Source organism: Crinia signifera, chromosome 4, assembly GCF_055691185.1.
Source record: "Crinia signifera chromosome 4, ASM5569118v1, whole genome shotgun sequence".
Classification (NCBI taxonomy): Eukaryota; Metazoa; Chordata; class Amphibia; order Anura; family Myobatrachidae; genus Crinia; species Crinia signifera.
The window spans coordinates 128,590,248-128,662,336 of NC_139220.1; the positions used below are offsets into that span (position 1 = coordinate 128,590,248).

Genomic DNA, 72,089 nt, shown 5'->3' on the forward strand with positions numbered 1-72,089 from the left:
ATTTACAAGTGGCAAAGAGGTGTTGGGGTATAGGAACCTCTGAATATTCAAAGTAGACTTGGCAAGAAGTGGTAGATGGAAAAGCTTAACTTGCAGGTAGAGAAATCTGGAACAATTGCCCAGTGACCGTTTGCAATTGGTTTGCAGGTCTAGTGTACGATGTAGTTGGAACACAAGTACTGCAACGTAACTTATTTTACTTGAGTGATGTACATTCTTTTTTTTACTGTGTCCTCTGTGAACCCACAATATAAAGACTTATAGTGTCTAATGCACTTTTCAATTATTTGTATTCTACTAATGGTTGTTTGCTAACAATATTTTTTTCTTTAGGCTTCCAAGGGCAAAACACTTGTTGAATGTCATCAATGAAAACTTTGGCACTCTTGCTTTTTGCCGCAGATGGTTGGACCGGCTTGGAGAGAGCAAATACCTAATGGCGCTAAAGAACCTTTGCGATTTGGGTATAGTAGACCCATACCCACCTCTCTGCGATACCAAGGGGTCTTACACAGCACAATTTGAGCATACCATACTTTTGCGCCCAACTTGCAAAGAAGTTGTGAGCAGAGGAGATGACTATTAATGTAGAACCCCGTGCAGTGGTCAAGTACGGCTTCTCTCAAAGCACATTGCTTAAGAGTAATTCAGAAAAAGGCTTTCTCGACTGGTGTGATATTGTTCACATCTGGCAATGAACACGTGGTTAAAGTATAGCTTTACTAACAATATGGCAATGTTACTTTTCAGATCTTTTTAAAGAGGAATAAGTGTTTGCTTTGTTCTGCTCTTTGGTTCAGGGAATGTGTGATGATGCTAAATCTTAAAATTAAAAATAATTTTGCTTTGGAATATTTATATTCACATATATTACCATAAGTTTCTTAAACTCGATTCTGCAGATACATTCATTTTAATTCCCTGAAAACCATTTTGTAAAAATAAAATTGGATTTTTGGATCGGAAAGCACCCACTTTTCAAGGCGTTCGATTTGAGGTATTTGGATAACTTGTCTATAATACTAAAGGTTTACCTGGATTAGGGTGTCTGTATATACATCACTGTAACATTCTACAATGATATATTTAAGTGGGGAACAGACCTCCATTTTTCACAAGCCAAGGAAATGCGGCCATCTGTGTGTGTGTGTTTTTTTGTTTAACCAGTGCATTAAAATCTCTTGTTTGAGCTTTTTTACTTGGATTCTGCAATACTTACATATTACATCAGTGATACATTTTGTGTTGTGTTTTGTCTCTAACCCGTTCATATATATTTTGCAGGTGTTTCATTGTTTTTTTTTTTTTTGTGTACAGCCTTAATTAGTGCACACAATATCAGTGACACGGTACATTATAAAAAAAAACTCCACAAACTTCTGGGCTATGTAACCAGAGATCATAAAATTCTGCATTAAATGTGATTGTAAGTATGTAAAAATTGGTTATTTTCCAAAATAAATCTACATAGTTGGCTTTTGTATACGTATAAGTTGCTAGCCATTATTTTGAATGCTCCTTGTTCGTGTCAGCATGTGATGCATGTACAATTAACTACATTACATCATTGTAGTAAATGTGATGCAGCCAAGAAACCTTTCCCCTTACGTTTGTTATGGCCACACTGGTAACTTTTCTATATAACCTAAATGTCGTTAATCATGTCTGAATTGCATTTCTCACACCATTGGGTATATAGTCTAAAGGCAAACACTTTATGAACAATGGCTACTCCGCTGGTATCGCTTGCATAAATATGTATGAATATAAGAATCTTCGCTAGAGGTCAGAGATAGGTATTCATGGTCCTACTATGCCATGTAAAGGCATCATGATTAAAATCGATATATTTAGTGTATATGTACACCATTGTTGGGAACATGCCTAGGGATGTCGCAGAATGTGATTTCATGATTCCACACTTTCCCCACAGTGGTTGTTGATTGTATACAGTAGAGTAGTGCTCCAGTTCATGCCACATTGTAGTCACCCTGGGTAAAAATGACACTGTTCTACCGCTCAAATTCACCTAATGCCTTATTGTAGCCGTTTGTAATAGCACATTGCACCACTTCCTAGTTCACATCTGGCTGCACTGTTATGCCCTTCATGTGTCTTAAGTTGCAGTATGGAACATTGATCTCCTTACTCTGCTTTTGCAGTTCTTAGTTAGTTGTTGTGCCAGTGTTTTATGTTAAATCCCCTCTTCTGCTCATAGCTTACATCCTGATGGCCTGTTGGAATAATAGACAAAGTATATATCCAAGAAAAAACGGCACTGTGTGGATTGAAAGGTCTACTGTGTCTAGGTTGAGAAGTTTTTGTATTAATGGCGACATGAAATAGTGAAGCCCATACCCTCCTATGGCTTACTATGCTTCGGCCATAGTGCCTAGCTTCCCACACTTTACAATTACCGATTTGTAGTTCATGTGGATGCTAAAGTTTAGAAAAAACAAAACAAAGAAAAGCTTGGGTCCACCTATTAACTGTCAGACTATCATCTGGATACTGTAACAAATGTACACTTCTATTAGTGAATATAACTTAATTCCTTAAAACTCTAAGATCCTATTCACCCAATTCCAGAAACTGCAGTTTCATAAAAAAAATATTTTTTATTAAAATTCACACTTTAAAACACATTTCACACTGGGGGTGCTTTCACATTTTTCACAAGTATGCATGCTTAACAAGAAGTAATCATTGCTCACCTGAACTTCTATTCTTAAGATATAGATTTTACCTCCAGGGTCTCATTATAGGGGTGTATTCAATGCGGCTGGTGCTGGGGTTAAACTGTGGAGAACGCCGAAAACAAACGACCCTCGCTGTTTAACCCCAGCGTCGGCCTCTCGCCCTGTTCACTGTTTCGGGGGAATCTTTGCTGTCAGAGGACGGGGAGGATTCCCCCAAACAGTGAGGCTCGCAGGTAATGCAGGGAGCCTGCTGCATTTAGCTGCGAGTCTCTTTGGTTTAGCGGCTGCATTTCTTTTTGTCCTCTCATCTCTACATCAATAATGTATGGTCAATGTAACAGGCAAACCCAGTGTTTGTGGCTGCCAATCATAAAATATGTGGACAAGCAAATTCTGTCCATTACCTCATAACTGAATCTAAGGATGACATACAGTATACAGTATGCATGATTTTTTCAATTTATACATTTCGTTCTGAAGTACTCAAACTTTTGGCCTAGTGGTGCAGCGAAAAACTTTCTGATACTTTAGGGTGCAGTGATTTGATAAAGTTTGGGAACCACTTATATATGGTATAAATAAATGTAAAAAGATTGTATGTCTCTAGCGCACCAGTGATTTTCAGCCTAGGTTAACACAAAATGAACCTTCACCAAAATGGTTCGTGAGACAATAGATACCAAAAAATGTTATTGTGCAACCCTGGCGAAAAACACATACATAAAAAATTGTGTAAGTGTATTGTATAAGTCTGATCATTTTTATGAGGTAAGACATTGTGTGTGTGCATGTACATGAGGCTGCTTTCTTTTTCACCCGGGTTACATCTTGTGTGATATTCCGTGTAATATTTCATATATTCGGTTTATACCTCAGTTTTGATTATTAAACACATTTTTATTTCTACCAAAAAATTATTGTGCAACCCTGAAAACACATATACAATACACTTACACAATTTTTTATATAATCGATCACTTTCAATGCCAAGTAATCCTGTATCGTGGGAGAAAGAAACAGACCATTGTGCAAATATTATAATAAAAAGTGACCAATTTAATGGTAATTGTATGCACTCACATGGAAATGCAACTAGATTGGCATATAATTGGGTCTTTCAATCAAAAGTAGTCCACAGGTATACTAGGAAAACTGATGAATGGTTATCTAAGCCTGAAAGCGCGCTAAAGCCAATCACTGCTGCCGACCAGATTCCTCAGGACTGGACGGTCTCTAAAGATTCCTGTTGCCGCTGATGGTCCTTTGAGAGATTTTTATACCCCTTGTGGGTGATATGCGATTTTACTTCAAACAAATTGTGAGTTTGTCCAATAAATGCCATTTATACCTTTTTGATATACAATGTTGCACTAGATGTTTTTTTTAAAGTTTCCCTACGATACCTGTGGACCACTTTTGATTGAAAGACCCAATTATATGACAATCAAATTGCATTTCCATGTGAGTGCATACAATTACCATTAAATTGGCCACTTTTTATTACAATATTTGCACAATGGTTTCTTTCTCCCACGATACATTATTACTTGGCATTGAAAGTGATCGATTATATAAAAAATGGTACTCTTTACCTAGCACGATGCCCGCGATTTCCCATAGGGAACAATGTTAAAAGTGTGATTGGACACGATTTTACTGTTCAATGCCCGCGATTTTTGCATAGGAAACAATGTTAAATGGGCCACAGAGCCCAAATAGTGCCCCTGAAGTCTGAAATGGCCCCCACAATTGTTAACGCCACCCCACGATCAACGTGAACCCGAAGCGTGGCGAGCGCGGCGGTACGCGTCCTCCGACCTTTTCATACCCCCACTATCCACGTCGGCGTGGAGTTGAGAATAGAATAGTGTGGCGAGTGCAGCGAGCCACCGAGCCCGAAGCGTGGTGAGCGCAGCGGATACCTTCACAGGTAAACGCGTCCCTTCGCGGGCTTCACAGGTATCCGTGTCCCCTCGCGGGGCTCGCTGCGCTCGCCATGCTTCGGGCTCGGTGGCTCGCTGCGCTCGCCACACTATTCTATTCTCAACTCCACGCAGACGTGGATAGTGGGGGTATGAAAAGGTCGGAGGACGCGTACCGCCGCCGCTCGCCACGCTTCGGGTTCACGTTGATCGTGGGGTGGCGTTAACAATTGTGGGGGCCATTTCAGACTTCAGGGGGACTATTAGGGCTCTGTGGCCCATTTAACATTGTTTCCTATGGAAAAATCGCGGCCATTGAGGCATTGAACAGTAAAATCGCGTCCAATCACACTTTTAACATTGATCCCTATGGGAAATCGCGGGCATCGCGTCGCACCTGATTTTTTAGTGCATGCGATGTCCGCGATTTTTTACCCCCGATGACCGCGATGGACATCGTGCTAGGTAAAGAGTACCTAAAAAATTGTGTAAGTGTATTGTATATGTGTTTTTTGCCAGGGTTGCACAATAAAAAATTTTGTTATAAATAAAAATGTGTTTAATAATCAAAACTGAGGTATAAACCGAATATATGAAATATTACACGGAATATTGCACAAGATGTAACCCGGGTGAAAAAGAAAGCAGCCTCATGTACATGCGCGCACACACAATGTGTTACCTCATAAAAATTATCGGACTCTGAAATCAACGCACTTCAAGTGCACTCTGGCGCCCAGATAAGTGCCCACTGGCAGACAAAGGAAATGACTTGCAGTTCGGAATTTGGAATGGTATCACTTGGAGGAATTCCGAACTGCGAGCCGGTACTTTTGTCTGCCATTGTACACACAGTGTGCACTGAAACACATTGATTTTAGGGTCTGGTACTTACTTTTTTATGAGGTAACACATTGTGTGTGTACAGAAGGCTGTTTTACAGCTTGGGTGGTATCTTATGAAGTTTTTCATATCACACTGATACATTTTTTGTTTTCATATGTAAATCTGTCTGAGCAAAATGATGGGGAATAACTCCACTGATTACTTTTCATTTGCTAGACTTTTTCTCACAGAGCATGTAAAACTCCTCCTGCTTTTGTTTAAAATTTTATGTGTAGGTACAATCTTCTGCTGCTTTTTGGTGGGCAGGCCCAAGGTTTTATAAATTTGGTACTTGTTACCTAGAACGGCACCGACGATTTTGATCCTAGGCATGGCAAGGAAAAAAATTGCGTCGGTCGCATCGCATGCAGCCAAAAAATCGCATGCGCTGCGATTACCGCGATTTTACATAGGGAACAATGTTCCTCAGATCTGGAGATGATTGCCACAATTAATTTTAGATGTGTGGGCTCCCCTTTTGGCAATCCCAATCAAAAATTAATAGGGATGGCCAATCGATGGCTTAATCAGATTTTTAAACATAAGGAAGGAAAAGGGGGTGTGGCCCCGGCTCACGTGGTGAGATGGGACCTGGGGCGCCTGACAGGAGCTGTGTTTGCCCAGCTGCTGCTCTAAAGCGGGATGGTCAGTCCCGTGAAAACCAGAGAACAAAACAAGTGAGCAGCGCTGTAATGAAAAAGAATCGATTGGTTAATCTATCACAAGATTTTAATAGCAGATACGCAATAAAAGGTGAAGATCACCGGCAATATTAAAATAGATAGTGTGCAGTTTCTAATTAATCAACACATGGAACAATAATAGCAGGATCAAAGGATAAAGCTACCAGGAGTAGCGAAACGCGTAAGATGATCCTTTGCCACATCCTCCTAACCTTTCATTCTCCAACACCAATTTGGAGAACCCCCAACTGGATGCCACATTTCCATTTTCCCAATCTGGATACAAACCTTATTGCCCCACCAGGGAAGGTTGAGGACATTGCCGCATTTCAACACCATGCCTTGGAAGGAGTTGGTTATCCTGCTGCTCCCTATTCTTAGTGTTCCACCAGGACAGGGCTATCCTGCATACAAAACCTTCCTATTTACCAAAGGTTATCTAGTTCAACAACAGCTGGGAGGCCGAAGGTTCCGTATCCCTGAACTAGAACATATATAGCAACCAATCACAGATATGAATGAAAAGGCCAGATAAACTTCAGCCTATGGCAGTGGTTCCCAAACTGTGTGCCTAGGTACCCTGGGGTGCCTCAGGACACGTGCCCTGGGTTGGTGGTCCAGGACCAACTCAAATGTATTTATGGTCGAAGTAATAGGCAAAACCAGTGCTATGGCATCCAATCATAATTTATGTAGACAAGCAGAAGCGAATCCTGTTCATTACCACAAAATTGAACCTAGGAATGACATAGAAACACAAAAAATTTAATAATTTTTTCAAATTGTGTCAATAAGAAACTTTTGGCCTAAGGGTGCTGTGAAAAAAATACTGGGTACTTGTTTCCTAGCACGGCCACAATCTTGTGGATCGTGTACCTTTAAGTTAAGGTACACGATCCACACGATGGACCCGATTTCCTTTGAAATCAGGTCCATTTTGCCGGCAAAGGTACAAAATCGGGGGCATCGCGTCGGTCGGGACCATTAACTTTGGTCCCGACGCGATGCCCCCGATTTCCCCATAGGCTTCAATTTTAAAATATTTTTTAACATTGAAATCGTGAGGATTAAGTCCATCTCACCTTTAAAAAAATGTGAAATGGGCCAATATGACCCATTTCACATTATAGATGTCCCCGTCGTCACCCCACGATAGACGCCAACCCGAAGCGTGGCGAGCGCAGCGAGCCCGCGAGGGGCGGCGGTGCGCGTCCTCCGACCTTTTCATTCCCCTACTATCCACTGTTGGCAGAACAGCACTGTTGGCAGAACAGATTTAAGTACCCCTAATAAGGACCTATCCCGTTTGGGTGCTGACCAGCTGTTGTGGAAGATGGCTGTTTACTACATCTTGGCTGCACCCACAGAAAACCATATCAGGAAATTCCACACTGCTAACACAGTAGGCCACACTGCTAACATGGAAGGGCAAAAGCCCACCCTAGTGTGTGGCTATACACTGTACCGAACCCATCACTGCTGGACTTTCACGAAACAGTCCAGATGGTGAGTCCTCCGGTTGCATGACTCCTCCCTGGGCCACTTTCCAGCCTGCCTTCAAACACTCTGAAAGTGATATCCCCAGTATACCACCCTTGCCACAGACTGTGGCTCCAGGAGACGCATTGTTGTTTTTTGATCCACACTCTTTATTTCATGACTAACAAACTTCTCTACACTAGTCTTTTGGAGACAAGAAAAACGTGGGAAGAAGGAGAGCTGGGCATCCCGGGGGGAAAACTTTTGACTGCACCCGTCCAGTTGGGATGTCAGTCTTGATGAATTGGGCAGTGTGTATGGAGAACATGCTGCCCAATCAGTTTGTAGATCTGCAGATATATCTACCAGTTTGTAATGTTCACATGAAGAAAACTCTTCAGTAATGTTGACTCAAGCAGCCGAATGTATTGTCTAGAACTGGGGTAGCCAACCCTAGTCCTCGAGAGCTACCAACAGTGCATGTTTTGCAGGTCTCCTCACAGAATCACAAGTGAGCTAATTAGCTCCATCTGTGGATCTTTCAAAATCTGTCAGTGATTAATGAGAGCAGCTGTGCAGCAGCTAGGTTGTCTGGAAAATGTGAACTGTTGGTAGCTCTCGAGGGCTAGGGTTGGCTACCACTGGTCTAGAACATGGGTCTTCAAACTGCGGCCCTACAGATGTTGTGAAACTACATGTTCCAACATGCATTGCCACATTCTTTCCTATAAGAGCATGCCAAAACTGTCAGGGCATGCTGGGACATGTAGTTCCACAACATCTGGAGGGCCACAGTTTGAAGACCCATGGTCTAGAACAGGCATGTCCAACGTTGGCCCTCCAGATGTTGTGAAACTACACATCCCAGCATGCTTTGCAATAGTTTTAGCATTCTCTAATAGCAAAACTGTGGCAAAGCATGCTGGGATGTGTAGTTTCACAACATTTGGAGGGCCAACGGTGGACATGCCTGGTCTAGAACCTTGATGGCTAACCTTGACAGTCCAACTGTTGTTGAACTACACATCCCAGCATACCCTGCATTACATTTAGCATGGCCAAATAACAAAACTGAAGCAGAGCATGCTGGGATGTGTAGTTCAACAAAAGCGGGAGTGTCAAGGTTAGCCATCAAGGGCAGGGCTGGGCAATTGCGGCCCTCCAGATGTTGATGAACTACACATCCCAGGATGCTTTGCATTAGTTTTGCTATGTGGCCATGCTGAAACTGATGCAAGGCATGCTGGGATGTGTAGTTCATCAACATCTGGAGGGCCGCAATTGCCCAGCCCTGGTCTAGAAGGTCAGAATAATTGTTGGCCACAAGACTCTGCAAGGGCACAATTCTATTTAACATCAATTCTGAGCTGCATTCGGCTGGTTGATAAACCGGGCACAATGTACCTTACAAAGCAGATCTTTCACATTACAATATCGGTAACCCATTATTTCTCTGAAGACACTGACTTGCAGGGTTTCCTATACGACACAGCTTTCTGTGTACTGACTTTATATAGCTCCTGATACTTGCAGTCACCCTACAGCATTTATCTGTAGTATCACAACATTGTGTGTGTGTGTATATATTGTATACTTTTACTTGTAAACCGTATGCATCTCATTCTGCAATTTATTTATTTATTTAGATATTTGTGTTGGCTGTATTATTTTAGATTCACTGCTTCTGTATTTTGTGGATATACTGTAGATTTATTGCGTATGAGCTAGCAAGAAAACCTGGGCACAGCAGACAAAGATGGAGGAATGAAAAAGCAGCATTATTCCGAGGGGTTGCAGTCAATTTACCTACAATGAAAATACCTACCCCCATTGACCAGCGGCCAAAATACCGACACGTTCACAATACAGACATGGTAAAAATGCTGACATTTTAAATTGTCGGAGACACAGAGAGATACGGTGCCATTCGCACAGGACATTAATCAGAACAACGGACCCTCAAGGAGTTTTGGACATAGCCTAAATTGGCATATTGGGTGATGGTGTGCTACTACTGGACAACAAATGTAAACGCAAAATGAAGAGAAAAAGTTTGTCCTTGTGGTGGTGCACCAGAGAAAAATTTAAAAATGTACTTTTATTGAAAAAACTGATATAAAATGCTGCAAAATATTCTGTAAGAAACACACAACATGTAGTGATATGGATGAAGACAATAACAGTGTTTTAAAAGACTAAGGTGGTGGGCAGGTGGCATATCTGATTTCACTTTTAATAATTAATAAAAAGTTTGAACCAGTGTCTTTAATTGTTTGTTTCAAATGGATTTGTCTCAGTTTCAACATGTGTTTGATTTCACAGTAATAGCTAGATAGCTTCAAATTTCATAACATGAAACTGAGTGTCACTTGTAATCTTGATATGGCAAGGCTGAAATAAAAGAATTACATTTCTTATGCTGTGTACACACGGGGTAATATGATTGCTGGGGATATATTGCTAGCAATATATCCCCAGCAATCATATTGCTCAGTGTCTCCTTTTCATCAGCGATGAAAAGGAGACACTGCTACGGGGCGGAGGGGGAGCGCAGCAGCAGCAGTCGCTGCTGCTGTCACTTTGATGGGAGGAGGGAGGGAGCAGCGGCACGGGGCTGGGGAGATCAATGCTGATCTCCCCGGCGCTGACCTCCCGGCACAGCGATCGCCGGGGAAAGCCGCTGGTCGCAGGAGCATGCTCCTGCGACCAGCGACCATTAGGCAGTGCACACGGGAGCGCGCAGCTGGCGATTTATCGCTCAGCGACCATATTCCCAGCGATTTCACATGAAATTGCACCCGTGTGTACTCACCTTTAGTTGCCTCTTTATTGAGTAAATACTGGCTGTTGCAGCTACCAACAATGTTGCAGTTCACAATTGTATAAAAATACTTAGGGGTATGGACACTCTGGTACATCCCAACAGTGAGCAGAAGTAGGATGATACAATAATAAACCTAATCTGTCAATTTTTAAGCGCGGTTGCCTATTAATTAAGAATAATGTACCGTGCATACAAATTATACTAATCCCGTCTATGACATGTTTGCCTACACCGGCATCAGTGAATGCGGGATAGCAGTTTGAATAAGTGTGATTGGGCAGTCCCACTGCTCTCCTGTCCAGGCTATACGTTAGCCTGCCTGGTAACCGCAACACGCCAGTGATATATGGACACCCTCTACCCTAATAAGGGCTGTGGGGCCATGCACTTGTCTTTAACAACAGAAATCAAAATACAATTTATAGAAGTATAGCTGTGCCACTCTGCTCGCGCACCCCCTAACCGACGTATGTTTCGCAGAGTAGCTTTGTCCACAGACAAATTCATTTGTAAAAAACAATTAAAGACACTGGTTCAAACTCTATATTAATTATTAAAAGTTAAATCAGATAAGCCACCTGCCCGCTGTTATGCCACCTAACACTGTTATTGTCTTCATCCATATCAATACATGTGTTTTTCTTAGAGAATATTTTGCAGCATTTTATATCAGTTTTTTTCAATAAAAGTTAATTTTTTTATTTTTCTCTGGTGCACCACCACAAGGACAAACCTTTTCTCTTCAGTTTGCATTTCAAAATGTCGACAGCTCCAAAAGGCAATATAAGTTTTTCTTTGAAACCGACTTGTTTTTACTTCACGATCCATGTGGGTATAGAGTGAGTGAGGACCTACCTTGACACTCCAGCTGTTGTTGAACTACACATATAGAGTGAGTGAGGACCTACCTTGACACTCCAGCTGTTGTTGAACTACACATCCCAGCATGCCCTGCATCACTTTAAGCGTGGCCAAATAGTAAAACTGTAGCAGGGCATGCTGGGATCTGTAGTTCAACAACAGCTGGAGTGTCAAGGTTAGCCATCACTGATCTATTGCAAATACCCGCATGATTGATGCTACACAATGCTGATGCAGTGCACCATCATACTGCAATATAAGAAATCAAGCAAAGCTGTTTTAGTTAAATGTAGTTTTAAAGAATGGATGTCTTTGTTAAAAACATACAATTGTATTAAAAGACCAGCATGACAGTAATGCATTAATAATGTAATCGCAATAACCAGCCTGATTCCAGATGGTAAAGACAGTCAGAAGTACAGTTGTTATAAAAATACAATGCAGTATGTATTAAAGTGAAAAATAAAAATTTCTAAATTAATAAAATGACAATCCAGAAATCACAAAGCCAAAAATCAGCCCGAGGTCAGAACTACAAAATTTACATGGGAACAGTAAAAATATAGAATGATGGAAATGCTTTAAAAAGTTATACGTTACCAATATACAAAATGTTAAAATCATTTTATTACATTTTTGACTTTTTAAATCCATACAAAAATGTATAAACATAATGTACATTAAAAATGAGAAATATTATCACATTCTTACAATCTTGCTGCTCATACAAGCACGTATTTTATCTGCTATGTACTCTGGGTGACCTTTGTTATTATATACACTTGAACTACAACCTGCTTTCTGCTTAGGTCAGAAACACAAAAATAAAAAGCTAAAAAACGTAATGAAGTTTTTCAGCCTCATTATATAGGCCGCTGTTGTTCATTCGCTTCACTGTACTCCTCCCATGTGACTGGGTAGTAAAGAATGTACATACACAAGAAGGTTTATCCTGCGAAACACTGAGAGGCTGCCCTTATACTTTCACTTTCTCATGGGTGTTCACGAGCATGGTGTGGACGGTAGGTTCATAGACAGATTGCTCCGCCCTGTTAGACGTGTGTCCATTCTCCTGAGTGCCTCGTTGGGTGTAGAATAGGATGTATGCTTGAGCCTTGCAGACCTCGTCCACTGTGCAAGTGTACAACTTGGAGTCATTGCAGTGTACCCAGAATCCTATTGAAAAAACAGTAAGTCTATCATTTAACACTGCAATAAATAAAGATGTGAGCGTACAACCGATACCAGAGCAACTACATAAATGAAGGGAGTGTCAAGTTGAGTTTGTAAAATTGGACGATCACATTTTTGAGGGGGCAATCCAATTAGAGACCATTTTCTGGCACCCAAAAATGACCTGCTTTCGAGTGAACACACAGAATTCGCAAAAGGTCCATGGACTTATGAGTTTTCGCTTTTGATATCATGACTTACATGGTCCCAAAGAGAAACTTCTTGGGCACTCCCAACATCCATGCTGTAGGTAAAGTGTTTACCAATATATACTGTTGCATGCATATACTGTACTTCACAAAGCAGAATACAGTTGTACGCACCAGAGGTTCATGCTCAGCACGGTTACTTTTCTAACTGGCTTAAATTGGCTGTGAATCGTTTTATCGACCACACTTAGCTCGACAGTCATTAGGTCGACACCGTTAGGTCGACATGCAACTAAGTCGACATGGTTGAAGGTCGACAGGTGTCTAGGTCGACATGGGACAAGATTGACATGGGTTTAGGTCGACAGGTTGATATAGGTGTTTTGACCCGAATGTCGACACAGCCACAGTTGGAAGTCAACCGCAGCCCCTCGCTTTGCTCGCAGTGCTTCGGGCACACTATTTTATTTTTCCCCCACACCCTAGTGGATGGTAGGGCATGAAATACCACCTGTCGGCACATGTCAGCTAAAAAACTCTGGAAAAAAACTTGTCGACCTCGCGACCTGTCGACCTAACCCATGTTGACCTAAAGTTATGTCGACCTTCAACCCTGTCGGCCTAGCAGTGTCGACCGAATGACTGTCGACCTAAGTGTGGTCGTATATATGACCGTATACTTAAAGTTACAATGTGACTTTTCATGGTAAAATCTTGGAAACCTTTTTTTTTTATTAATAGGTCTCCTGCATCACTTCGGGAATCCCCATCTGGTAACATCTTGGTCTGCAGAAGATATCTGTCCTTGGCCACTGTATTCCCAATACATTTCTATGGAGTTACAAGCTGGTAGAATGCACCTGTAGCTGCACCTTGATATCCAACTGCCCTCTCAGTTACCACTTGTCGGTGGCCACACTTTGCTAAATGTCAGGTCTGAATCTTGGATATTGCACATAAGGGGTGTACACACGGTACGATTGCCTTGCTATTCGATCAGGATTTAATTGCACGGCAAGGCAAGGCCATTGGATTTGGACTATATAGTACAGATCTGAAAAATATAGTGTAGCCTGCACAGACTATTTTTCTATTAGAGTTTGATGCTGCGGGGCCACACACAGGGACCGAATTGAATGCGTTTGTTTGAAATTTGATTTTGCTTATAAAAGCAAAATCAAATAGAAAAATAGACTACACCGGACCGTGTGTACGGCGAAATACAGCTACATGTCTGGGAGCTGTCCAGGCAAGATGTTTATGCAATCTGGTGGACTTAAATGCCACAAATGTGGTCATGTCTACAAAGCCCTCTGACGCCACAAGCGCTATAACCTTAGAATAGTGGTTCTCAACCTCAGGACCCTCCAACAGTGCAGGTGCACTCATTATTCAAGACACATTTTAAAATATCACAAGTGGAGCTAATTATTTCACCTGTGATTCTGTGTGGAGACCGGGAAAACATGCACTGTTGGGGGGTCCTGAGGACCGAGGTTGAGAATATACCATTAAGATGATTGAATGAATGGGGGGGTACATTTAACATACTTAAATGCAGAGGTGAAGTCAAAACAAGTTGCATCACTACACATGGTGGAATATATGGACAGTTGGGAGCTCACTTACTAGGCAGCTATTGGCACTATATCCAAGAAGGGGTTTCTGATCCACACACATTTTTAAGGGATTCTACCACTAAAACTGTATCACTTAAATGCATATGCAAACAGAATCTTTCCTATGTACCTGTAATATGTATTTGTTATACAACTAATATAACATGTATGAGAGCCAGTACAAAACAATATATTCAAGATGTCTGAAGGTTGAATATCCCTTTCAAATACAAACAAAGTACTACTTAAGGCAATGTTATACAAAGGTTATTTTTTTACTCAATTTCTCCAACTCCTATAGCAATCATCAGATTGAACAAAGAACAAATTACCTCCTTCCGGGTTGTAGCAGAAGGCTGTATAATGTCCAGAACCAAATCCTTTCCCATGATGCATCACTACAGCAGACAAGTCATAATTAAAGGAATCAGACTTTAGGGTTGCAGTAGATTCTCTGCAACAGTACGGCTCCATGTTTAGTATCTGATCAAACCGAACATGTACCCCAATTTTCTCACGATGATTGCGACCAGACCACCTAAAATAAAATTACCCCGTCAATGTAAACAATATATAAAGGGAATAAGAATTTAAATTGCTTTAAAAAAATATTGCAACCAAATGGCCTACAGGTGACCCTATACAGAGTTAATTAGCAGGAGACTACTCCAATGCATTAAAATGTTTGTATAAAAGACATAGGGGAAAAGAAAACAATTGGGAATGCCGGTTGCAATACACAGTTAGGTCCATAAATATTATACACACACATTATATTATATATATATATATATATATATATATATATATATATATATAATATATATGTCATAGGGTTGACAGAACTTAGGTTGACAGTCATAAGGTCGACCACCATAGGTCAACTTAATCATTAGGTCGACGTGAAAAAGGTTGACATGAGTTTTCATGTTTTTTTGGGTGTGTAGGTCAACATAAGTCGACATGGATACGTATAATTGTACTGGTTCACTCGCCATGCTTTGGGCACTACTATATCCTCACTCTGTAACCATTTGGATAATAAAGTATGAAAAACCACCTTTAAAAAAAAAAACATGAAAAACTTATGTCACCTAGTGTCAAATTACACACACACACACACACTACACATATATATCTCTCTCAATCAGTGAGAACACATGAACATACAATTGATCAGGTGAATGATACACTATGGGAGTAATCCCTGAAAGGATACCCAGGCAGACATGTACATATCAGCATTTCATGGTATATAACATCTTTGAGTGTAGAGAGATTTGAAAAAACTATTAACTGTAAACCTTCATTCGACTAAAGGGGTTGATCCTATTATAAGGACAGGGGGGCAGATGTATCATAGCAGCGCTTATCGCGCCGCTATGATACTTCCTGCTTCGCCTCAATAGCGAGGCGAAGCAGGAAGGGACATCGACAAGATGTATTAACATCTTGTCTGCCGAAGCGGGGGAGCGTTAACTCCCCCCTCCGGCGATGTCCCTTTCTGGAGATAGCGCATCAGTTAATACTGATGTGCTATCTCCTGTCCCCCAGCCGGCCGCACTGGGCATGCGCGGGATCTCGCTGTTCACGCGAGATCCCCAGCGCAGCCCACAGCTGACAGCAGGGACAGCGCTGTCCCTGCTGTTTACATAGGGCTTCGCCAGCCTGATGCTGGCGAAGCCAAAGCAGGCTTCGTGCGGAACGGTCAGCGATGCTGACCGTTCATACATTCGGCCTGCTATCATTTTGATAGCAGCGCCGATATGGACAGGGGCGCATAGCGCCCCTGTCCATTATCGCATCCCGGCCGCATCATACATGGGGGAGAAGCGGTATCAGTGCACATAACGTGCGCTGATACCCCTTCTCCCCCATAACGACACATCATACATCTGCCCCAGGGTGCTGTTGCTGCGGCGTATTAACAATGGCAGCAGATTGGGCACCCTCCGCGGGTTGGTTTTAGTCTGAACTCACACAAAATTGCTTGCTGCCCTGTGATGCAGTTAGAGCCATGGTGGGAATCGAACCCATGACCCCTAACCATTACACCATCCGTGCTGCCCGATGTAAAATGTAATTGGACAAATTAACATAATCAGAAATAAAATGTACATTTTCAATACTTTGTCAAGAATCCTTTGCAGGCAATAATATTATTGCCTGAAGTTAGGAATCCATGGGGATCCTTCATTATGCTTTGCTAGGCCTTTACTACACCCGTCTTCAGTTGTGGGTCTTTCTGTTTTAGATTTGACATCAGCAGGTGAAGTGAATGGTCAGTTAGGTTGGGATAAGGTGACTGACTTGGTCATTGCTAAATATTCCACTTCTTTGCTTGGATATCTTTCACAGAGCAGTCATTGTCCATCTGTACTGTGAAGCACCATCAAATAAACTTTTCTAAAGTTGTCTGAATCTGAGCTAACAGTGTATCTCTATATTCTCATAATTCATTTGGTTCCTGGCTTCTGTTACATTTATCTAATGCTGTGTACACACGGTGAGATTCCCTTGCTATTCGATTTAAGATGCAAATGCTGTGCAATCTTTGTACTATTTACATACAATTCATACAATCTGCATTAGATTTGCACTATATAGTCATTGCTGCCCTGTCTATCTGGATTTCGATTTGTGCTGTCACGGGAGCGCACATCGGAACCGCAAGGTAAAAAACCTGTGCGATCGGCATGCGATTTTGACTATATATAGACAAAATCTCATGCTGCTTGTACCCGTGTGTACACACCATTAGTTTAATTACTCTGAAGACTGCTGTTCCAGGACTTGGCTGCCTTTTAAATTTTGGGGGGTAAATTGTCTGGCCTTTTTATTCTTGAGGGTTCTGCAAGGTTTGTACTTTGTGGTGAACCCTCTGTATTTCTCTTGTAAAGTCTTCTATAACCCTACATCCTGGATAGTGTTCTTCACATGGCTGGATGTTGTAGAAGGGTTTTCATTTACCATTGAAAGGATCATGTGATCATCCACCACTGTGGTCTTCCATGTGTGTCTAGGCCTTTTAGGTAGCCAAACTCACTGGTACATTCTGAGAAATGAAGTACGCCCTTTAAACCAGGCATGTCGAAACTGTGGCCCACCTACTGTTGTGAAACTACACATCCCAGCATGCCTTGTCATAATTTTAGCATTCCCTAATAGCAAAATTGTGGCAAGGCTTGATGGGACTTCACAACAGCTGGAGGGCCATAGTTTGGACATGCCTGCCCTAAACTGTTGATTTGAACACTCCAAATGTTCCTGCTATCTCTCTGATGGATTTTATTTGCAGCCTAAGGAGGGTTTCTTTGTCACCTGAGCTCACAGCAGCCAAATGCAAATGCCACACTTGGAATAAACTCTAGACCTTTTGCCAGCATAATTGATAAAGAAATAATGAAGGAATCCTCCCACACCTGTCCATGGAGCTGCTTTTAGTCTATTGTCCAATTACTTTCGGTCCATTAACCCCTTCCCGACATTTGACGTACATGTACGTCATGGTCGGGAAGTACTTCCCGACATTTGACGTACATGTACGTCATGGCTTCTAACTGTCACTGCGTCTATAGACGCGGTGACAGTTAAGAGATGTCTGCTGTCCCTGACAGCAGACATCCCCCCTCGCCGCCCAGGGGGGGCAGGGGTGCCCCCCCCGGTCGGCGATCGCTGTGATTGGCTGTTCAAATCTGAACAGCCATTCACAGCGTTTCCTGTGTTACCGGCGGCTAAGCCGCTCGGTAACACAGGGATCGGTGCTGTTAAGTACAGCACCGATCCGCAGCACCCGCCTCCCACCCACCCGGCACTCACCCGCCCCTCACCCGCCCGGCAGCAGGCTCAGCCGGTAGGCAGGAGCGACCGCACCGCCCTCCCCCCTCCCCCCCCCCTGCCAGCCGCAGCAGCAGCATGAGCTGCATAAAAAGTAAAAAAAAAACATAAGGAACTGAATTATATATATATATATATATATATATATATATATATATATATATATATCTATATAATAAGTTGAAGAATCTGTGTGCGTGTGTGTGTGTGTGTGTGCGTGTCCGGCGCATTGCGGACACACCGTGGCACTCAGAGACACCAAATTCAGCAACAAGATACCTCTGGACCCGGTGGTGTGCACCTCGAAGCCGTTTTTGGGAAATTTCACTTAGAAATTTAAAAAACACCAAGTTGTAATTTACCTTCATTGATGTTCTGGGGAAAAGATCGATGATCTGGGAAACCGTTTGCAAAGGAACAACTCCACACCTGATTTCATTGCTGTCATTGAGTATGAATGACACATTCTAACATTATGGTGAAGGCTTTTAACAATTAGGAAATAATTGAGGATATACATAGACCACACAACACACACACATACACATTGTACACGCACACACACACACACACACACACACACAGTACACCACATACGCACACATAGCACACAACACACACATTTATACGTAGAGCACCTCACACACTTACACATTGGACAGATACACACACACACACAACACACCACATGCAGTACAATACAAATCCATACACACTACAACACACACCCAAAAACAGTACAACACAAACACACAGAACACACACACACTTAAACATTGCCAGGATACGCAAAGCACACTACACACACATATATACGTAGCACAGATCACAAACTTACACATTCGGCAGATACACACAACACACACAACACTCACAGTACAACACACACCCACATTCACTACAACACACACCCAAAAACAGTACAATACACAAAACACACACTTAAACATTGCACAGATACACACAGCACACTACACACACACAGATTTATACATAGCACACCTTACGCACTTACACATAGGGCAGATACACACAACACACACACATAACATACCTCTAACAGCACAACACACACACACATTCACCACACACACCCAAAAAACAGTATGACACAAACTTAAACATTGCACAGATACACAAAGACACAACAAACACATACTGTATACACGTAGCACACCTCACACACTTACGCATTGGACAGATACATACAATACAACACACACAACCACATACACTACAACACACACACAAAAACAGTACAACACACACAAGCACACAGAACACATAAAAAATAATTTGCCGTTTATTTAACCGTCTGTACCGGCAAATAAAAACTGTACCTAATGTACCGTTTCTACTTTGTTCCCCATATCCGTCTCTTCAGTCCTCCAGCCTGTCACTGCGCTCCCCGGCCAGTTGCACTGAGAAATCTTTGTCCTGGCCAATGCACCCATTGATCAATACAAAGTGGGTACACTGCACTCACCCTGTTAGTCAGTTGGATATCAGGCACAGCTCTGCCTTAAGGGTTTCTCAGACTCTTTTGGTTCATAGATAATGTTTGGTCGATGGGCATGAGCGCTGCATGCATTTGTTTGAATGTTATGAGTGTAAGAAGTTGAAGAATAAGACTGAGATGAAGATTTGTCACGTTATAGTGTACAATTTACTCAATAAATGGTGAAAAAAATATGTGTACATAGAAGTACAGTACAATCAAGAAATGAAAGTAGGATTAAAAAATTAATTCTGATTCAAACTGATAATTATTTGGATGGTAGTGGTTTGCGAAACAAATCTATAGGTGGAGGGGGTATGGAGATTGTGGGCATAATTGGTGTTTGGTACACCTACAGGGGGTCCCCAGTTGATGAGAAATTCTCACTACAGTGTCACCGTAGGGGGATTTCCAATTGGGGTTCAGGTGGTCTTTTAGGGACTCCTTTACAATCCCGTTGGTCTCTTCTCCTGGAGCCTACAGTCTCCCTCAGTGATTGACTATCATTAAGGGAGACTGTAAGCTCAAGGAGAAAAGACCTACAGGATTGTAAAGGGTCCCAAAAGACCACCTGGACCCCAATTGGGAATCCCCCTATGGTGACACTGTGACCGTGACACTGTAGTGAAAATCCCATCAATTGAGGGCCCCCTGTAGGTGTAACAAACACCAATTATGCCCACAATATCCATACCCTCACCTATAGATTTGTTTCACAACCCAACCCATCCAAACAATTATCAGTTTGAATCAGAACTTATTTTTTAATCCTACTTTCATTTCTTGATTGTACTTCTATGTACACTTACATTTTTTTCATGATTTATTGAGTAAATTGTACACTTTGTAACATGGCAATTCTATTTCTCAGTCTTATTCTTCAACTTCTTAAACTCCAAACCTTATCAATGCATCCATTGATGATTGTGATGGCTGGATCAGTGGATTGGCCCGGTGGGTGTAGGGAAGAATTTTGCCCATTGCACCCATTCCCAGTGGTGCATTACAGTGGTGCGGATAGTGTGCATCGCGTCATGACATCATTTGGCCAGGCCCGCGGACCTGCTCCCACACTCAGGGGCTGCCCCACTGTTTGGTAGAGATGCTCGGTGCATGTGCTTTACAGATCCCCAGACCTCAGAGACTGCTGCAGGCAGGTTCGGTGAGTGGCAGGGAGCAGTGAATTTTTAATTAATAATGGCGTGGTAAGTAATGCCCACCCCGGACCCCACGCACTCAGCGCCTGTAATTACACACCCTAGAAACTGTACCATTGAAAGTATAGAAATTGAGGTGTGGACATGTCCCTTTCTGATTTTGTACCGATTTCTGACCCTCAGAAGGTAGGTGCTAAATCTCAGGAGTGGATGTGGATGTGGGTGCTAAATCTCAGGAGTGGATGTGGAATTCATCAACACATACAAGTTTTCAACTCAGGAGCGTTGTGTTTCAAACAACAACACCACACCTGATTTCATTGCCATCATTGAGTATCAATGCAAACACATTCTAACATTATGGTGGAATCTATAACAAATTACAATCTTAGGTCTTTGTCACAGCATACTGTAAGATGACATTTTTCAGCAATTTTGGAAATAAAGAAACCCCAAGGTTTTCCCGGGCAACGCCGGGCGGGTCAGCTAGTATATATATATATATATATATATATATATATATATATATATATATATATATATGTGTGTGTATATATATATATATATATATATATATATATATATATATATATATATATATATATACATATATACACACACATATATATATATGTATATATATATATATATATATGTGTGTGTATATATATATATATATATACACATACACACATATATATATATATATATATATATATATATATATATATATATATATATATATACACACACACACACACACACATACATATATATATATATATAAAGATATTCCCGACATATGACGTATATATACGTCATGGTCGGGAGGTACTTCCCGACCGAAGACGTATATATACGTCATGGTTTTAAACTGTCACCGCGTCTATAGACGCGGTGACAGTTTGGAGATGTCTGCTGTCCCTGACAGCAGACATCCCCCCTCGCGGCGATCGGCTGTTCAAATGTGAACAGCCAATTGCAGCGTTTTCTGTGTTACCGGCGGCTAAGCCGCTCGGTAACACAGTGATCGGTGGTGATCGGTGCTGTTAAGTACAGCACCGATCACCACCGATCGCCAGCCCCCCCCCCTCCCACCCGGCAGCCCCCCTCCCTCCCACCCACCCGGCTGCCGCAGCACCAGCACCCCTCCCACCCCCCCCCCCCCAGCCGCAGCGCCAGCCCCCCTCCCAAAGCTGGTGACCAAAATGGGGTCACTTGTGGGGGGGTTCCACTGTATTGGTGCTTCGGGGGTCTTGCTAATGCGACATAGCACCCACCATTCATTCCACCACCAAATATCACTCCTTCCCTTCTGAGTCCTGCCATGCACCCAACTGGTATTTTTTGGTCACATGTGAGGCATTGCCGTACTCGGGAGAAATTGGGGCACAGATTTTGGGGTGCTTTGTCTCCTTCATTCCTTGTGAAAATGAAAAATTTTGAGCCAGAACTGCATTTTTCTGTAAAAAATTACATTTTTTTACACAAAAATGCAGATCTGGCTCAAAATTTTTCATTTTCACAAGGAATGAAGGAGACAAAGCACCCCAAAATCTGTGCCCCAATTTCTCCCGAGTACGGCAATGCCTCACATGTGACCAAAAAATACCAGTTGGGTGCATGGCAGGACTCAGAAGGGAAGGAGTGATATTTGGATTTTGCAGCACAGATTCTGGTTGAATGACCCCCGAAACACCCATACAGTGGAACCCCCCCACAAGTGACCCCATTTTGCAAACTACACCCTTCAGGGAATTCATCAAGGGGTATAGTGTACATTTCAAACCCCCAGGGGTTTCACCAATTTTGATACAACTGAGCTGTGAAAATGAAAAATTAATTTTTTTCATTTTCACTGCCCAGTTGTACCACAATTGGTGAAACCCCTGGGGGTTTGAAATGTACACTATACCCCTAGATGAATTCCCTGAAGGGTGTAGTTTGCAAAATGGGGTCACTTGTGGGGGGGTTCCTAACTTTTAGCATCTTATGGTGCCTAGAAACCTACATGGTGCCTAAAAAATAATCTCATAAAAAGGAGGCTCCAAAATCAAGTAGGTGCTCCTTCTATTATGAAGCCTGAGGTTTGGTCACCGTGCACACTAGGGCCACATATAGGATATTTATGAAAACCAAAGAATTGGGGGAATCAATTTTTAGTCACATTTCTCTAGTAAAATCTACTGTATTCGTTAGAAAAATGTATTAAAATTGAAACTCTGCAAAAAAAAAGAAATTTTGAAATTTCACCTACACTTTGTTTTAATTCCTGTGAAACACCTAAAGGGTTAACAAACTTCCAAAATGCTGTTTTGAATACTGTGAGGGGTGCAGTTTTTGAAATGGCATCATTTATGGGGGTGTCTCACATACAAGTCCCTCAAAGTCACATCAGAACTGAACTGGTCCCTAAAAAAATCAGTGTTTGAAATTTTCTTGAAAATTTGAGAATTTGCTATTCATATTTTAAGCCTCCTAGTGTCCAAAAAAATGAAAATGAGGTTGAAATAATGATGGCAACATAAAGTAGACATATGGTCTATGTTAGTTATTAACTATTTTGAGTGGTAAGATTATTTGTCTCACAAGCAGAAAATTTAACATTTTGCAAATCGCAAAATGTAACATTTTTTTACGACATTTTGGTATTTTTCACAAAAAAACACAGACTGTATCGACCAAAATTTACCACTAACTTGAAGTACAATGTGTCACGAGAAAACAATCTCAAAATCACTGGGATAAGTAAAAGCAAAAAAAAGTTAAACCCACTTAAGTGATACATGTCAGATTTGAAAAAAAGGGCTCTGTCAGGAACGCAAAAACTGGCTCTGTCAGGAAGGGGTTAAAAAAGAGGTGGCTAAATATTAAAGAAGTAATTCATAAACCCTTCTTCCACTTTGGATTTGAATACCCTCAAATTATAGCTGAAATATAAAAAAATGTGATAGAGCCCCCTCATTCATCTGCCGTCCAGCGGCTGGTTATTATCTTTGTAGCAGGGCCCGGCAGTGAGCCCGGCTCCAAGTTCATAGCGGCACATTTCTGTGACTGCGCACTGCACAGGAGGAAGAAGTCGGCCGCCGGGACTCGGAGCCACAGGGAGCCCCCCTCAGTGTGCTCGTACTGCCTGTAGTGTTGCAGTATGGAAACCTAGCACTATTCCAAGCAATCTGCTTCTTGGCATTGAGTTGTTCTTTAATCTAGGATTAAAACGCACATCCAGTGACAGAGTACTGATGAATCTTGTACACAAACAAATTCTGCAACATTCTGTTCAGGAGCCCAACTGACTGTATAGGCACAGGGCAAAATGACTTCTGTTCTAAATGTGCACAATCTATAAAAATCCCTTAGAGCACCAAGGGACAGACGTCATGTGGGCTTTGAATGTTAACTGAACGTAAAGTGATATGCAGATCTCATTACCTGAACCTCTTGAGATGCAGTCTCAGAACCTGAGGTAGTCCACACACCATCAGCTGTTTCTGGGCTTCTGTAAGGACAACTGGTTTGGATGAGAATTTCCGGCGCTTGGCTGCACACATTACAAGAAAGACACAGTTAGCTGCTAACCAGATTATTATTCTTAGTAAGGTGTATGAACAGCTACGTAAAGCAATCATAACACTGTACATATCAATAGCATAGCTAAGCATGAAGTAAAGCCACAAATGTGAATCCATTTAATTAATGTTGCAGTAGGACATGCACAAGGTGATATAAATGACCTAAAGGCAGAAATCCTCTAAAAAGAAAAGGGAGTACCAATTGATTTACATGCAATGTCCCCTCAAAAGGGCACCAGTGTGTGCAGTTGCATATATTGGCCATAAGTAGTATGAATATGGTCTGATTTTCATTTTGTGTACAACATGACGCTAGCGATTTCCCACTATTCCCTGCTGGAGAAGGTAAACACTTAGCGCCTGACTTAGAGGAGGGGAACCCAGCGAAAGCATGTTGTGCTGCTGTGTACACAATATTACATGTGCATAAATTTGGGACTAGTGCCATCCTAGCTCAACTCTAAACGTCAGTGCAAATGTAAAGCTGCCCAGTACTTGTGCCATATTGTAGGAGCAGGATGTGTTTTACCTGACAGAAAATACATTTGCACTCCATGTATCTTAATATTGTTTATTCAGGTGAAAATGTACCTGACCGTCATACTGCTTACTTATACTCTATACCCTAAATACTGCAGATGTGTGAGCACCATGTGTAACTATGTAAGCCCACAATAAATAAAACACGCTAATGCAGACTCATCCTTTTTGTAAGCCTGCGGCTATAAATCCAATGCCTCCAGCTGCTAGTAGCAGTCAGAAGCAGCGACGTGAAATGAAACCAGTCATTCCTTCACGAACATGCAATATGGTAAGCAGCGGCACGTCTCAGCAGTAGTATCACAGGTGCATTGTGGGTCAAGCCCAGGAAACATGCTTTCAGCAGCTGTTGAAATGCTTGTTTACTGGCACATAATAATCAATGGGAACTGCTGAATTCCTGTGCAGTGTGACTGCTGAAGCTGTTCGTTAGATGCATACAGGGCAGTCACACATGCTTTGTTATTGCTCAACATATACCACGAATGAAGCAAGACATTATACGACCACATTCACAAGTTTATCTTTCTCCCAAGCAAGTCTCTATGCATATAGGGAACAAACTACTGAGCTAAGATGGAAACACTTGCACCATTTTATTCTTTTACATATAGTGTATAATGGTAATCAGTGAGCAGCACATTGAAGCTTGTATGTCTGACCTGTGCATTGTCTATGCACAGCAGAATGTTATTACACACGGAAGGCAACCAGTTTGAATAATGAGCAAGATATACACCCAAAGTGGCAGCTTCTGAACTAGTGACACCTGTCCTTACCTGAACTCTCCTTCCCTGTGACCTCACATACACAGGTATACAATTATGGGTCTCTACTCACTGTTAATTACAGCTATGTTATATTAAAACTTGTGGTATATCAATCCTAATATTCCTCATAAACTAGTAATATACATGGATACACTCTTAATAAAACACTAGCAGAAAAAAAACATAACAGCCATAAGACAGCACAACACCCGCCAGAAAGGGGGAAAACTAAACCCTTCATCAAAACAAGAACTTCCAATACCCCTTTCAAACTGAACATCAAATTACCAGGTGAAGCAGTTCTAACCGATTATTTGTTCGATGTTAAGGGTCAACCCGGGTCACTGACCCTGCTCTTTACCAGGGTCGGTGACCTGGGATTTGCAACACAGGTTGACACTTTCATACTGAAGAAATACCCGTGTAATTCAGCAAATTACCAGGGTGACATTTTTTATCTGTAATCTGCTGCTCGGTGTAAAAAGGGGTCAGACTGCTCCTGACAAAATGACCCAACACTCAAAATGCCTGGTCGCATGTCTAAAAAGTGGTATAAATGACCCAGTTCTAGTGATAAAGCATACACTCTAATGTAATATTTTATCAGGTATGGTATGGTATGTCAACAGTCATAATGTCAATGCCGACTATGTCAACATTCATCCTGTAAGTAGTGATGTAATGTCCACATTAGAATGTTGACATACGGTTTCTGTTGGCCCAGCAGTCACTTACCTGCTCCAGACAGCTGCAACAGTTCCAGCGCGGCTTCCAGGTCTAACCTCTGCTGCTCCACTGTTCCAGCAGTATTTCTCCCTCCCCTAGTCCTAACTTCATTTCCTACCCAAACCTCTCCTGCCAATGCCTAATGTCATTCTGGCATCCTGTGGTTCCACTGGACTCTCTGTAATCAGCAACCAGAAATCCAAAGACTGTCCCTCTCTGCTACCCCAGCCTTCCACTGCATACACTGCATACACTGCATACTCTGTCAGTGTATGTGGGGCTATGGGGACAGTGTGTGTGTGACACTATGTACACTCCCAAACACTGGAAATCAGATGGAAATGGTTCCAGTATTTGAAAGAAAATGGACAATTGTCATTTGCAATGGTTAAAAACATATTATTGAGGGGATACCGCCAATTCTGTGTGAGGTCCTGAAGAGTCTAATAGAGCATAACACATGGTGAAATAGAACCCCCCCCTTCTCTTTTTTCTGTACCCCCTTCCCTTTCCGTGGAAAAGGAACAAAAATTAAAAAAAAATTATTAATGTTAAAAAAAAAAAAAGAAACAGAAGCAAAATTGAATAGAAAAATCAAATGGTTTTCCCGTGTAATGTAAATCAAATGGAAAAATAGTCTTGGCAGCCAAGACTATATAGTGGAAATCTAATGTGTTCACTGCAGCATCCGATTCGATGTCCATCTCCTGCCTGATTTCAGTGTTGATATAAATAGCAAATCGAATGCACATCAAATGGAAAGGCAAATACAAAATAGTGGAAATTGAAAAGCAGTGGAAAAAACTTCAGAGCAGGTTGAATATCCATATCTAATCAAACCGAGTGTGCGCACCTTAAGTTTCAGTGAAAGTAGAAGCCTTATGACAAATATACTAGCCTGAGACTGCAAATTATACAATAGCTACCACAAATATTTGGCTAATAGCTAAACAAATGCACAAAAACAAAAAAAATGAACTGAGTGATGAACTAATATTTCCATTAGTATGAGCAGGCCCCATCACTGTAGAAAGAGCCACATTGTGTCTGAATAGGGGGCATTTGACATATGCTTTTAGAACAAAATATCCTTGCTAATACATACTGCATCTACTCACTGTTGCACTGATCACAGGCGTAGATCTTTCCCTCCAAAGCCTCTGTCTCTGTGAATTTAGCCAGCATTTCTGTCAACAGACAAGGTCGCTGGGAAGCGTTCCCTTTACCATTGCAGTGATACCTTTCAGGAAACTCCAAAGATAAGTCCCAGAAGGGCTCTATTGTGTTGGACTTGTTGTCACAGGCAAGACAGGTGACCTAAACAAACAAACAAACAACAAAAGTTAAGGTTTCTTCATTTACAGACAAAATTTTGTGAAGTTAATTCTAAACATAATTGGAAATCTTTAAAGGAAATGCAAATTAGGGCCTCAAGGCACACCAACTGTTCAGGTATTGAGGATATCCCTGCTTGAGCACAGATAGTTTAATCAAAAGTAAGTCGCATGCATTCTAGTATGGCTAGTGCTGGGCAAACATTTACAGATTTATCTGTCCAATCTATCAGGTAGGAACAAAATAACTGGTAATGTAGGAGATCATGAGAATGAAACGTGCTCCCAAACACTGGGAAATAGTCAATGGTCATTCAGACAAATTAGTTAGAACCATTTGACTTAATATTATCTGATCAATCGTTTTTGTCCATTTTCTAGTGTTTGAGAGCAAATGGTTGATCATATGCTCCCATAAATTAGCAGATTTTTGTTCCCACCAGAGAGTTTGGTCAGATAAATCTGTAGGTGGGTATCCAGCTTAAATGTGCCTGGAGGAATGAGCTTGGAAAACACTGCCCTAAGCTGTATAAGTAAAGGCCCCCATACACTGCAGCGACCTCGCCCCTCGGACCACCCGGGACCTATCGCTGCAATCGCAGCCGAGCTGGCAGGCTCAGAAGCAATCTGAGAGATTGCCTCTGCAGCAGGGGTGACTCTGAGGGTTATGAGATTTTAGATCTAAAATAGGTCGACCTATTTTCAAAGGTCGACATGAGTTTTTAATGTTTTTTGTTGTTGTCTATATCGACACAGGTCGGTGTGGACACCGTCTAAGTGTACCGCGTACGCTTGCCATGCTTCGGGCATGGTGACTCGCTGCGCTCGACACACTATTATGTTCTCCCTCTACGCCATAGTGGATGGTAGGGCATGAAATACTACCTGCCAGCACATGTCGGCTCAATTGTTTTTTAAGACCTCATGTCGACCTTTTAACTATGTCGACCCTTTGATCCTGTCGACCTAGAGTCAATCTATCATGAGTCCGGATACCAACTCACAGTGTCCGGTGTAATGCGCATGGGAACACGCACTGCATTGAACCCGCTGTCAGTCACCTGCATTTTGGGTTCTTTTCCTGTGATTGATTGCTGCAATCATAGGAAAAGAACCCAAATTGCAGGTAAATAGCCAAGTGTATGGGGCCGTTACTATTGCAGATCTTCTACAGTGAAGTCAATCCAAAACTGTGATCATTACTTGGCACTTGGCCTACAACTTAAGGTCCATACACACAGGGCGACTAGGCCCAGTGTGTATGGACAGCGATGATGCCACACACTGAGCGACTTTCCCCCTGCCCGGTGCTGACAGAGGGGGAGGACAGCGTTGGATAGCAGAGCGCTATGCAAAGCCGTCCTGAAAGCCGCTCATCCGCTTGTATAACCAGCAGATGAGCGGCTTTCCTGGCGATGTTGTGGGAGCGTGCAGCAGCGTTCTCCGCTCATCACCGGGCCATACACACTGGGCGGCTTTGAGCTGAAAGCCGCTCAAACTGGTGTTTTGAGCGAACTTTCAGCTCAAAGTCGCCCAGTGTGTATGGGCCTTTATCTGGGTGAGATGAAGACAAAACATTAAGTATATAAGCTCGATTACCCTCCGCAGAGGGCATTACTATTCATTGAGCAATTTCACAGAACCACCCCCTCCTGTGCATGACAATTCCCAATTGCAGTCCACAGGGATGATACAGAATGCACCATCCCCGGTGTACATGTAAACATTTTTGAAAAGCTCATGTTCACCATTTCATGTGTTGAACAATGTCATGTCAACCTTGTCAGTGTCGACATACTGCAGGTCCACCATGTATCTGTGTTACCCTATTGCATGTCAACGTTTTGTCCATGTCGACCATTTGACTGTCTACCAGACACAGTAGTAAGGAAAAATAAAAATAAAAAACACACATTGTTTCCCCCAGCACACTGAATGATACCAGTAACCAGATATAAAATCCACATGTTAGCAGAATTCAGAGAGCTTGGTTACATATATTTGCAAATACATGGGTAAGTCCCTAAGCCATCCGTCAAGTAGACTATTGCCGAGTGTCCGCTCCTCTATTGACAACAGAACCGGAACAAAAGTAGTGAAAGCTGCACTGTCCTCTCATGCTGAGCACTCTGCAAAAGACCATGGGGTCCATCCTATAAATGCGATATTCCAACGATGCAGTGTTTAAACATTGCCAACGGCACTCAGTCTCACACCCTTCTAAGGCTGTTTTTTGCCCGAAATCGCACAAAACTGCTCGCTGTCCAGCCGCCGTAGAAACACATGCCTCCCATATGGTACATACTGTATGGGAGATCACATAATGTGTCAGGACAATGTGTCCATGCCAGATTTACTACAATATAGAATCCAGGGCAGTGGAAGGTCAAGTTAAGAATCTCCAGTGATACAGGTATGACAGAAGGGAACTGTAAAAATATAACATTACACTAATCTGAAGTTACAATAACATCACAGTTAACATTCTGGCTGTTCATTTAATTTTGATGCAATATATCATAGTTTCCTACCCTCCTGCATTCTGCAGGAGACTCCTTGAAATAAGAACAATCTCCCTCTCTCCCACATTAGTCTAGCAATCTCCCTCATTTCACCTAGCCCACATCACACTATTGCATTTTTTAGATAAAAAAGGGAAAAAAGGGAAAAAAAGGAATGAGAGATAGATACATTTACATTACAGTATAGTAGCTCCTATTAACTGCTTTGGGGCTCATCTACATTTGGATTTAAGACATTTTACAAGATTCCTCTCAGATGTATCAGTGCACACCAATTCTTCTAGGTGCCACGTGCACAATCTCTTTTCATAATCTTTCCATATATGGAACTAGACACGCCCTTTGGGGGGAGCATGACACGCCTCCTCAATGGGACGCTGTGCATAATTCTACTATTAACTATAATCTCCCTGAAACTGGCTAGTATGCAATATATACAAGTAAATAATACATGCATGAATGAGGGAACAAATGAACATAAAAGGACATTTAAAAGTTTGCATTAACATTAAAGGTTATATAAAGGTTCTCAAACTGACATACAAGTAACTATCACCACCTGTGGATCTTTTAAAATGTGTCAGTAGGGATACGTACACCTGTACACCTGCTGGATGACCTGGGAAACGTTTGAGAACCACTGCCATAAACACTTTATCCAAGAATCCTGTCTAATGACATCTGTCTTTTAGATTCTTCAAGTTTTATTTTCATGTCATGTAGAAAGTCCACCGTGCACATGCGTATGACACGTTCACACAGTGGGAGCATTACAATGCCTAGAGGGCTTTGCTGAAGCTGGATTGGCTGTTGCTGGGACCCCACTGCATAAACAGTACAGTCCCAACCAGGGAAAAGCAAATCTTACTGGATGTTTCCCTAATCTCCTCTTCCTCAAACAGCAAATAACGTGACACAAAAGAATCAATATTTTCATTATAAAAGCCAATAGAAGAAATTAGCAAGACAATTCCCATTGGCATCAGAGGAGGAACGTGCAAGTTTAGTTCAGAAGTATATACTTTATATTAAGCTAGATTAAAAAAACATTGCATGGGTTGTTATTCTCTTATTTTTTATGCTGCAGGGAAGAGCTGTGGATTATTTTTGTTATTTAGTAGACTATGTAATATTTCCTACAATGGTTGACTGATTAAATGCTCCCCAGAAACTGCCTATAATAGGAAGAGCTTTCCAGGTAACCTTTTACATTGTAATCCAGATTCTGTCATTTTTGTTATAATACAGGTTGAGTATCCCTTATCCAAAATGCTCGGGACCAGGAGAATTTTGGATAACGGATTATTCCGTATTTCGGAATATTTTAATATTTCAATGATGTATTTTGAAGTATCTTGCATTTATGCTGTATAAACACATAATATACACACAAATATATTTTATTACCACATAAAATACACACAAATATATTTTAATTGTTCAAAAAACAAGGTTTCAAAACGTGAAACAAAATTTGTGTACTATCTCAGCACTGAATTTGAATGCCAAGCAATCATTGTCTTGCACATATATAGTGCCAGTTACATATCATGTCCCCAGTAGTGCTGTTACAAATGTCCCCAGTGAGTTTTTAGCAAAAAAAAATTTTTTTTTCACTTTCTGGAATGTCCGTATTTCGGAATAATTCGGATAACGGATATTCGGATACGGGATACTCGACCTGTAGTTTACAAAATGAAAGTAGACATCGGATTGGCTGTTATAGGCTTTGGGCGGGACTCACTAAACAAAAAATGCGGTTAAAAACCCCATTATTGGGGTTATGCAGGTATTTGATACACTGGGGCAGATGTATTAAGCTTTGCGAAGAGATAAACTTGAGATAAAGTGGAGATAAATTGGAAAGAGATAACACACCAGCCAATCAACTTCCAACTGTCATGTTTCAAACACAGCTGATTGGCTGGTGCGTTATCTCCTTTCAATTTATCTCCACTTTATCTCAAGTTTATCTCTTCGCCAGGCTTAATACATCTGCCCCACAATATGATAATGACCCCCCTCACCTGTGTCCCAGCAGCACAGTGCTGTGCTGCCTGGACCAGTGACCTCCTCCTCCCTGCACTGTAAATCCTCTTCAAGTTGTAGGGAGGAGGAAGAGAGCCCGCTGCAGCAGCACCCAGCCAGGTAAGGGAGGGAGGGGGGGAGCCGCCGGGACCCTCTGCACATCGCCGGCCACAACGCAAAAGGACTGCTCTTAACGCAAGAGCTGTCCTTTACCATAATTATCACATATGTTAGTGCATATCGCGAAGTGGGACATTGAATCGCGCCTGGCGATCTGCAATCGAACAAAACGAAAACAGGCCAGGGTCACAGCTGTCGTGACCCCGGCTTGAATACCCCCTTTGTGTGTACAGATGCTTTGGTTATGTGTGGAAACAGCTCTCTAATCTTCCTTGCCCTCTTGTCCAAATATAAAGTAGAACTTATACTAAATGAAAATAATTTTCTTAATTATTATTTCTACACATATATGTATGAAAATGATAGTTTAGCAAAACTGGTTCTTGAGAGATCTACTGTACATCATCCATATGAGAAATGTATATATTGTGTTTGGGTATGTATATGTGAGAAGGGGTGTATAGGCTTACTGTATACAGTATGTGAGAAGTCTATGTGGGCAAGCAGAAATCTGCTTTAACTAAGGCCTTTAGGCTGGTTACAAGCTCTCTGGGTGTGGTAACAGCATTGTGCACAGGACTTTACACGGGAGGTGCAGTTACCCTGACTATGGGCCTAATGGGCCCCATACATCAGCAATTAATTGTGACAATTTTCAGATATGGAGATGATTGCCACAATTAATTTTAGATGTGTGGGCTCCCCCTTTTGGCAATCCCAATCACAATCGCCAATCGATTGCTTAATCAGATTTTTAAACATGCTTAATAATCTGGTATTATCTGCGGATCTATTTTATGTGTGGGCATTCCCAATTCGTCTTCTTCATCTATTTACATTATGAACAGCTGAAATGACAATCGATTGGGCAATTTCCAGATATGAAGATGCAATCTTTAGATGGAAAAATCTGCCGATCACTGAAATCTGTAATGTGTGGGCAAAGTCGGATAGATTGTAAAATCCATTTATCTGGCCAAAATATCCCAATATCTGAAAATCCATAAATTGTGATTGCTGATGTATGGGGCCCATTAGTCTAGTTCACTCTTTCTGACAAAATCCTTCTTAAGGTGCGTACACACGTACAAATTTTTTGTCTGATCTATCTGGTGGGAACAAAAACCAGGAAATGTATGGGAGCATATGACAATCAAAAATTTCCACCCAAATGCAGGAAAACAGAAAAAAAATCTATGCTTTGATAAATTTGTTATATCAGAACAATTAAACGATTTGTCTGACAGATCACTGTCTGTTTTCAAGTGTTTGGGAACAATTTTTTGATTGTCAGTTGCTCCCATACATTTCCAGGTTTTTGTTCCCACTAGATAGATCAAACAGAAAATCTGTACGTGTGTACGCACCTTTAGATGGACAAAACCATGGGCACTGCAGGGGGCAGATGTTACTTGTGCAGAGAGAATTAGATTTGGGCGGGGTTTTACTTCAAAGTGAGATCTATTTGCAGTGTAAAAATAAAGCAGCCAGTATTTACCCTGCACAGAAACAAAATAACTCACACAAATCTAATTCTCTCTGCACATTTTACAGCTGCCCCCCTGCAGTGCACATGGTTTTGTCCATAAAGCCAATAGCTCTTAACTGCCATGTTATAGGCTGTGTGGAAAATGACCGGAGCTGGGTGGTTGGTACTTTGTCTCTCTCCAATGCTTGGCACATAGAACCCTTTATCTCCCAAGTGAAGTGTCAGGCAGGATACAGTCATCTAAGTAGCTCCAGCTACTTTACTCCATACCCATGATGCCCCCTATATTTCTTTGTAGATCTATGGGCAAGTTTTATCAGAGTGCACAAATGTTTCCCACAAGCAGTACACCCTGAGCTTGGTTTGTTACCAAACATTGACCTCTCCCACAAGTCTCCTGCATCTGAAAAAGGGAATTAAACTGATCAACAACATGAGAGGAGACAGTAAGCAGACATTTTGTGGTTAAGAACTTGACTGCTGGACTGTTCAGCAACTGTTTCCTTAACTGTCCTGATCAGGCTATATGACACGATTGTGCATTATGATGAAGCTCAGTAACACATGATGGGCTTATAGTGTTCTGTGATCGTCCAGATAGTAAGCGCTAGTCACAAGATTACATGGCTCAGCTTGGCAGCAGTGTCCCTGGAAACTATTTTAAAATGTCCTCAACTAGTCATACACGTGCTGTTTTGTTTGTTTACATCGTTGTCCTTTCATTTTGCTTTATATAGTATGAGAATTATTTTCATAGCTTTACACCGGTACGTGCAGTGCAGTTAAACATTGTAGAAGTTTAATTATATATAATTTTTTTTTATAAAGACATATTAGACATGAGAGTAAAGTGCCACATATTGCTTTTCAGCCCGTTCTTATTGCATAGTAGAAAGAAGGTAATCTGGTATAATAGCCTACGGTGTTTATGAAGGTGGATCAGTAATGTGATGAGGTTACCTCAAGGTGAGGTTTCAGGAAACCACTTTTAGTCTCCGGGTTAGGATAGTTCGCCACGTATTGTAGACATTCTCGCCATTTGCTGCAGTTTAGTTTTCATAACCGTTTGCTTCCCTAAAACCTAGATAATCCTCCATTTGTTGCAGTATATCGCATAATTTATTCCCCTGAAGACAATTGATACTTTTACTGCAGGGGTGGGGAACCTCAGGCCCGGGGGCCGTATGCAGCCCCCGTAGCCAGTCTGAGTGGACCACCCACCCGCCCCACGGCTTTGACGGGAGTCAAGTACAGGGGATTTCTCGTGAGAGGTCGGTAGTTCTCGCGAGATTCCTCTTAATCAACAGCAGCCGGAGACTGTCAGTCCTATTCAGCGGCAGCCGCCGGAGCGTGGGTCGGCTGCAGCAGGACAATTTGTAAGATAAATTTTTACATATGGCCCCCGAAGGATTTTTCCCCCATACAAACCCCACCCCCTGTTTTACTGCAATAAAATGGCCCATGCATAACAATTACCCTGTTGTCAGCAGGGCAGTCTCTGAGGGCTCTCCTGCTGTCACAGTCAGGTATTCATTGCCCCAATCTGCCAGGAAGTTTGGAGGTACGACCCATTACTGAATTATAGGGGCATGTATAGGGGCATATAAAGAGTGATATGAGCATATAAAGACTGGGGCAGGGGGTAAGGGAGGGATCAATAGTAGCATAGAGCGTTTAAGCCCCTGGGACAGAAAAGCCACCTCTGTGATATGGACATGCCCCTGGTCTCAATTGGCATACCATCTAAGTTTGGTAGGGATGAGTTCACATCCTGGTCCTTCAATCAAATATTCCCCATTTACTTTGTTTCTTTTTTCCACATGTCTCTTGAGGCAAAGTTCTAGTCTTCAAACTATGAACTGTTCTTTCTATAAATATAAATTACACCTTATAAACCCCCCCAAAAAAGTGGCTTTCTGGGTTTTCTGCTTTAATAGAACCAAGTTCAAATCTGTTCATCTGGATAGTGGCTTGGTCGCTATAGGTTGCCCAGTCCTGACGCCTATAAGCAGGGCCGGATTTCAGGGTCTGCATTAAATAGATTTGGAACGGAATACTACTCTCTTGCTACATTTGTATCCAGTCAGATGTTGATACGTTCTGAATGTTTTTACAGTCAGAATGTTGACATGATATGATATGTTCACATATGTCAACATGGTAGAAGGTTGAAATATAAAAAATGTTAACAGTTGCTATGTCGACACCAGAATGTCAACAGTACATTTTAGTGTTAAGATTAGGCTAAAATATGGAGAGAAAAAAAGGTTTTGTCATTTTGACAACGGCATCATTCTCTTCTATTGGGCTCACATTCGTGTTGACTTTTCATACCACACCCATTAATGAACTTTTTTTGTGTGGGTGTACTAAAAATTATTATAAAACAAGGGACACAAATCAAAAAAGTTGGAGGGGACAGTTGTGCACAGTATAATCCATTTATAGTATAGATCTCCTACAAAATAAACAGAAACCAATAATCATTACTCTCAGTAGCATTTCATTGAAAGTAGGGACTCAAACATTGGTTGTCTGTCTAGTCATTAATTAGAGGCCATGAGGGAATTGTGAAGGATCCCCATCATGGCCAAGCTAGGGGAGCTTACCATGTTGCTAAGAGCTTATTCTGTGTTTGAGAGAGTACATGTGACTGTCGGGATAATATACCACACCCCATTATATACACAAGTCAGACCCTGTGAGCGAAGGTGTTTAGGGAAGGGGCATTTCGCCTTACCCTGAATGATGAGTTATGACCATGTGTGGCGTTATGCATATTTCATATTGCGTGTAGAGTATGTTTAGGTGTCATGAAATGAGAGATTAGGGGAGATAGCGAGGTGTAAGATCCTGGCGTAATGGCAGAGAGAAGGGGATGAACCTTTCTCTATCAAAGGTTTATTTCCGGACAAGTCCAGGAATGTAGTGTGCCTTTGTGCTCACAACAGTGCTGCTTCCAGTAATAATGTGTGGATCCAAGTCTTCACGCAAGGGGAGGTAGTGACAACACCAGACCTAATGCTGGCAAGTCTGTATGGAGGCCAAGCCTCCTCAATATCCTGTTAAAGGCTAACTCATGCGCATTAGCTACTATTAGTACGGAACAGAGCTTGGGGACTTAAGTGTAGTGTGTGGGAAGATCTCTGTCTGTGGATAATACAGTAGTGTGTGGGAAGATCTCTGTCTGTGGATAATACAGTAGTGTGTGGGAAGATCTCTGTCTGTGGATAATACAGTACAATTCTTCTCATGAACGCCTGTATGAAATACCACTTTTTTGTCCAAAATTTCGCACACTTGTAATTGCTTTTTTTATTTCCCACAAACAAACATCTGTCCTGTCAGCATTGGCATACATATAATGGATGTAGTATGTGTGGTGCACAGGTGTGGATCTCTAGGTGAACAGTGTCTAAGTCGATATGGACAAAAAGTTAAGCCGCCCCCAGCTGGTCAGGATAGTTTTTGAACTTTATTATATAAACTCCTGCAAATAAAGGGTGGGATTCTCTAACATCCGCGCCTGCACATCGCCGGCTACCGCAGACATAATTATCGCATATGCAATAAATATGGCAAAGGAAAGCTCTTGTGTTTATAGCTGTCCTTTGCGTTGTGGCCGGCGTTGCACAGCAGGTCCCCGGCAGCTCCTCCCTTCCTTACCCAGCTGCTAATGCGGCGGGTGGGCTCTCCTCCTCTTCCTTGCAACTGGAAGAAGTCACAGGTCTGGCCAGCACAGCGATGTGCTGCCCGGACACAGGTGAGGGGTCGTGCGAGGTGGCAGGGGTCCGTGCAGGGGTGGTGTTAAGAAGCCCATAGGCTTCTATGGCACCCCGACAGCGAAAATCCGCTGAGCAGGGTTTTTACCGTATTTTTCGTTTAGAGAATCGTGCCTTTAAGCTGGCCATACATCAGAACGCCCAGCATCAGATCCGAGGGAAGCTGTCCAGACACACTCTAGAACCTGTATGTGTAATTTCACAGCGTTTGTTTGTAAAATCTGCAATTCCCAGCATACTGGTCATTAACAGCATCTTCAGAGCTTACGTGCAGCAAAAGATCTGAGAATCGACATTCATTGGGTAGACCACTGAAGGTCGACATGGCTTAGGTCGACACAGGGTATAGGTCAACATGGTTAAGCTTGACAGGGTTGGAAGGGCAACACAAGCATTAGGTCAACAATGGCAAGGTTGACAGTCAAAAAGTTGACATGAGGTTTTCACTGTTTTTGTTCTACATGTCGACATAGTTGAAATGTACCCTGTCGACACATTAATCTATTCAGTACTTGTGTATTATCACGGCGCCCGTTAAGTAGTTTACGTACTGTCCTATTCACTGGGATTGCATCACATGCGATCGCATGTGATTTGCGTGCAATGCGATGAGATGCGAAAGTACTTGTGCAGTTCCACGGCACCCCCTACCTGCGGATCACATCGCAAGCAGATCGCACGCAATCGCATGCGATTTACTACACCCCCTCTATCCACGTTTAGCACTCCCCCACTATACATGTCACCCCAAAGCATGGCGACTGCAGTGAGCCCCGCGAGGGGACGCAGTACGCATCCTCCCGACCTGTTCATACGCCCACTATCCACGTCGGCGTGGAGTTGATTGTAGAAAGTGTGGCGAGTGCAGCGCACCCTGCGAGGGGCCGCAGAAAACTAGCCCAAACGTGGCGAGCGCAGTGATGGGACGCAGATTACTTGAAATATATTCCGCGTCGCTGCGCTTGCCACACTTTGGGCTCGGTGGCTTGCTGCGCTCGCCACACTTTATAAAATCAACTCCACGCCGACGTGGATAGTGGGGGTTTGAACAGGTCGGGAGGAATGAACAGGTTGGGAGGACGCATACAGCATCTGCTCACCACGCTTCCGGGTGACGTGGATAGTGGGGGTGTGCTAAATGTGGATAGTGGGGGTGTGCTAAATCGCATTGCATCAAATGGCAAGCGATGCGATCCGCGGGCAGGGGTGCCGTGAAACTGCACATCCCAGTGAATAGGACAGTACGTAAACTACTTAACTGGTGCTGTAATAATACACAAGTACCTTCTATGCTCCCTCCACACCTCAGTGGATGGTATGGCATGAAATACCACCTGTCGCCTCAAAAAAACAAGCAAAAATCATGTCAACCTTTTCATTGTCGATATAATGCTTGTGTCGACCTTCCAACCCTGTTAACCTTAGCCATATCCACCTAATGACCGTATACTGTCCACACATCGTCCCAAAACACCTCATGATTTGCACTCAAAACACACACAATGCATTGCACGACCCGGCGACATTGTGCATTCGGGACTGAAATCGTTGTGACGCATGGCCAGCTTTACGTTCAGCCCCTGGGTTTTCTGCCTCTGTGCTAAGTGTTGATGTGAAGATAATCTGCAAAGAGAGCCACCTGGTCTAATCTAGAAAGACACAAAATCAATAGGTGCATGAACTTGCTGTAAACACCGAGGCGTGGGAGAACGCTCCCATACGTTACACAGGAGCGTTCTGTCAGTGTGTGTATAACACAGAGATTTCTCTGTTCTACCTTTTATAAAAGGATTGCAGATAGAGCAGTTGGTCTTTACAGTCTTACAAAGCATAGAGCTATATGAATGTTGGGTCCAACAAGTATATAAGATAAAACAAAAAGCTCAGCTGGCCAAGCTAAAACCGGATGAAGTAAAGCATCAGAGTGAAGCCTAGCACTTTTATTTGACACAGGCTGTTGCTTTCCAAGCAGATTACAGAAGTGGCTTGAAGGCAAACGGACACCTCTGATGATGGAATGCAAAATGCTGCACATACCAACATAGGGAAGGGGGGGCAGATAAATCAGATACTAGCAGCTTATGTCAGAAGAGGGAGAGGCACCATTCTAAGAAAACTGCACCTTTAAAAAAGCGATGGCAATAATTATTTGCTCTGTCAAATCTAGATGACAGATATTTGCATGTGAACCACTAACTTTCTAGATACATCACTGACCGCTCTACTGCAATTGTTTGGAAACAAGGAAACCAGTAGAATATGGACAATGGCCCCACGGGGAGTGGGGGGCATGGGTAGCGTGTACTCTTTACCCAGGCCCGGGTTTGCTGGAGGGCCCCTGGTCCCGCCCACCCTCCGCCATTGAAGCTAGCCAGACGGTGAAGAGAGGTGACAGGCTGCCGCCACAGCACAGCCTCTCTACCCTGCTAAGTGCCATGTGCTGAGCTGGGGAGAGAGGCAGCTGCAGCGGCAGCCTGTCCTCTCATTCCCTCATTAATTTGTATTTTCACTGGGGCATGGCCTACTCCTGGAGGCCACACCCCTCTATTTTATCAGGGCCTGGCCGACCTGTAGGCGCCCCTGAATATGGATAGACCGTATCATTTTAGAGCTCCCTCTACTCAATGTTACAAAAGTAAGGGGATCACATGTGATACATTGCATGAAGATCCTGCAGCTCAAGGGGGGATTGGATGCGACTTCTCTGGCTGAGAAGTCACATAGTGTATGGGGGCCATTAGTCCAGCCTTATCCAGCCGGGGCCCCTCTGGTAACATTCCAGGCTGTGTTGTGGTTTCTAAAGAAAAGACCCTCATGCTCCCTGGGGCAGGGGTATAGATTTGGGTGGTATCTGTGTGCTTGTCACATTACTATTTTCTCTCCCCAGCAAATGTAAGTGAGTGCATCTCTCTCAGGGATGTCTCTGCGGCACCAGTCTCACCCAGTACTGCGTGGACTATATGCATGGTGTCAGCCAGCACACTGCAATCTGCTGCCTAAACTCTGCCATTGCATCAGTGTACTGCCGCCCCCTGCATCTCTCCTCCGTGCTATACTGAGATGAGGTAGCAGGTGATGTAATAATCACTATCACTACAGCGCCATCAGTCACAGGTCATAAAGCGGCTGCTGTGTGGGCGAAGCCCTGCAAACATAAATCAGCAGGCCACCAGTCATGTGCTCTGTAGCAAACCATTGCGGCAAGGCACAGACCTCCAGAGCAGTGACTTTCATACCATCACTGCTTCAGCACATCCAGACACAGAGAGGAAGAGTAAAGAGATGCACCATTTAAGAACAGAGTAGAGCATGAAAATGACCATCAAGAGAGGGTTCTCCAATGGGCATGCCCTTTGTATACAGGGTGATTAAAGGATTGTCTTTAAAGCTTTCTTCACGTCTAGTTATGTTGCAATAGATTTAGTTGCTTTCACATTATTCCAAGGTATCCAGATAGCCAACAGTCAATGTCTGGGTTGCCAGTCAATAGGTCGACATGCACAAAAAGCTGACACAAGAAAGTTTTTCTACATGAGTTTTTCACATTTTTGGGGCTTTTTTCATACTTTACTGTTCACAACCATAGAGCATTGGTTGTTAAAATAAGAGTGGTAGCAGAGTGATGCACCTGGTCTGAAGCATAGTGAGCAAACGCAGTATACTAATTGCGGGTCCACCTTCTCAGGTGTTAACACTGGCACAAAAGAATGTGAAAAACTCATGTTGACCATTTCCATGTCAACCTTTTGCTTATGTCAATCTTTTTTCAATGTCCACCTTGTGCACATTGACCTTCTGCTGTCGACCTATACCATACCCTTATCTCAAACCTGTAACTAGGAATATATCATATATATATATATATATATATATATATATATATATATATATATATTTTTTTTTTTTTTCTCTTAGGTTATGGTAACTAAAGTCTGTGTTCATTGAAGAACTAGATACCATTGTTGTTAAAAACGGTTATTAAAAATATTGGATTGTTTGCTATTTTTAAATACTTGATGTTAAATTGATGCGGTTTGCTTTTCTCATTCTTATGGGCCTGACGTAGTTTAACTGTATTTTGAGGAAATAGGGCTATTATTATAGAGCTTGGGTGAAGCTTCAATGTCCAGTCCTTCGCGCTGAGTGACAGGTTTAAGTACATTCACAAAGCTCACAACTCAGTACACTCACTTTGCCCCTGGCAATGCTGTGTGCTGAGCGAGCGCGCAGAGTGGGGTTTTGCCTATTGTTTATAAGCAAAGCCATGCGATCTATCTAGCAGGAAAGCCAGTGCAACTGTGTGTGCGCCCCTATAAGCGATGTACACACAGGCTGCAGCTGGGCAATTTTGACTAAATGATTTTGCGGCCATCCCCAGCAGCAGCCCACGTGTACAGCTGAACAGACACATACTCACAATATTCTCGTCTGCAGTGTCTATTCGGCGGGGCAATAGCGACTCTCCGGGGCCGCGCATCGCTATCGCCTGCTGTGTATACACAGGGGGGATTCAGGAAAACCTTCTAAGCAATTCTGAAGATGTAGTCCAAATCGCTTAGAACAGCATAATATAAAAACAAAAAAAGGTACTCTTTACCTAGAACGGCGCCCGCGATGCCAGTCGGGGGTAAAAAATCGCGGGCATCGCGGGTACATAAAAAACGGGTGCGACGCGATGCCCGCGATTTTCCCATAGGGATCAATGTTAAAACTGTGATTGGACGCGATTTTACTGTTAAATGCCTCAATGCCCGCGATTTGGCCATAGGAAACAATGTTAAATGGGCCACAGAGCCCTAATAGTGCCCTTGAACTGTGAAATGGCCCCCACAATTGTTAACGCCACCCCACGATCAACGTCAACCCGAAGCGTGGCGAGCGCAGCGAGCCCGCGAGGGGCGGCGGTACGCGTCCTCCGACCTGTTCATTCCCCCACTATCCATGTCGGCGTGGAGTTGAGAATAGAATAGTGTGGCGAGCGCAGCGAGCCACCGAGCCCGAAGCGTGGCGAGCGCAGCGAGCTCCGTGAGGGGACGCGGATACCTTCACAGGTAAACGCGTCCCTTCGCGGGCTACACAGGTGTCCGCGTCGCCATGGACACCTGGGAAGCCCGCGAGGGGACGCGTATAACTGTGAAGGTATCCGCGTCCGCTCGCCACGCTTCGGGCTCGGTGGCTCGCTGCGCTCGCCACACTATTCTATTCTCAACTCCACGCCGACGTGGATAGTGGGGGTATGAAAAGGTCGGAGGACGCGTACCGCCGCCCCTCGCGGGCTCGCCACGCTTCGGGTTGACGTTGATCGTGGGGTGGCGTTAACAATTGTGGGGGCCATTTCACAGTTCAAGGGCACTATTAGGGCTCTGTGGCCCATTTAACATTGTTTCCTATGTAAAAATCGCGGGCATTGAGGCATTGAACACTAAAATCGCGTCCAATCTCACTTTTAACATTGATCCCTATGGGAAATCGCGGCCATCGCACCCGTTTTTTATTGCATTCGATGGTCGCGATGGGCGCCGTTCTAGGTAAAGAGTACCCAAAAAAACATTTGGTTCAAATCAGTCAGCCATGGTGGGGGCACTAGACAGTGATGTCTGCTGTCCTTATTAGTCATTGCGCCATTGGCTTGTGCAATCATGGCCTCCCCAGCAATATCTGGTTTGTGGTCTGAGGCTGAGAAGTGAAAATTGCTCTATATGCCAATGACATGGGTATATGGTCACTAGGTCGACATACATTATGTTGACACATGAAAAAGGTCAACATTGCTTTATGTCGTCAGGGTCATTCGGTCGACATTGGAAAGGTCGATAGTCAAAAGGACAACATTGGTTTTTCATGCCCTACCATCCCCAAGGGTTAGAGGGAGAATAGAAGCATGCCCAAAGCATGGCGAGCGCATCAAGCCATGCGAGGGGACACGGTGCGCTGATGCAGTGTCCATGTTGACTGTGTTGACATTCCGGACAAGAAAAGTGAAAACCCCATGTTAACCTTTTGACTGTCGACCTCACCAACGTCAAGCAAATGCGTGTGCCGATCTAATGACCCAGTCGACATAAAGCAATGTCAACTTTTTATGTGTTGACCTAAGGCCTGTCGACTTTCAGTGGTCGACCCAATGCATGTTGACCTTCCTGTAGTTGAAGAAATCCTGTATAATCTTTATGGGTTAATTTTACCCCTTCTTATACCACAGTAACAAACAATATGTAAATTAGGACAAACTAACCTAATTATATATTCACAGAACCAAGGACTAGAATGCAGAGTTAATGTCTATGCAAATTAGGCAATTTTCCTCGCCTAGCCTGATGAAATTAGAAACAGTTCTATTGAGAGAAGCAGGTAAGCAGTGTCACTGCCTGTACTGCTGTATTATACACCCTTACATCTTCTTACACCTGCTAAATGAAAGCAGGTTTCATTCCGTGTGTGGGCTGCATGCACTCCTCCTTGTGGGTGTGGGATGTGTCCTGGTGAATCACATAGAAACAGTATGCGCAAAGGTATGACAGGGTTTTCTAATTGGATTCAGGGAAATATTAGGCATTATAGTTACTGGTCTATACTAGAAGCCTGCACAAATGTAGCCAAATCTTAAGAGCAAGGGTCAAAAGGGAAGAGACAGCAATTGGAGAATTGATAATGTGCACGCCACTGAGACATTTTGGAATTATGAATAACAGGGTCATACCTTGCAATGTGCAGCAAATAATGGCTTAAAAATTAATTAGATCTTTACCCTTTCAGGTTCAACAGCCCTAGCGCAAGTAGTAGATCCAATAGTGAGCCACTTTAAAATAAGAACATTAACATCGTTCAATGATCAATGCAGACCATTTTTTTACCCCCCCAAAAAATGACAATTAATTTAAACATTTAAAACAGACTATTTGAATCGCAAAAAAAAAAAAATTTGGACTGCAAAGGGTTAATACATCTGCCCTATACACACTAGAGGATATTTTAAAAGATATCACCCAAAAGAATTCTGAGTGATACATTTTTAAATATCCTCTAGTGTGTATGCTCAATACCATTAACGACCCCCCACCTCTTGGCGTGACAATGCAGGTCAATTTGGCTATATACCTGCATGTGAAGCGGGTCCCGGTGACGTCACTGAACAATATCGTTTACCAATATCGTTCACGGTCTACATTCAATTCCCCGCCTCTGGCCACTATAGTATACTATATTGGCCTTGGTGCGGGTTGTGGGGTGTGTATGGGGCTTAAAACACATGAAATGTTGAACGGGTGTGGTATAGTGCGCCAACAGTAGGGATTCTGATAGTCATTAGTCTGATGGTGGAATTCCCGACTGCCGGGACAGACAGCGGGGCTTGCACAACAAAGCCCCTTTCAGGCTCACCACGCTGCGGGCTTGGTGGCTCACTGCACTCACACCTATTGTATTCTCCCTCTATGGGGTTTGTGGACCCCCCATGAGAGTGGGATCCTGACAATGGTTTTAACAGTTGGGATTCGCACGTCATTATAATGACCGTCGGAATCCCAACTGTTGGGAGGCCATCTGGCACCCGCTGAGAACGGCCTGTGTCCAATGCATTATACTTTAGCGAAGCATCACATATAATGCACACTTTAGTGAAGCCTCACAAATAAAAGTTTGCCCGAATTAGGTGCAGCGTACTAGAGTCAGTACTACATTTGTGCATTTGCTGTATGCAAAACGTCACTGTTTAAATCTGTGCACAGTTTGAATCAGAGTCAGGCCCTATGTCTGTAAGGACTAAATGCAAGGAACCAGTCAGGTGCCCTAAATATGGCCTGCCCTGGTCATTCATATAGCTGGCCTCTAATGCAGAAGGTGAGACAGTATAAAGCAGGGAGACTAAACATACAGGGCCTTATTCTAGATCACTCTTTCTGACAAAATCCTTCTTAGATGGACAAAACCATGTGCACTGCAGGTGGGGAAGATGTAACTTGTGCAGAGAGAATTAGATTTGGTGAGATCTATATTGCAGTGTAAAAATAAAGCAGTCAGTATTTTCCCTGCACAGAAACAAAATAACTCACCCAAATCGAATTCTCTCTGCACATTTTACATCTGCCCCACCTGCAGTGCACATGCCTTTGTCCATCTAAGAAGGATTTTGTCAGAAAGAGTGAACTAGAATAAGGCCCAATATACCAAACCATACTTTTCCCATCAATTTCCTTAAAGCAAAAAGGAAGGAATAAATTCATTGCAGAATACACACATAGCAAAGGGCTCAGTGGGTGATAAATCAGACAATGTACACAACTTAGAAGACTGTGACAAACTAAAGCGAGGTGCATAGGAGACAGGGAGAAGACTGGACAGGCCATGTTATGGGAATGCTCACTTATTATTATTATTTTTTTTTTGGGGGGGGGGTTAAGAAGTGCTTTTGAGTATACCAGGGGATGGAAACTTTTACCAAACTACATCAGAATACTTGGACACAGTTTTAGTATATTCCATCAGCAAAACTGTGGCAGATAATGCTGGGATATGTAGTTCCACAGAGGCTGGAGTGCCACAGGTTGCATAGTCCTGGACTATACTAACCACTAGCCTTCTGCAACAATGAAGTTAAACGGTGACATAAGAACATATCCATGAACAGCGGGAAAATGATTCATTGACAGAAACCACATATTTCTAATAGTTTGTAAATGTTACTACAAGCTGAGAAGGTTTCAATGGTCATAAAGGAAGTTCTTAAATCCTGCATGTTTTCACACGCACCACTTCAAACTGGGCAGTCAAAAGGCCCGTTCTAGCAAATAAATCTGCTGCCAAGTGACAAAGTAGTATTCAAAACCAAAATAATTCGCATGCGAGGGCAATGTTTTTGAAATGGGCATTTCTGCACTTGTGCATGCGTCCCGGGTGCACACACCCAACATTGCGGCCGATGGTGTGGGCAGACTCCACCATGGGAATGCCCAGCATTTCATGGGCGTTTCCATGAAAATGCTGGGTGTTGCCATGGAAATTGCCCGGTGACTTTGGCGCCAGGGGTGGGTAGCTGACATTCGGATGTCAGCTGCCCGCCTACTTCCTTCAGAATGTGCACGCACATCTGGGGTTGCTCTGCGCAGCCTTAGATGTGCGTGTGCCTTACACATGATTCGATGGTCTGCAGGCTGCATATGGATGTTTGTGTTAAACATCCATTCGCAGCCAGTGTGTGCGAGCACACGCTTCGAATGGGTGGCGGCCAGGCCACCATTCACAAGGGGTTTGGTGTTTTTCTAGTTGATTCTCAAGGAGCCTTGTGAATCAACCAGAATAACCCCTTATATCTGTGTATTGCATTCAGTATTTTAATCTTTTTTATATCATAGAATAATATATAGCATTGCACAAAGCTTTGAGCCACAAGTGAAGGCTACCCATGCTGTATGCTGAACTAGAAATATACGAATGATCAGCGGTGGGGATGCCGGTGGTCAGGATATCATCGCCAGCATCCTAATAGATGTATGCTTACACCCCTCTACGCTATTGCCTAACCAACATGCCCTGCCACCCAAAATGAACCCCCTCCATCTTGTAGCCTAACCTGCCCCCTAGGGGATACGATCGTATTATCGACCACACTTACGTCGACAGTCAATAGGTCTACACCGTTGGGTCAACATGCAGGAAGGTCGACAGGGTTCTAGGTCGACATGGTTAAAGGTTGACAGGTGTCTAGGTTGACAGGGGACAAGGTCTACATGGTTTTAGGTCGACATAGCGTTACGTCGACATGGGTTATGTCAATAGGTCGCGAGGTCGACATGGTTTTTTTCACTGTTTTTTGAGCCGACATGTGCCAACAGGAAGTGGTGGGAGAATAAAATAGGGTGCCGAGTGCAGCGAGACACCCTGCCCGAAGCATTGCGAGCGCAGCGTGCCCGAAGCATTGTGAGCAAAGCGAGCGGTTGCGGCTGACTTCAGTGTCCATGTCGACATTCAGGTAAAAAAACAGTGACAAAACCCATGTCGACCTGTGTGATAACTGTACTGTCCCTGCTTATATTATTACCTACCTAGCTGCTACAACGACCAGTGGCGCCTCTGATGGCTGCCTAGGTGCTGTGCAGCTTGGCGGGTATGTGTTCCCTGTGTTATAACTGTACTGTCCCTGCTGTATTGTTGCCTGCCTGGCTGTTGCGGCGACCAGTGGCGCTGCTGATGGCTGCCTAGGCGCTGTGCTGCTTGGCGGGTATGTGTTCCCTGTGTTATAACTGTACTGTCCCTGCTGTATTGTTTCCTGCCTGCTGTTGCGGCGACCAGTGGCGCCACTGATGGCTACCTAGGCACTGTGCAGCTTGGCGGGTAGGTGTTCCCTGTGTGATAACTGTACTGTCCCTGCTTATATTGTTACCTGCCTGGCTCCTGCAACGACCAGTGGCGCCGCTGATGGCTGCCTAGGCACTGTGCAGCTTGGCGGGTAGGTGTTCCCTGTGTGATAACTGTACTGTCCCTGCTTATATTGTTACCTGCCTGGCTCCTGCAACGACCAGTGGCGCCGCTGATGGCTACCTAGGCGCTGTGCAACTCAGCAGGTATGTGCCCCCTGCGTCTATATCCCCCAGGGTATTTCTAGCTTATACCTGTATGTGTTGGTATATGTGTCACTGTTTAATTGTACCAAATTGCCTGTTGCACAGCAATCCAAGTCATATTCCTAGTATATGCAAGTATACATGCCCAATAAAGTTGATTCTGATTAAGTGCTTTTGAGTGTCACACTAGCCTGGGAGACTATGGCCTGGTTTAAAGATTAAAAAATGAAAAGAGCAGCACAAAGAATCCCTCCAGAATGACTTCAATAACATGCCACAACGACACGCAGGAGAGATCGCTAGTTCTCTGTTCACAACACTTGCATTAAATTCAGCGTGCCCTTGGTAGAATTTGATTTTACGCTTCACTGCATGTGAAAAGGTTCTTTCCAGTGACCACTGTGTCCCAAAGGAAAAAGCTCCTCTGAGCTTTTCATGAATTAGAAAGGATAATACATATATTACATATAGTCTCGATTCCTTATATCCACCCGAGGTGTAGAGAAAGAAGGAGGCGGCACTCACCGGGCTTATGAAAAATATATATTATATAAATATATATGTTCCATGCCTGCTAGCAACGTATGGGCACAAAGTACTGCATGTGTTAGGCCAGCTACGGAATAAAAGCAGGAACCAAAAATTTACATACAGGGAATAGTTTATACAGTCTGGAAGCCTGACATGACTATTATGCCCAGCAATCGTAGGATTTACTAATGCCGTGTTCTCACTGCGAGTGAGAAAGACACGGTTTTTACCTGGAATTAAAATGCCGGGGACTGACGCGCTGGACCTCCGTTCTCACTGCAAGGCAAATTCCCGGGTGAAGAAGTTCTACCCGGAAATTTGCCTTTAAACACTGGTTTTTCGGCAGTGTGAACGGGTCAACCCGTGTCTGCATATCCTGATCTCAGACACGGGTAAAAAGAAGGGTTTTACCTGTGTATGAAATCCGGATATGCGACCCGTTCACACTGCCAAAAATCCTGTGTTAACAGGAAAATTCCGGGGTCTACATGCTAGACCAGGGAATTTGGTTGCAGTGAGAACAGGGTATTAAGTAAATATGATACTTAAAGCCCTGTGCAGGGCAACTGCAGCCCTGTGCTGGACACAGTGTGATGCACCTGCGATGTGTGCTGAGCAATCTGTGCTGTGCAGGGTTTTGCCTATGCTTATAGGCCCTGTGACCTAAGCCTGATAGACAGCGGGTCCCTGCGGCGCATGGGAAGCGCTACTAGTTCCCATCCGCCGCAGGGACCCCGCCACTGACTGCCCATCACAACCCCATGGCTGCAGGGGGGAGTTACAGCAGCAGCCATGGCCAGCATCCCCTCCGTCTCCCCCCTTAGCAGCCTGACAGCTCCCCCCCTCAGCAGCCGCAGACACCCCCTCCTCCCGCAGCAGCGGGGGACAGCTTCCCCAGCCCTGCCTGGACCCCACTGCTGGTGCCTCAACCCGCAGCAGGACCATGTACACCGGCCTCTACACGGGTCCTACCCGTGTTCTACCCAGGTCAGGACCTGGGTAGGGAACCTGTGTAAATGGACATGTCTTGACCCCATTTACACCACCGCAGATCCTGGTCTGACACGGATTTTTCGGCGGTGTAAAAGGGGTATTAGAAATAGGGCTTACATCGCCCCGTGTGTATGCCCCACTGGTCTATACTGAAGAAACTAAGGACATTTATTCTGTTACGGATTACCTAATCACACAATCTGTATGCATTGTCCAAATGCATTAAATAGTATCCACTTGACTTCTCTCTACATTGTTAACACTACTGATAAATAACATGTCTCAACACATTAACAAGATGCCACTAAGGGGGAAGAAGTAAATGAGCTCACATAACAGATAGTGATGACAGACAAGGATCTGGTGAACCAAGAACATAAATAACCTGTAATGGAATCAGGGTTGGCTGGTTTAAACCAATTTTTTTTTTTTTTTTTACAACCACTCTGTTGTTTTTTATATGTCGTGACTACCGCCTTACCGTGACATCTTAAAACAAAGCCTGTTGTAAGGGAATCCCTGGTGTTATTCCACATTATTGTTGCCTGTGGTCTTTACATAATACCCCTTTCACACCAGAAAATTCAGGGATTTACCCGGGAATATGGTCCCTGGATCATGCAGGGACATTCCCGAGTTAGCCCCTTTCACACCAGCCTAGTCCCTGTATTTTCTGGTGTGAAAGGGAAGACTGTGGATATCACGGAGCAATGGGACTTGTAGTCCCTCTATGGGTAAGAAGCCATAGGTTGCCTACCTCAGTCATACAGACTGCGCTAGGGGTCCTCTTTCTGCTCCCTGTGCCTTCAGCCAGCCAGTAGCAGCGGCTCACACTGATTCCCAGCCCCGGTAGCAGTGCTTCACACTGACTCCCACACCCAGCAGCAGCCCAGTAGCATCGTGACCATGACGTTGTCTCCCTGCGCAAGTCTACATCCATCTCCCCGGAGGCAGACACGGTAACTTCCCCAGCGGCGGAGAGCGACAGGATACCAGGTAAGTACCATACCGGGTAAGTACCATTCACACAGGCCTGCATCCCGCCGAAATCTCGACACTTTCTCCCTCCGTGGGTGTCCACGACACCCTCGGAGGGAGAATAAATTAGTGTGGCGAGCGCAGCGAGCCCGCAAGGGGGGGAGATCCACGTCTCCCCCCTTGTCGGGATTTCGGCGGTCGGGATTTTGAACGCCGGGATTTAATACTGAATCCAATGCAGTAAATCACACAACCACACTAGAGATATAGGGAGGTGATTCAGAGAAGAGAGGTGCTAAGTCTGCCTAGCATCAAGCTTCTACTCCAACATTCGTTAATCCTAATGAATATCCCATTATTGAACAACTTCTGACTGCTGAATCATCTTCAGCTAGTGTAGAAAGAATGTTTTCTTCTTTTGGTTTAGTTCATTCAAAACTTCAAAACAGACAGGGAACTGAAAAAGGCATCTAAACCAGAGTTTTCCTTCAAAATGTTTAATGCCAGTGACGTATCCACGTGCGTTTGTGCGTTTCTCTGAAAGTTACTATTGCATGTTTTAATTAAGTTTAGTCTAAAATTTGTTTTTTTTTTAAAGATTTCAAATAAATCATATCAAAGCCGAATAACTTTGAATTGTTAGGGGTAAATTTACTAATTTAGGAGTTCTATTGCAGATGGAATATTGCCATAGCAACCAATCAGATTCTATTTCTTTAAGCTTCTAGAAGATAATAGATAGACTCTGATTTATTGCTATGGGCAACATCACATCTTCAATAGAACTCCTATTAAGATAGTAAATGGTTGCTAGTAAGCATTCAAACAAGACCAAGGTGTCTAACATACTGTATAGCAATGTTTCACAGTATTATTCTAACAAATAGAATTACATTTTTTCTTTTATTAAAACGTTAATGCAAAAATAAAAATGGTTTAAACCAAAGAAAGTTTTTTTTTTTCACAACCCTGTAACAAATGCTTTTCATTCCTACATACTCATACTGTGATAGATACATTTAGCTCTCTGCTTTATAAGAAGATGTGAGAATCAGAAAGTGAAAGATATTGGGGGGTATTCAATCTCCCGCCGCTATTTCCGACAGGCAAATAGTGGCCGGGCCCTATTCAATGCTGTCTTCCCCGACAGTAAAGAACAGGAATCTCGGCAGAACGGGTCTGGCTTCACAAGCATTCAGGCCCGTTCTGCCAAGAATTGTCGAGCTTCCGGCTGCAGCTCGATGATTTACAGCCGTATCTCGCGGCTACGCCCCCTTTTCGGTGCTCGGTCGGCGGGACATTGAATCCAGCCTGTCAAGCCGACGTTGAGCCGGCCAAGAACAGGATCGGGTCACAGCTGTCGGGACAGCCCGACAGTTGTGACTCCGGATTGAATACCCCCTAAAGGGGGAGTTTTCCCATGTTTTTAAAGCGGCAATCATTTACACTGAAGAACCAGGTTGATTTTGCCATGTAAATGATTGCCGCTTTAAAAAGAAAAGGGAAATCTCTCACTTTCTGACTCTCGCACCCTATTTCATTTGGCCCAATGAGTGAGATCTAGCAAATGATCACTGATTGAGATTATTTGACTAATCTGTAAACAGAATTATGCTAAAACACTTTTTGTGAAAATCTAAAAACAGGCCAAAACTTAATCCAGTTTAAAACAATGCAAGAGTCAGGTTGTAGATGTCTGAATCTGCTAATTACATGCTGCTATTAATCAACATACCTGACTGAGGAGCTGTCCATGAAAAATATTATTCACCACATTCAGGACTTGTTTGATGAGTTTCCTCTGAGAGCTGGGAATAAGGGTTGGGTACCTGGTACCAGTTGTCTCCAGTTCTTGTTGTACTTTATCCAAAAGTTCACATAGAAATTCCTGAGCATCTTGCTGTGCATACCCACGAAAGGCTGGGATCAACCTCCAGACTGAGTGAAGCATGGCAAAGGGGGAGACGAGCGCCCACTTACCCGACCACATAACTTGGAAGAGTGTATGCAACTCATGACATAAGGAGATATGTGCTGAGCTAGGTTTGGGTTGAATGAGTTCCATGTTTCTACTATTTGATGCCCCACCACTCAGACCAGATGAGGAGCTTTGGCGCTTTACCAAAGACCTTTCCACTTTAATGTGCTTTATTCTTGTGCTAGAGCAGTGTGCAGCAGAAGTGATCTGGCTAAGCGACCTTGGCTTTCCATTGCCAGCAACTGCCAATAACTCCTGAGTTTCGTGGAGATCAAGCTGTAAGAAGCACTCCCGGAAAACATGCAAATGACTCAAGATTTGAAGAATAGAGTTCATATAACAAGTGTTCCCCAGGTTCCTTAGACCCGTCACCCCAGGGATCACAGTGGGTTTCCTTTTTATTGGAGAATCACCTAACTTATTTTTACATGCCTTCTCTGAGGTAGATCCTGATTGTTTTTGTTTTGTGTTGGGAGGTTTTTTTTGGTGCATTTTCTGCAATGTTGGAAATACCTTCTTGGGTGGGGTTTGCATTTGCTGTTGCAAGCGGCAACTCTTTCTTGGTGGATTGCTTTCCATCTCTTCTTTTAACTTGTGCTTTAGCATCTGACGTCTCTTCCTGGCTTCCTCCCGCTTTTGTTTTCCCACCTCCTTGAGCCGTTCTTCTTCTAACCTTTGTTTAAATTTGGGAGTCAGAGAAAACCATGATCTTAATACTTTCCCTAATAAAGCATGTCTCCGATGCCAAAGAGCAGTAAACGTTAGGTCTTCATTTTGAAGAAGTGCCTTTGTACCTTGAGGAGAGGAAAACGCATCATCAACAGCTACCATTGATCGCAATGTCCGGCCACTACGCGTTGTGCAGTCATAGTTTTGACTTTTGATCGCACTGAGTGTGCTGCGTAAAAGTTTAAGGTCACCAGTGGCATTGTCATTGAGAACATAATCATCACAGAGGTAACAGAAAACGTACAGTTCATTCACCTCCAGTGCCATAGGGTGGTTACTTTCCTGAAAGTGTCGAAGTGCATGTTCTTCAATATATCGCCCACATGCGACATGTGCACAGCTCAGGCAGGCCCACACCGATTCTGTTGTGTTACAGTCTACACAGTGCCACTTTTGAGGGTTCAGTATCGAATGGTCCTGAGCAAGCCGCAATCGGCCGACATGCCTGCATTTATCCATTGTCTACGTTCAAATTTTGTAGTCAGCTTGGTGGCACCTGCTCTGCAGATTTTAACATGCACATTTTTACCTGCAAATAAACAGAAATGATTACTAGGATTTTCTAAAATGTACAATCACAGTTCACATACTACAATAATATACATAGCACTAAATGAAAATTACATTTTCAGTACACCATAAAAATTTATACGTATATCAAAAACCCTAAAGAAAAAAAAATGCAAGGCCCTCACTAGCCAATTTGTGAGAGAGGGTTTAAGTATATAATAATAAACTAACAGTCAATGGAAGCGATTCAGATAGCAACGAAGGCTGCAATGTGCCAGTGTTCTGACAATTCTGCTGATACCGAACGGTGGCCAACTCTTTAGAGGTCCAAAGAAACATATGCAATATTATTCTACCGTGATTCTTGGGATGTGGGCTTTATGAAATTATAGGTATCTAGCGAATACAGGGAATACACAGGGTGAATGTTAAAGGTGCATACACTGAAACATAACAAATGATATTGCTAATTTTGGCCTTCTGCACGATATTGTTTAGGTTGCACACATCGAAAAGGTAGGCACAATTTACTTAATATAATTTTTACAATATTTCTCTATACAAAAACTTTAATCTTTGGGGTCCCATGAAAACAAATGCTGATACTCTAGGGTGCAGTGATTAAAAAAAAGTGTGAAAACCAGTGCTTGCAGTACGGATGGTGTAATGGTTAGCATTTCTGCTAACCATTAGCATTACTGCCTCACAGCGCTGAGGTCATGGGTTCGATTCCCACCTTGGCCCTAACTGTGAGGAGTTTGTATATGCTCCCTGTGTTTGAGTGGGTTTACTACGGGTATTATGGTTTCCTCCCACAATTCAAAAATATACAGGGAGGTCAATAGGTGTCCAACAAAAATTAACCCTAGAATGCCTGTACATGTGTTATGCTGGGTACACACCAGGACGACTAGGGCCCGATCCCCACAATCTAGATCCAATTCCGATCAATTGGATGTAGATTGTGTGCTGATTGGGCCCTTTTCTGACCTGGTGTGGACCGATACCGATCCGATGCGCGGTCCCGCGGGTCGGTCGGTCGTTATTGAGATCCTACCTGCTGCAGGTAGGATCTCAATGACGACCATACAGCCGGGTGCGGGTCGTCATCGGATCGGACCCGCTCACGGTGCACATCGTGAGCGGGTCGTGCCCCACCGCGTCACCGTGAGCGGGTCGGACAAGACACTGACGACCCGCTCACGATGTACATCATGAGCGGGTCGTCCTGGTGTGTACCCTACATAAGAGAATATAGATTGTAAGCTCCACAGGGGCAGGGACTGATGTGAATGATCAACTATACTGTGTAAAATGCTGAGGAATATGTATGCGCTATATAAGAAACTGTTAAAGAAATAAAAATAAAATATATATATACACAGATTTAGAATACCAATCACAGAGTGTACATAAGTAGTATGCGCTGAAAATGCTTTAAACAATGTGCTAATCTCAATGTCTACTCTTCAGGCAGTTTAGCATGTGCCCAGTCAAAACTGTTGTGTTAAAAGGGACACAACAAACAAAAATACTACTAACCAAGTGTAACCTTTAAAATTGTAATTGTTTAATGGGTACTTATATGTTAGTTAGGCGCCCACTAAGCTATTTGCTTAGTTTTCTGCGTCCACTCGCCAAGCTTTGGGCTTGGTGGCTCGCTGCACACGCCACACTATATAAAATCAACTCCATCCCGACATGGATAGTGGGGTATGAGCGTAGTAACTATAGTGGGCGCCCAACTAACATATAGGTACCGTTTAATGGCTTCAATGCAGCTGTATCCAAAATATTTAACTATTAAAAAGCCAGAAAATATAAAGTGTTACAAAACTGCAATGTGCACAGTGTGTTTTGGATTAGATTGCATCTAGTTAAAAATGCGATGCAATCTAGTCCAAAAAGTATGTGCTGCACATACTTTTAGTACCTGTGGTATGATGTAAGCAAGAGTGCCCATCACAAGGTAAAATAGCACCATGTGTGGGCACTTTAAATACATAACAATATGCATGCAACTTAATTAGCAGCAAAATGTAAATGTGTACATCACTGCTTATTATAGTACCTCAGTATCACAGATTTCCCTATTCACATCTAGGGTGGTAGGAAAAGCCAGAGATGTTGGTACTTATAGGTGCCATAGTCGAAGCACTGGCCACTCGCAACGAAGGCCGCTGCTTCAATTAGCCCCATCTAATCAAAGGAAATGATTAGAGTACTGACGGTCATGAATCTATGTTCAGTTATGCTTGGGATTGCATACAATTTACAGTAACCTCCACAATATCAGGGATTCTGAGAGTATTTTACGCCTGGTAATAGTAATAATACAAATGTACACAGCTTGGCAGCCAGCCCCACACAGAACAACATGGCTAAACCAACTACTGATTGTCACTCATGCTGCCAAAGCTACACAATATATTAGTACTGCAACTTCAAACATGACACAGTAGGACCTTGCTCTTAAAATCCACAAATAGAGCGTCTGTGTACAGCAGATCATACTTATGATGTTGGAGCATCTCAGATACCAACATGTGCAAATCATATATGGAATGAAGGGACATATTGATTATGTTGATAGGCAATGCCCCTGCAAGTGACACAGGGCTGGCACACACAATCACAGCATCCACACAACACGAATAGCAGCTCCTGTCTGTGTTCCCTCTGCTGCTTTACAAGTAGTGTAATTTAGCACCAATGAGGCTGCCAAAGAGAAGGAAGGGAAAGGTATGTTATGAGAATAAATATACATATACTATTGGTATAAGGGTTCCCCAATGTAGTATCCTAAAGACTACAGCTCAGTAATCAACTTTATTGTGAGTCAGTGTGCTACCCATGTGAGAGAGGGAGGGGGGGCGGCAGCGGGCACAGCTATCCCTGCTGACCCTAGCAGGGCACTCGGGTGGGCTCCCTGTGTATGTGATAGTAGAGACCCCGGACGTCAGTCCCCCTTATACGTATGCGAGGTTCTTTGTCCATCAATAATTAACCCCAGCGGTGCCGGCAGACTATGCTTTGTGTGGATGGCGAGCTGGTAGCCGGGTGACATGTGCATAGAGCGGGCACACAGCCTGGCGCGGCCGCACTCATTCCGGGAGGACATCTGTCCCATTGTCCGGTGAGATAGCCGCCGGCGGACATCTCCGATCACAGGCAGGCACTCACCGCGCAGACGTGTGGCTGCTCCCCGGGGAGGGAGAAGCGGAGCACGGACAACAATAACAACAAAGTGGGGTTTTCGCTCAGCCCGCCGCTCTCTCGCTCTCTCGTCGGTGACGAAGGGATGACGTATGGGGACGGCCGGGGAGAGGGGGCGGAGTCATGGGGAATCCGGGCACAGAGCTGCGCTGCCGCCGGGGGTGGGCGTGTCCTGGGAGGGAACAGCAGGATCTCGGGAAGACTATTGGTGCGCAGGGTAGTGAGAGGGCCGGCATGTAAGGCGGCTCAGCGCCATGTCTTGTCCGGGCACATGAGCCCATGCGGTGCATTAGACGCTGCTGTGCTGTGGTAAGCTGAGTCTCTGTTGCTGTCGCCGCCCGTTATATATCTGGATGCCGTGATAGCTCATATTTGTTATATACCTTACCTCGTCTTTTATGCATCTTTGCAAGTTCTGACTGCAGGACTCAACTGAGTTCTATGCATACTGTGCTCACTATATGTGCATACCCTGGCAGGTAATGGTGCCGCATCTTACACCCACCATGTCTAGTCTAGTCTAGTGTCGTTTGTGTGTCTCTGAAACACTGCCATCTGCTGGCAGCTAGTGAAACTACATCTCTCCCACACATGCACAAACACAGAGGCAATCACAAGGTAACAGACTAGCTTTCGAAGCATCCGCTTCCAGCAGGCATAATACATACCTCCCAACTGTCACGATTACAGCGGGACAGTCCTGATTTTCGGGTCCTGTCCCGCTGTCCCACCCGCGGCAGGCATTGTGCCGCTGTGGGGGGTGGCAGTTGGGAGACCCCCCAATCTATTCTCGTATGGAAATGAGGTTGCGGCTAATTAGCATAAGCTGCGCCCTCATTTGCATACGCCCACCCCCTTTTCGGGCGCTCACGCGGCTTCGCCGCGCGTCCCTATTTCATCAGGACAGAAGTTGGAAGGTATGATAATAGTGTATGTATGTATGTATATATATATATATAGGAGGATAGACAAGCGGCACCCGGAGGCTGTTTCAATAAATCAACGCAGTCAGAGCTGGATCAAACGTTTTCGAAGTTTAATTACTTCGTCATCAGGATACAATACAAGAGTAAACGTACATACCTATATCAGGAACACCACACCACGTGAAGTCATCCTGACGGCCCCGGTCACGAATGACGCGCCCACTGGTGACGCAATCATCCACCGCCCGTTGCCCGGACAACCATAAAGCAAAAAACCAAATATCTTTAAACAAAGTGCATACAAGAAATAAACATACAAAAATCATAACCAGTACAGTGGTAATGAGTCATGGCGGTCTTCTGTGCAAACAACAGCGAAAAAGCTGGAGCGATCTAGAATATGGTCGCAGTTGCAGGGGTAGATGCAAGTGTTTCAAGGGTGTAGGGCAAGTGTTTCAGCACCCTTGAAACACTTGCATCTACCCCTGCAACTGCGACCATAATCTAGATCGCTCCAGCTTTTTCGCTGTTGTTTGCACAGAAGACCGCCATGACTCATTACCACTGTACTGGTTATGATTTTTGTATGTTTATTTCTTGTATGCACTTTGTTTAAAGATATTTGGTTTTTTGCTTTATGGTTGTCCGGGCAACGGGCGGTGGATGATTGCGTCACCAGTGGGCGCGTCATTCGTGACCGGGGCCGTCAGGATGACTTCACGTGGTGTGGTGTTCCTGATATAGGTATGTACGTTTACTCTTGTATTGTATCCTGATGACGAAGTAATTAAACTTCGAAAACGTTTGATCCAGCTCTGACTGCGTTGATTTATTGAAACAGCCTCCGGGTGCCGCTTGTCTATCCTCCTGTAACTGGATACCGCGGTATCTCCCAGCTTGGCACCGGAGCACTATCGTTTGGTGTTTGGATGTGCTGCCCTACCTGTACTTTATATATATATATATATATATATATACTCTCCTCCCCCCCCCCCCCCCCCCCATTACACTTCTGGGGCTGTCTTAATTACATGTTCATGTGCATTGTAGAAATAATTTAGGATCATGTAAAAAGATAATGCATATGTCTGTGGTTTTTAAAAGCAGCCATTGTTACTACAGGTGGGTGACTTTGGAACATGAATGGTCAGAGTGATAAATTAAATACTGCAAATCAAAATATGCGGACAAATGGAAACTCAAACCTGTTCATAACCACATACTGCAACTGGAGATTAGGATAATAGATGACCACAATTTACTTCATGTATAATTAATTCTTATCAAGAATCGTTTTGCTAGTAGACTGTCCTAAAGCCAGAGTGTACTCCAGGGCTTAAAGTGGACATGCAGAGGTGGGGGTACTCCTTTCTCTATGCCACCTATTTACACCCCCTCCCCTCCCCCCATTAAGCAGTGATGGGGCCAGTGGTAGGGTTTTTGGCATCCCCCTGCAAACTAGAATGCTTTTCTTTGAGAATTACTGTGCAGGGCCAATGTGGAGGTTAAAATTTCCCACCTCACCATTGGAGGTGGTGGAACTCCGTTCCACCCCGTTCCCCCTCACTTGGCCTTATTCTAGTTCATTCTTTCTGACAAAATCCTTCTTAGATGGACAAAACCATGTGCACTGCAGGTGGGGCAGAGATAATTAGATTTGGGTGGGGTTTTAATTCAAAGTGAGATCTATATTGCAGTTTAAAAATAAATCAGCCAGTATTTACCCTGCACAGAAACAAAATAACTCCCCCAAATCGAATTCTCTCTGCACATTTTACATCTGCCCCCCTGCAGTGCACATGGTTTTGTCCATCTAAGAAGGATTTTGTGAGAGAGTGAACTAGATTAAGGCCCTTTAACTACTGGTGTACTTGCTTCCAGAGGGGAGCCTGCACACTGGTTCTCTCATTTGTAAAGGCCCATACACATTGGGCTACTTAGTTTTGTCTTTTTAGATGCTTTCAGCTCAAAAGCCGAACAGAGTGTATGGGGCAGTGATGAGCTGTGAGTGCTCCTGCATCATCACTGGTCCCACCGCTCATCTCCTGCTATTAAGGTCCATACACAATGAGCAATTTTCACCAGTTTTAGCAATATTTTTTTTTTTTTTTAATATTTTTTTTTTTTTTTCCTGGGGTGGATGACTTTCCATAGCAGAACGATATAGAAAGCGATCAACCCCATTGCCTAGGAGGAGACAGACACTAGAGATTATGCCATGCGCATGGATCTAAGTGCGGATGCATGAGGCCATCCTGCGATGGAAGTCTGCAACAGCTCTTTCATCCCTGGCTGATTGACAGACGGCTGGCATTTGGAGGAGGCACTTGGCTGTTTCATAGGAGTGCTCGGGAAGATCGGACATCCGACGTTAGCATCGGCCCCAATCTGTCAAGATCTTCGCCATGTCGATTAAGTTTGTGACTACTCAGCACTGCACACACTGGGGGAATCAATTCGTGGTGAGTGGATGTGAATAAATTTGCATGGTTGTGATGCCGTTTGCTGTCACGCACATGTCCAGTTTTTCACTCTGGCGTAATCCTGATCACAGGACTTTGAAGATTAGCTACCCAACAAGCAATCAGGTGAAACGGCACAAAGCATGGATCCTTCTTGTAACATTCTGAATCTTAAACCCTTGCGCATCATTAACGACCCCTCCCGTCTGCTGAACATGCAGGTCAATTTGGCTATATAGCCAACAACCCAAATAGACCGCAATCGCTGACGTCATTTGCCAGCCCCGAGCAGGCAGGGGAACGCCTACGTTCACTGGAGTCTGCCAAGCATTTCTATGGGTGTGCCCATGAAATGCTGGTGCCCACCCCAATGAAAAATTTGCCAAAGCCACTCGCTGTGGGGATTTGCCCATGCGCAGACCAAATTCGGACTAATAAAGATATACTTGGGAAAAGAATGCACTAGACCTCCAACTATGTAATGTGCATTGGATAAACTTTTAAAACAGACTCAAAATGTTTGTTGCAGTTGGAATATATACCTGAAGACGATTAAACATCGGAATGTTGTATCACTACCTGGCTGTGAGGTCTTTTTCTTGATACCTCACACAACTTAAGGCCCGAGATTCTCCTCTCTGATCAATGGTTATCATCCCCACTAAGACACCAAGGATGAAGCCCAGAAATTGTGTTGTCAAATGTTATGATACACAGTTGCTGTTAATGCTGTATCTTACATAATCATCCTGTGAGATGACTCTGAAGCTAAAACATGCGATCTGCAGGAGGAAAAAATAAAACAAAAACAGATTGTGGGATATATTACAGTAATAGTGGGATACAGTCACTAGGTTGACAGTACAAATGTCAACATGCATTAGATTGACCACTGAAGGTCGACATAAGAAAACTGTTGACATTGAGAAGGTCGACATGTGCTTTTCACTTTTTTTTGAGCCAACATATCCTACCATCCACTGGGGCATGGAGGGAGAATAGAATAGTGCGCTGAACGTAGCGAGGCTCCGTGCCCTAAGCATGGCGAGTGCAACTAGCTATGCGGTGTCCATGTCAACATTCTGGACACACAAACTGAAAAACCCATATCGACCTTCTGACTGTCGAACTTCCCAATGTAGACTTAAAGTCATGTCGACATTATTTCATGTGTCAACGTAAGGCCTGTTAACCTTCAGTGGTCGACCTTAGTTTGGTCAACCTAATGATCCACACACGTAATAGCTGGCCCTTTTCCCTTAGAACTTACATTTTGCACCAATACCTGACTGCCCCTATGACTTTTCCATCTAGTTATAGGAGTTATTTTACAGGTTCTCTATAGGGACATGGAACAAATCCCGATTTGAAAAAAGCCACCTGTGCGCGTCGAAACACATTTTCGGAGAAATCTTCATGCTGGGACACCCTGGCGCCCCCTCTCCGCTAGTACAGCCTCACCTTTGTGACCCAGCAGCACTTACCAACCATGCCTACTCACACGCCGGGAATGGCGATGGCTGGAGCCTGCACAGCACATTTAAACCGCTAGCGGTGAGGACCCCCATGGCGACTGGAGCCACCATGCCGGGTACAGAGGACAGGCAGCTGGGCAGTCAGCTCCAATCATGGCGCAACAGGGTGCATCTCTACAATACTTAGCAGCTTCTCTCCGCCAGCCTGTGCGATCCCTAATACATGCAGGGAGCTACAGCCTGTAATGCAGGGGTGGCTGTTGTTGAACTACACATCCCAGCATGCCCTGCAACAGTTTTAGTATAGCTAAATAGCAAAACTGTAGCAGGGCATGCTGGGATGTGCAGTTCAACAACAGCTGGAGTGCCGAAGGTTCCCCATCCCTGCTGTAGTGCATCATCTGAGGACGCTCCTGCTGCCACAAGATGGTGACCTTTATCTGCATACTTGGAGGTAACTTTACCCACTAAGTTGACACCATAATTAAGTGGATATCCTCGCGTGACTTTACACTGGTTATTGGCCATCTATCCAACATCTGGACGCCATTCCACTATTAAGGATTATTGCCATATATCCCAGTCAGATTGAGAATCTGAGGCCATTTGCACACTGTGTGCACGTTTTGATCATTATTTGGCAAGCTTGCTATCGTACAAAGATGAACTTTTATTTTAATTGATGACCCCATGGAGGTTTTTAATTGATATTTATTTATTATTAGAATGTCTGTTTTATTTATTGCTTCCTAATATCATTGTATGTGTGTTTGTGCAATTTTAGTGTTTTCAATAAATTCGCTTTATTCTAAGTATTTCCAAATGTATCACGAAGCGGCTCACGTTCTTACATTTGCTCTTGAGTTTTGGAGGCTGGCATTCCTCCTTCGTGGTGGCTGCTAGGCTGTACACCACACATTTGTGTTCCCCAGCGATGTTCACTGTTCTTGGAAAAATGTCTACAACTTGGAACTCAGTCTGAAAAATAATAGACTGGTATAACTTAAGGCCGCATACACGATTTGTCCTAAGGACAAGTCAGACCAGTTTGCGCTTGAGAGCCCCCCGGGCGGCTCACATGATTTATTGCATATAGTCCCAGGGAGCTGCTGCTGGGGGGCGGGCAGAGGAGTCTGGTCAGCTGGTGGTGGTGGGGAACGGGCAGCTTGTAGTGGTGGGCAGCGGGGTACATCCGGGTACATCCGAGCTGCGGCTGGGAGCTACAGTAGCAGCATTTTGCCGGGCGGCGGGGCAGGATGCGACTGCTGAATATTTTTAAATAATACATTTTTATTAAGTCTTGCACAAGTACAAAATAAAGGAAGACAGTTTTGCATAGAAACTGAGTGTACATAAACGAGTGATCAAATAAAAGAAGAATTCTTAACATCAAGGTATACACTGTGAAAAATTTGGCTAAATCTCAATCAAATAAGCAAGACTTATATTTTTTGAAGAGGAGGTAAGAAGAAAGAGAGAAGGAATAAAGAGAGAACCAAGAGGGATGGGGAGGGTAAGGGGTTAGATCCCAATGTGTGCCGTGGTGTAATAAGGACACTGCGTCAGCCCCAGCAGGGGTCATGCTCCCAATGTGGAACTATTCAGCCGAGGAATGTGGAGGTGAGGAGAGGGCTGATAAATCTAAGGGATCAGTGTAGGTGAGTGATAGGCCTCGTGATTCTCTGAGTTCGCTCCATTTGAGCCATTTGATATGGATCGTCGAGGCTGAGGATGAGTATTTAACGTTGGCGGTCTCAAATAGGAAATGTTTATGAGTAGTATTAGCAATGTGCGAGATTGAAGGTACCACTGGAGATTTCCAGTGTTGGCCGATGGCTGCCTTAGTTGAAATCAAAATATGCCTAAGTATATAAAGATCCCCCCCAGAAAGTAACATTGTACGATGCAGTAACGCCACTATCGGGTCAGGAGGGACGTGAACCCTCAGGACCTCACTAATGAGGGAGAATACTTCAGACCACAGCGGACGTATCAGTAAACAGTCCCAAAAAATGTGGTAGATTGAACCAACACCACCACAACCTCTCCAACAGAGCTTGGAGACGGCAGGCCAGATTCCATGTAGCCGCTGAGGGGTGAAGTATGCCCTCTGACATAATTTATAAAACATCTCTGCGTGGTGTAGACATTTGGACATTTTAAAACCGGAATGGACAATGGAGTCCCATTCCTCCTCAGTCAAAGTGATCCGCTTCCCATTTTAATTGTGCCGGCAGTTTTCCTTTTTTCAATTTTGTAAGTAAGTAATAGTACCATTTTGATATCCCCCCTCTATGCGTCTGAGAAGACAGATAAGATAATAGGTATTTAGGGAAGGATGGGCCCACTGATGCATTTTTTTTTTTTTGAAAATATTTTTATTTAGCACTTTAAGGTATATGCGAAATGTTTCGTTACAATAAAATGAACATCATTTCAACAAAAATTTTACATTCAATTTCGGCTGAGTTCTTGTCTTTACAATATCTGGTTTGACATGTGCATTATGTACAGTATGTAGTTATTTTGGTTCAAACCTTCATAATACATACACTACAATAATCATTCCTTAGCTTTTTAGTGATGTTCTAGAAGCCTTATTGACAATAGTAACATAACAATTCAGCTGTGTAAACAAAATGTTATTATTGAGAGTATCAACATAAGTCCAAAATGGTGGACTATAATATTAAATAAAAAAAGAAAAAAAGGGGTATGCTCCTCTCTCTCTCCCCACCCCCCGCAGGACACTGAGGTTTAAAGATTATGTCACGGTTATAGGGTGGTCTTCAGCTATCGTGCGTATTAGATACCAGGATGTATCCTTTAGGCTATTATGTATTTGTTGTCTTATTTCTAGGGATAGTGTGGCTATGTAACTTTCCCACATTGAGAAGAATTTTTTTACCTTAGATTCTTTACTTAGGGTGGTTTCAACCCAATCCATTCTGAAGAGGTGGAAGAGTTTGTATTTAAATAGAGGAAAAGTTGGGGGGGCTGTGGATGTCCACTCTTGTAATATGGTCTTTCTCGCAGCGGCGCTAATAGCAAGTAGTAGATCTCTGCAACCTTTTGTTATTCGTAGGTTTGAGGGGATTATACCCAGGATTGCCCACTCGTCTATGAATGGAACGTGGTTTACCAGATGGGTTTCCGCGTATCTTTTTATTTGGAGCCAGAAACCTCTGACCACTGGGCAGGCCCAGAAGCAGTGGTAGAGGTCTGCCTCCAATTCCCCGCATCTGTAGCAGGCACTTGAGTTTGTTCGGCCCATTAAGTGGCTCCTTTGAGGTGATAGGTAGGCCCTGTGGTATATGTTTAGAAACATTTCCACATAGGCAGTAGAAGGTAGTGTTTTGCAGGATTTTAATAGAAATTTGATTAACTCATCTATGTCGTATTGTGGAAATTTTTTCGTCCATTGGGCTAGGCCCTGTGTACTAGATGAATAATCTAGGATGGTTCGGAAATGCTGATAGTAGCTAGAGATGGCTTTTTTCCCAAGAGGGGGTTGTAATAGTAGGGTATCAATGGGATTGTTCCAATCTTTGTCGGAGAAGTGGCGAATCACGGTAGATGTATAGTGTTGGGCTTGTAGGAAGGCCAGAGGGTGTCCTGTCAAACAAGGGAATTTTTCCCCCGCTTCGGAAAAAGTTAAGATTCTGCGTGCTGATCTATCAACCAGTGAACCAATGCCCGTGATGCCCCCTACTCTCCACACATTGAACGGATATGTAGCGGACCCATTTTGGAATTCTGTATTATTCATAAAAGGGAGGTGTATTGATTTGTGTGAGTTAAGACCTGCTTGACTTCTTATCCAGTGCCATGTTTTTTTAGTATTCCATATTAGTGGGTTCTCTTGCATATTTTTTGGGACCTCTTGATCATGGAGATGGAGGAATGATAATAGGCACCTTCCCGGGACCATTTCTCTTTCCAGAGAGGTGCAGGTGTAGCACTCTGTCCCAGCCAGTCAGAGAGATAGCGGAACATTGTGGCTTTGTTATATTGCCTGATATCTGGTAAGCCTATGCCGCCATTCCATTTAGGCTGCTGTAGCTTTATTAGGCCTATTTTAGGTCTACCGCCATTCCAGATAAATTCTCTGATATTTTTGTTGAAAGTTTTGACGTCTTTTGGGGTTATGTATAAGGGTAGGCCTTGTAAGAGGTACATTAATCGCGGGAAGGTAACCATTTTGATCAGGTTTATTCTCCCAATATAGGAGATAGGTAAATTTTTCCATTTTTTAAGTTCCTCATATATCTGTTGGAATGTAGGGGTGTAGTTTAATTTATAGAGGTGTCCTAAGAGTCGGGGGATCTGGGTGCCTAGGTAGGTGAATGAGTTGGTGGCCCAGCAGAACGGCACATTTTTGGTAAACTCAGTGGGTAGGGGGCGTGATGCTAAAGATAGTGCCCTGGATTTTTGCATGTTGATTGCGAAGCCCGACACCCCCTCAAAGCGTTTTAGTAAATGAATAATGTGATGGAGAGATTCCATCGGGTTAGAGATATACAGTAATATATCATCCGCGAAGGCGGTGAGCTTCACTACCTTGGAGCCTATTGGGATGCCCTTAAAAATTGGGTCTGCTTCCAGCAGGTGCAGGAATGGATCCAATGCCAAATTGAAAAGCAGAGGTGATAGAGGACATCCCTGGCGAGTTCCTCTGTGCATCTCTATCGGGCCACCAAATGTACCATTCACCATGATTCGGGTTGTGGGGGAAGTGTATAGATATTTAATAAAGCCGATTAAAGTCGTATTGAAGCCTCTTTGTTCTAAGGTTAGGAAGAGGTGGGGCCATAAGACCGTGTCGAAGGCTTTAATAGTGTCGAGGCTCAGCAGAATATTTGTGTGGGTAGTGACTAGAGAGGATGATGCCACTGCCGCTATGGCTGTTCTAATTCCCTTCACTGAGTGTCTTCCGCGTATGAACCCCAATTGGGTACTTGTGAGGAGGTCAGGAAGTACGGCTTGTATTCTGTCTGCTATGATTTTTGCTAATAGTTTTATGTCTGTATTTATTAAGCTAATGGGTCTGTAGGATTCCGTTAGTTGAGGGTCCTTCTGTGGTTTGGGTAATAATATGGTGGTCGCATTTGTTAGGTGCGGGAAAGGAGTGTGATATGTTAAAAGGTTATTAAATAAGTCCTTGAGTGCTGGGGCTAGTTGGTGTTGGAGGAGCTTGTAATATTCATTGGATAGGCCGTCTGGGCCAGGGGATTTTCCTAGGTGAGAGGAGGAGATCGCCTTTAGGATTTCCTCTGTGCTTATGGGATCTGTCAGAGTGTCACTTTGTGATGGGGTCAATTTTGGCAAGTGTAGATTGTTGAATAAGTCTGTTAAGTCTGTAGGGTTTACGGCTCGGTCTTTGTATAATGTTGTGAAATAATTTTCAAATTCCGAAAGTATATCTGATGTGTTAGTCAATAGCCGCCCCGATTGTGGATTGCGTATTGCGGTCACATATGTTCGCTTGTGTTTAGGCTTGGACATATTGGCCAGTAATTTGCCTGCTTTATTGCCCCACCTAAAAAAAATTTGTTTTGTATATAGTACATCCTTCTTAGCTTGCTCTAGTAGGTGAGTATCTAGGAGTTGTTTCGCTTCCTGGTATTTATGTAGCCGAGCTATTGTGGGATTGTTTTTGTAGTCTTGTAGCGTTGACTCTACAGACCTCAAGAGGGAGTTATAAGAGGCTGTGGCTGCTTTGCGTTGCCTTGAGACATAGTCTATGATCTGGCCCCTCAGAACCGCCTTGGAGGCTCCCCAGAAAATAGTAGGAGTGTCCCAGGATTCGATGTTGTCATCCTGGTAGTTCATCCAGGAGGCCAACAAGAACTCCCTAAATTTGTCTGACTTGTATAGATAGGCCGGGAAGCGCCATTGTTTGCTGCCCCCATGGTTGATTGAGGGGGTTACCAGAAGTGTGATGGGGGCATGGTCAGATATTAATATGGGGTGTATGTCTGCTTTGACTACCCTTGAGATTAGTTGATCTGCTAGATAGAACGTGTCTATTCGTGACCATGTTCTGTGTGCAGTGGAGTAGAAGGTGTATGATCTATCTGTGTTGTTTAGTAGACGCCAGATATCTGTGAGTTGTAATGTTGTTTTGAGGGACTGAAATTGGGCCCAGATTGCCTGGTTGATTTGTTAGGAAGGTTGCCTATCTTTTGTCGGGTCGTCTACAGAGTTAAGATCTCCTGCTAGTATTATTGAGTGGTTTGGGCGCTGCGACAATAGGCTAATAATTTTCCCAATGAAGTCCTGTTGGTTTGCGTTAGGGGCGTATACATTCACTAGGGTGTATTTACTACCCCAAATTTCCACGTCCATTATGATGAACCTGCCATTCGGGTCGGTTATGGTTGATAGGATGGTGTAATTTACATGTTTGCTGAATACTATGGCCACTCCTCTGACCTTCCTACTGAAATTAGCCGTAACACATTGTTCTATCCATGGGGCTCGCAGCGTATTATTTTCCCCCTCTTTCCAATGTGTCTCTTGTAGAAGGACGACATCGGGATTGAATCTTTTTAAGTGCGTGGCTATGCGTTTGCGCTTTACCACTGAATTTAGCCCCCCTACATTCCATGATAAGAATTTTAGGGCGTTAGGCGTGTTGACCATAGAATTTGGATTCTTAGTGTTTGCCATTGTGTTATCCTATGCCCGTCCGGGCATGTTTATGTGTTAGATGTGGTTCCTTAATCTGTGCACCAACCTCCGTCCCAGCTAGCGGGGTGGGTGCCGAATATGGGGTGGGTGTTTCACCAGGGTAGGGGGAGAGAGGCCAAGAGAGAGAGCAAAACACAACAAAATTAAAACAAAACATTTTAACAATAAAACAGTGCTGAAACCTCCATTTTCTATATTTTCCTATAGAAGAACAACCAGTGACAGGCATCTCTTTTGTTTTTGAGATGCGTGTCTAATATATTCAAAAAATTTAGCATGCAATTAACTGAATTCAACAATGAGACAGAGTGGGTTTCCACTTCCATAGAGAGTCATATTTCTGCTTATTTCAAATAGGTTCTAAGTGTTATTTAAATACGTTTCTCTCATTTACTATCTGAGGATGAACTTCTCTTATGTAATGATATGGTGATATTCTGGCATTATCTATTTGGAGGGCGGGCTCCGTCGGCTTGTATGCCAAAGTGGCTTCTGGCTTGTTGGGGATCAATGAAATAGCGTGTCTGCCCGTTGTCCTCCACCCTTAATTTTGCTGGGTATAATAGAGCAAATTTCACATTGTGATTGTGTAGCCAGCTACAAACCTCTGCGAAATCTTTTCGTTTTTGTGTTACCATTACTGAGAAGTCCTGGAAAATGAGAACCTTAAATCCGTTTACCTCTAACAAGGAGGTTTTACGGTATGCTGTGAGAATTTTATCTTTCATCCTATAATCTAAAAATTTAGCGATGACTGGCCTTGGTCTAGCATTCTGGACAGCCCTATCTGGACCTATTCTGTGTGCCCTTTCCACATATGGGAGTATTGATGGGTCAGAGATCTGTAGTTTTTCAGGGATAGTGATTGTAATTAGGTCTACCAGAGGTTGGCCTGTGATCTGCTCTGGTATCCCTACAAACCGCAAGTTACTACGTCTGTTACGATTTTCCAGATCGTCTATTTTGGCCAATAGGGATTGCACAGAGTCAGATTGGGATGTGACATCCCTTTGTAGGTTGTGAGATTGATCTTCAATATCACTAACCCTAGTTTCCAGTGCGGTCAATCTGGTGGAGTTGGCATCGATTTTTGCCAACGCTGCGTCAAATGAGGATTGGAGAGTATCTAACTTTTTTTCCAGTTGTGGCATGAGAATTTTGGATATTTCATGGGCCATATCTACCACTGCAGATGAGGTTTGCAATGTGGAGAAATTTGCGGATGGATTATCAGCGGTATCATCTAGGTCAGTGTTTTTCAACCACTGTGCCGTGGCACACTAGTGTGCCTTGAGCTGTTCTCAAGTGTGCCCCCAGATCTAGAGATGCCCAAACCAGTTTACAGCCACCACCAGTTCAACTGTTATTTACTGGTCTCTTCATTCATATTAAAGGGCCAATGTATGTTATGTTACCTGTGGGGACCAGTGTGATTGTTTTTTTATATGGAGGCCAATAGGTTTCTTTTTTTTTCCTTTGGGGGCCAATGTGTTTTGCCCTGTGGGGATCTCATGGTGTGCCTTGGCAAATTTAACATCTTAGTTAGTGTGCCGCGAGGTAAAAAGGTTGAAAATCACTGATCTAGGTGTTCGTCATGGGGTGGGGAGGGGAGGGCTTGTTTCCCCTGTTGTTGGCTTTTTTTTACCATTTTTTTTGGCGTAGGGTTTGTATCTAATGCGGTATGGGCGGCCTTGTGGATGTATTTGTCCGTGCCCTGACGGGCTATTCAGGAGTGAAAACCTTTCTTGCTAGACCTCGGATGGTTAAGTAAAAAAGCAGAAGAAATCACATGTAAGATATTACGGGAGTGGTATTCCCATGTAGTATGCTAAACTTTAAAGCATTTGGTGAAAAAACAGCCTAGCTGATGTATTGGAGACTTTGGTAGGATGAAAAATTGCGACTTAGAGAGGAAGGGAACTAAGTGGCTGGATTATCAGACTCAGCACAGCCCGTATGTGGCTATGTCAAAGGTCCCACTGAGAGGATGTACAGGGGAATTACCTCGTCTAGATGCAATGAAAAAAGAGAAAAGCAAAGACTTAAGAAGTTGTGCCTGTAGCAGGACACTGCGTTTGTTATCTCTTTTCCTATTTCTATATACAAGTAATGTTTGCAAATACGGCTAATTTCCCCTAGAGGGCAGCAAAGTGCTTGTAATGATTAAATGCGGTTCATTCTGGAGAACATAACAATACAAGCACAAACTGTTAGACACTACTTGTGAGTACAATACCATTCAATACCTTTAGGCCTTAGTTGATCTGAAAACAGTGGTGGGATTTATACTTGCAAATTGAGCAGGAGAAAAAGTTTTTCAGGTAGTGTATTTGTGCTGGTCATGCAAGTGTGTTTGAGGGCTTTGGCACAATGGTTGGGTCAGTGAGGTGGAATAATTCACTCAATTAGTAGGTTATCAGATGAGGATAACTCTGTATCATCAGTTCAGTTCAGGCACCTTGGTCTGTTCTGTGTGCTTTGTGAGGCTTATGAGCTGCAGTCCTGATGCCTTTTGTGGGGTGGGGGTGCCCTGTGCCGTTTTTCCTTGTAGTGGGGAAGGAGTCTTGGCTACCTGTAACGGTTATTTGGAGTCCAGGGTGCCAGTTGGCTCTTTGGAGAAGATATAAGGGGTGTGGGTTGAGGGTTTGTATGTCCGAGTGTGACTGCTTTAGCTTTAGGTAAAGGTTCCGTTTACCCCCAGCACTGCGGTCTATACATTAAGATGGTGGGAGTGCAGAGTCAACAGGGGGATGGTTGATTTGGGCTTGTCTGGGTTACAGCGGAGATTGCACTGCGTGACTATAGCCGCACAGTGTGACAGTATTGGGGGGCAAAGTGCTGAGAGAGGGAGGAGAGGGGAAGCGGGTGGATGGGCTAACGGGCAGGAGAGGTTTAGGCTGTGCCTGTTTACCGTCTTCACGCCGCTGCTCCCGCTGTCTTCGGAGTGGGTGTCCCGCCTCGCTGTAGCTTCACGATCTGTGCGGCTCGTTTTCTCCGGGTTTCCGCAGCACGCGTCTTCACTGTCGGGACGGGGATGTTTTCAGCGTTGTTCAGTCGGCGCCTCCGCTCCCGCCACACGTGTTCTCCTCAGCCTTCACTCGGGTGAGTCGCTCTCTTTACCCGCTTTGGTGTTCCGGCTGGTAAAGCCAAGGGAGGTGTTCACTGCGTCTCGGCTTCTCCCGGCTGGGTCCCCGCAGCTCTGCGGACAGTTCTCCAGGCGGTATGTCAGAGCTCGGTCGGATGGCGTGATTGGCAGCTTTTGGGTGGGCGATGCTTCCCGGTCTGCGTCCCGGTCTGCTTTCTGTGTGAA

At 43.6% G+C, this 72,089-nt stretch overlaps 2 protein-coding genes across 2 annotated transcripts in view; one reads left to right on the forward strand and one right to left on the reverse strand.

The window, feature by feature from the left end:
- Positions 1-1,481, forward strand: part of METAP2 (methionyl aminopeptidase 2) — a 19,371-nt gene extending 17,890 nt beyond the window's left edge. The window contains exon 11 of the mRNA XM_083182426.1: positions 334-1,481. Within this exon, the coding sequence (XP_083038552.1) occupies positions 334-586 (253 nt within the window). The 3' untranslated portion in view covers positions 587-1,481. The remainder of the gene's footprint in view (positions 1-333) is intronic.
- A 10,131-nt stretch (positions 1,482-11,612) lies between these two features.
- USP44 (ubiquitin specific peptidase 44) lies at positions 11,613-57,346 on the reverse strand. The gene is made up of 6 exons (XM_083182427.1): positions 57,191-57,346; positions 52,526-54,026; positions 27,573-27,771; positions 24,279-24,387; positions 14,687-14,892; positions 11,613-12,529 (listed from the first exon to the last, which is right to left on the reverse strand). The coding sequence occupies exons 2-6, from the start codon at positions 53,954-53,956 to the stop codon at positions 12,330-12,332; spliced, it is 2,145 nt and encodes a 714-aa protein (XP_083038553.1). The 5' UTR covers positions 53,957-54,026; positions 57,191-57,346; the 3' UTR covers positions 11,613-12,329.
- Positions 57,347-72,089: the final 14,743 nt, after the last annotated feature.

Excerpts from the sequence above, each read along its gene's own strand:
- USP44 (XM_083182427.1), bottom strand. The coding sequence starts at position 53,956 with ATGGATAAATGCAGGCATGTCGGCCGATTGCGGCTTGCTCAGGACCAT. Across the intron at positions 24,388-27,572 it reads CGCCTGTGATCAGTGCAACA|CCAAGCGCCGGAAATTCTCA; the intron begins GTGAGTAGATGC and ends TAATGTGTGCAG. Across the intron at positions 12,530-14,686 it reads CTGCTACAACCCGGAAGGAG|GATTCTGGGTACACTGCAAT; the intron begins GTAATTTGTTCT and ends TTTTTTCAATAG.